At 66.0% G+C, this 52,619-nt stretch overlaps 7 protein-coding genes across 14 annotated transcripts; 3 read left to right on the forward strand and 4 right to left on the reverse strand.

Moving 5' to 3' along the window:
* The first annotated feature begins 11,693 nt into the window (after positions 1-11,693).
* Positions 11,694-13,289, forward strand: ANKRD34C (ankyrin repeat domain 34C). Its single transcript, XM_059824165.1, has one exon. The coding sequence runs from the start codon at positions 11,694-11,696 to the stop codon at positions 13,287-13,289; it is 1,596 nt and encodes a 531-aa protein (XP_059680148.1).
* A 2,126-nt stretch (positions 13,290-15,415) lies between these two features.
* On the forward strand, positions 15,416-18,885 carry TMED3 (transmembrane p24 trafficking protein 3). Its single transcript, XM_059824145.1, has 4 exons — positions 15,416-15,526; positions 15,669-15,911; positions 16,721-16,969; positions 17,565-18,885. Exons 1-4 carry the CDS (start codon positions 15,416-15,418, stop codon positions 17,799-17,801), a joined length of 840 nt encoding a protein of 279 aa, XP_059680128.1. The 3' UTR covers positions 17,802-18,885.
* Positions 18,886-20,403: 1,518 nt separating this feature from the next.
* Positions 20,404-22,745, reverse strand: LOC132318031 (gonadotropin-releasing hormone receptor-like). The gene is made up of 4 exons (XM_059824146.1): positions 22,667-22,745; positions 21,674-22,218; positions 21,024-21,228; positions 20,404-20,858 (listed from the first exon to the last, which is right to left on the reverse strand). Exons 1-4 carry the CDS (start codon positions 22,743-22,745, stop codon positions 20,404-20,406), a joined length of 1,284 nt encoding a protein of 427 aa, XP_059680129.1.
* A 1,963-nt stretch (positions 22,746-24,708) lies between these two features.
* Positions 24,709-26,078, reverse strand: LOC132318033 (mesoderm posterior protein 1-like). The gene is made up of 2 exons (XM_059824147.1): positions 25,206-26,078; positions 24,709-24,771 (listed from the first exon to the last, which is right to left on the reverse strand). Exons 1-2 carry the CDS (start codon positions 26,076-26,078, stop codon positions 24,709-24,711), a joined length of 936 nt encoding a protein of 311 aa, XP_059680130.1.
* Positions 26,079-30,147: 4,069 nt separating this feature from the next.
* On the forward strand, positions 30,148-31,625 carry LOC132318034 (mesoderm posterior protein 2-like). The gene is made up of 2 exons (XM_059824148.1): positions 30,148-31,125; positions 31,503-31,625. Exons 1-2 carry the CDS (start codon positions 30,148-30,150, stop codon positions 31,623-31,625), a joined length of 1,101 nt encoding a protein of 366 aa, XP_059680131.1.
* A 1,172-nt stretch (positions 31,626-32,797) lies between these two features.
* Positions 32,798-40,734, reverse strand: ANPEP (alanyl aminopeptidase, membrane). Of its 2 annotated transcripts, XM_059823787.1 has the most exons (21): positions 40,702-40,734; positions 37,751-38,671; positions 37,348-37,493; positions 37,125-37,261; positions 36,914-37,040; positions 36,649-36,803; positions 36,462-36,575; positions 36,192-36,335; positions 36,014-36,079; positions 35,805-35,870; positions 35,428-35,600; positions 35,260-35,336; positions 34,962-35,095; positions 34,796-34,851; positions 34,544-34,691; positions 34,288-34,379; positions 33,998-34,108; positions 33,739-33,906; positions 33,524-33,664; positions 33,268-33,349; positions 32,798-32,992 (listed from the first exon to the last, which is right to left on the reverse strand). In XM_059823787.1, exons 2-21 carry the CDS (start codon positions 38,347-38,349, stop codon positions 32,834-32,836), a joined length of 2,895 nt encoding a protein of 964 aa, XP_059679770.1. In that variant the 5' UTR covers positions 38,350-38,671; positions 40,702-40,734; the 3' UTR covers positions 32,798-32,833. The 2 variants fall into 2 exon arrangements, with proteins under 2 accessions (XP_059679770.1, XP_059679769.1); XM_059823786.1 differs by lacking the exon at positions 40,702-40,734 and having other exon boundaries at positions 37,751-38,721.
* Positions 40,735-43,855: 3,121 nt separating this feature from the next.
* AP3S2 (adaptor related protein complex 3 subunit sigma 2) lies at positions 43,856-52,510 on the reverse strand. Of its 7 annotated transcripts, none has more exons than XM_059823940.1 (6): positions 52,397-52,510; positions 51,946-52,037; positions 51,741-51,852; positions 49,063-49,134; positions 45,379-45,486; positions 43,856-44,769 (listed from the first exon to the last, which is right to left on the reverse strand). In XM_059823940.1, exons 1-6 carry the CDS (start codon positions 52,463-52,465, stop codon positions 44,641-44,643), a joined length of 582 nt encoding a protein of 193 aa, XP_059679923.1. In that variant the 5' UTR covers positions 52,466-52,510; the 3' UTR covers positions 43,856-44,640. The 7 variants fall into 7 exon arrangements, with proteins under 7 accessions (XP_059679923.1, XP_059679922.1, XP_059679924.1 ...); XM_059823939.1 differs by having other exon boundaries at positions 43,856-44,802; XM_059823941.1 differs by having other exon boundaries at positions 45,367-45,486.
* Between the last annotated feature and the right edge of the window lie 109 nt (positions 52,511-52,619).

Raw genomic sequence — 52,619 nt, forward strand, 5'->3', positions numbered from 1 at the left:
CACCCCATTTCCAGGCTTCACCCCATTTCCAAGCTCCAGCATTCGGTCCCGTCGCCCCGGGCTTGCCCACGTACTCCCAACCCTGCTGCAGGGACCTGCCGGCAGCCCCGGCCTCAGGAGACCCCGGGGGGGTTATGGCTTCGGGAGCGGGTGGCATTGCCGTGACAGCCCGTGGCTTCGGAAGGACACAGGACACTGGTCACCACGGTGAGATGGAGCAGTGCCGCTTCACCTAGCTGCAACACGACTGTCATCTTCCACCGTCACCTTTCTCCTCCCGGGGTCCGTGGTTTTCCAGCCTGGCCCTGAGTGCATTTCCATGCCTTTCAATCCAAAGGGCTTCTCCGCAGATCCTGCAGAGTACAGCCGAGATGAACAAAACCCAAGGTGGAGTGTGAGAATGTGTAGATGACAAAGGAAAAGGGATAAAAAACTGCAGGGGGAGGGATGCATTGTCAAGGCAACCACCGGCTGCGGGGATGAGAGAGGGAGACCGAGGGGGAGTGAGGAGACGGGGGAGAGGGGAGCGGGGGCACCCGGGGCTCGCGGTGGCCCAGGGGAGCCGGGTGAGGCACTGCACCGCTGACACGGCTCACCGGCGGAAACGCAGTTCCCCGGCACACGGCTCCATAAGGACAGGAGCGGGTTTGCAAATGCTTTTCCAGCCATTTTCAAAATACATTCCCACCCCACCTGTGGCCCGCATGCGAGAGGAGAAGAGGGAAGAGGAAGGGTTTTCTGAAGTGGACCTTTGCCTCCGGAGCCCGGGGCTTTGGTGATGGAGACAGCGGGGCCAGAAAGCCCAAGGGCGAGGAGAGGACGGGGACGGACTGCCCCCAGTCCCTCTGCCCACCGGGGCAGCTCCCGTCCCCGCTCCGAGCGAGGGAGGAGGACTCCCAGCACAGCAGCATCCCCTGAGCCCATCAGCCCGCGTCCTGCCTGGTCCCGCAGCCTGGCTCCTTGGAGCTGAGTGGTCAGGTTCAAGGGATGGAAATTGCAGTTACTGAGGGCCAGCACATTGAGTTAATTGTGCAAAATGTCAACCGGTAATTAGAAAATGCGAAGCACTCGCTGTTCAGTGACACATAGCAGTGGCATTTCTATTTTCAGACCTTAACAGAACTTGTTAGAGTCAAAGTCTAATTAATGCACCACACTGTCAAGCAGAGGATGGAGAGTGACCCAGATCTCACCCATCTCCAAATGCTCCTCGCCTACAGGAAGGTTTTAAACTTTGTTCACGCTTCAGACATGGATCGTAAGGAGATGGACACTGAAGTCCCCAGAGCAGGGCAAAGCTCTGGCGTTGTACAGGGGCTCCCTCCCAGGCTTGTTCTCTCTGTACAGGTCCCGCTTTGTGCTTCGTTTGCAAGTGGAAAATGAAGCAATGCCAGGCTCATCCTGCCCGGGAGGAGCTGGCAGAGCCAGGCCCAGGGATGCGCTGGCAAAGGGGAGCAAGTGGATTTCCACGCGTGGTCTCCGTCTCTGCAGCAGGGAGTGATGCCGTGAAGCTGCTGGCCCCCGGCCGGGCTGTCCTCATGGCATGTGGAGGAGGCCACCAATGCCCCCAAGGTCCCCAAGTCTTGGTGCGATCCCTTGCAGAGGATGCTGCACCCAGTCGCCCAGCCCTGGTCCCACTGAGCATCACTCCTGCTGCAGTGTGGAGCTGAGCCACCAACGGGACGGTCACCGTCCCGGTGCATGCAGCAGCACGTGGTACCGGAGCGAGTCGGTCTGTGTGGAAGGGGCAGACCCTGCGCCTGCCACACGTCCCCGTCCCTGGGGAATGGCCCGTGGAGGGTTCCCAAAGTGCGGGGAGTCCTGGGAAGCAGCAGTGCCCACCCCTGCCCTGCCTCTGTCACTACAGCAGCACCGCTGGGAAGGCAGCAAAGCCCCGGTTCTCCTGTGCCCCCCCCATGCTAATCACTGGGGGTGACGAATGACCCCCCTGACCTGCCCCGAACCTGGGGTTAGCCCAAGCTGCCTTTGGTGTACCTGGAGATCCCCATCTCTGACACTCGGAGTCGAGCACCTAAACCCCCCTGAGGCCCCCCAGAATGGCCCCAAAAATCACTGTCCCCAAGTGCTCTGGTGGGATTTAGGCTGCTTCTGTGTTCAGCTGACGCTGGAGCTCTGAAATCCTCCAACGTCTGCATGGCTGGGTAGCAAACGCCATCGCCCCGAGCCCAGATGAGCCTGAGCCACAGCCCCTGCCTGGGGTACGCGGCTGAGAACCAGGGCAGCCCCGGGCACGGGGACAGCACGGCGCAGGGAGGAGGAAGACAAGGTGCAGGGAGGGGGGTGGCGAGGTGCAGCCACCCGTAAGGTCCGTGGTGGCCAACGCAGCTGCAGAGCTGCCGATCCAACACGGGACGGCGGCAGGGAGGGCAGCCTTGAATCCAAGTTGAACAACACAGCAGTAACAATACACGCGTGCTCCGGTAACAGCCGGCTGGGCACAGCAATTCCTTTACGCTTGTTCACCTACGAGACACCCTAGGGTGCAAACACCCATCACTGTGCCTTCGGCCAGCAGCCAGGACTGGGAGACACTGGGCTCTGTGGGGCCAAGGGGATGGGCAGGGGGTTGGTGCAGGAGCAGCCCGGAGCTCTGCACTGCCAGGGTCCCACAGCACCGGGGCGAGAGGCACGTCCTAAGCCCCACAGCTCCCTCCCCCCCTCGAATGCCGGTGACCCTGGAGCAGCCCTGGCACTGACAGCAGCTCCCAGCAGTGTGGGGAGCCCTGCTCCCCCAGTGAACCCGTGCTCCCCTAACTGTCGCATCCCAGGAGCTCTCCCTGACAGCTCCAAAATTCTCCGGCACTATTTTTACCCCGCGGTTGCTATAGAGACATCAGACCCACTCACCGTGATGCAACTTCTTTCGGAAGCGCTGCATCACCGGCTGCCTCCTGCCTCCAATAACGCACGGGGCAGGAGGCCGCTATTTTGGGCAGAGCCCCCCCGTAGCTGGAGATAACCCAGCCCTGCAGGGCAGCCTGGCCTGGGAGGACCAACGGGTCCAGCAGAGAGAGGGAGATGCCGCAGGACATGGGAGCAAACAGCCGCCTGCTCCATCGCTCCTGGTACCCCCAGGTCGAGGGCGAGCTGCTGCTTCCCCCCAGCCCGGGCGAGGTGCGGCAGCGATCGGGCGATGTCTCTGTGCCGGGGCTGAACTTCCAGGCGCTTCCCCGGCACCACAGCCAGCCCGACCCTCTAGCCAGAGCCAGGGACAGGAGGGGACATGGAGCGGCTGTAGACAGCACAGGTGCAGCACTGCGTGGCCACTCATGGTGTTAGGGGCAGGGCTGTCACTAGCAGAGGCCGTCACCAATATCAGCTAATTAATCTCCATTACACCGTGGGAAGCTGGTACTTGCTTAATTTTTCCAGCAGGGTCAAAATTAAAGCAGATGCAAACCTGCACCAGGCTTTGGTCCTGCTCAGGTCTGCGGGGAAAACGTCCGGATGCCGCAGGAACGGCCGGTCCCCCTCGCCCGCGAAAACCCCCACGAGGAGCACGGCTGGGGCCGAGCGCCTGGACATGGCACCGCAGGGACCTGCTGGCCCCAGAGGCTGCACCTCCCCAGGGACCACGCAGGGGCTGAGGGCCTGACCCTGAACTTCATAAACCCATCATCAGTCTTAATTAGTAACACGCACCTGCAGCGTCCTCCTGGAGCAGCAAGGCACGGGACAAGCCCACCGCGGGGCCAAAGCACAAACTGCTGCGAGTTACGAGCACGCTGAAGGGCTGGGACCCCCAGCTGCCCCGTGCTGGGTACCCAGACACCCCCTTCCATGCCCAGGGCAGCCCCAGGCCCTGTGCCCAGCTGTGCCCCATGGGTCAGGAGACACGGGCCGTGCCCCAGCCAGGGCGCAGGGCTGCAGCAGCATTCGTGGCAGAGCTGGTGGTCCCCTCCGAAACGCCAGCGCTGAAAGCTCCCCCATCACCTGCGTTCATCCCTCTGGGAAAGCGTGTTTATAAAAAGAGGCTGTGCGTGGATGAGCTGGCAGAAATAGCTGCACGCAGCCCTCTCCGCACGGTGTAAGAGATGATCACCAGCTGTTCTGCAAAACACCCAAAATAGAACCAGCGCCAGCGCCGCACGGCCCCCAGGGAGATGGTCCCTATTTAGCCAAGGCAGCCCGTGCGGCGAGGCTGTGCTCACGTCCCACCGGTGCCTGTGCCCCCCCGCTGCCGGGGCAGCCACTGCTCCCAGGGGAGTCTCAAGGCGGCCGGGGAGCGGGTGGTTCAGGAGAAGTGCCTTCCCCAGGAGACAGACCAGGCTCTGACAAGCCACGGACTGAGTTGCTGCAGCTCCTCCCGGGGCTTTAGAAGCACACGGAGCCGTGCTTGCCCCTTGCCGTCCTGTCCCTGAGCCTGCACCCACAGCCTCAGCCTCCTGAAGCATCACTACAGCCCTTTCTCAAATGCCCCTGGGGAATCACCACTGCGCCACACACAAACCAGACAGGCCCATTACGGTCCCAGCAAGCAGCTGAAAGCAGCTCCCTCCTCCTCTGGGCTGAGCCAGACTCTGATTATAAATGGATGACAGCTGCCCGACAGCTTGTCTGTGGTGAGATATTGCTGGAGTGGCCCAATGAAGCACTCGACATCTCTGCTATTCTCTTTGGTGTCACAGTTGTGTCACCTCCACCCCTCTCTGCCCTGTGCAGGAGGAAGGGACCTTGGGCGAGAAGGAGCCCCTCTGACAGGATAAGGGTTCTGGGTACCGGTATCCCCCGTGCTGCTGCCCCATCCACACTGGCAGCACCTCCGGGTTGGTGCACAGCCCTCCACAGCCTGCCAGGGCCGTTTGGGCAGAGCAGAGTACACGTGGGATGGCACCCCAGGCACCCACAAAACCACCTCCATCCCAGTCTTGCCTCAAACTGGCTGGGTCTGGACACCATCCCGCAGCCCCCAAGCCTGCCCAGGGCACCGCTGCAGCACTGAGGACCAAACCAAGGACTCAGAGCCCTTGCACTGGAGCAGCAGCATCTCCTCCAGCAGCCATCCCTGCCAGCCCTGTTGCCATGGCATCCTCAGGGATGGCACAGATGCCGGTGAGGAAGATGAGGAGGATGAAGGCAGAGGGACACGTTGGCTCTGCATAGCCAGGACAGGGCTGCTGCAGATCCCAGTGCCCCCCCCCTGCAGCCCGCAGGGGCTGTTCCCCTCCTCGGAGGTCCCAGCTCTGCGGGACAACTGGCAGCAGCGGTTCCTGGAGAGCCCTTTGCTCGCTGGCCTCGCCAGCAGCCGGAAGCCACACGAGGTGCTGAGCTGCTCTTGACAGCACAGGCATGGCCCTGCCTGTCCCTCGGCACACCGGCTGGGAGAGCTCCTCTGTCTGCAGCTCTTAGAAGGAATGGGAAGAAATCAGCACCTGCTGCCCCCAGGACCACCCCTGCCTCCATCTCCCTCGCTCTCCTGCCCGATTGTTTTGTGGAGGTCTCAGACCACACTGAGATTTGCATCTGTGCTAGCAGAGACCGAAGAGCGAGCCACGCTGATGCTGGTCCCACAGCAGAGGACATAGAGATGCTCAGTCCAGAAGGACAGTAGGGTTAAAGCTGAGACGACACAGATGACACTTTCCAGGCGTCTCTACATGTCCCTTGGGTTCAGCCAAGCCCCCTTCATGTTCACTGCTCCTAGTAAACCAAGGGAGGAGCAGGGATATTTAGCTCAAATCTCTTACTTAACCCATCGCCCATTTAACCAAAACCTCCCATTTTAGGTACATCTCATTCACAGCAACTGAACGTCGTGCCCGGAGCCTGGCGAGCCGGCACTGGGCAGGCAGTGCCCAGGGTGCTGGTACCTGGGCAGGGAGCAGGACCAGGGCCGCAGGCGGGTGGGTTGGGCCGGAGAGCTGCCTGCGCCTCCCTGCCCCAGACCCCAGTGAGTCATCGGGGAGTAAACCGAGCCGGAGGAGCAGCGCAAACATTACTCAGCAGATCATTATGAATAACTAATAGCTCTGAAAAAATGCAACCTGTGATCATGTGCAAATAGGAAGGGGGGGGAGCCATCTCCATTAATCACTCATGATGAGTTATTCAGCAAAAGAGGAAGCAGAAGGCACACACAGAAACGATTTGTGTAGAAAGAGGATGGGTTATCGTCAGTGCTCAGCCCCTCCATGGCCACCCCCGGGCCGTGGTCCCAGCAGTGCAGCACCACCCACCCCGCAGGGCTCTCCCGAGCCAGCAAGAGGGCTGCTGCATCCAGCCCTGCCTCCGGAGCCACCCGCGGGCAGCCCTGCCATGGCAGCCCCTCTTCGGACAGGCAGCCGAAGGGGAGATGGAGCCGGCGTCACTGTCCTCGTCCCTCCCTGCTGGGAGTGGAGCCGGGGCATCTCCCACCCCACAGACACCTGGAAGCTGGTGAGTTCGGGCTGATGGAGCAGGAAAGCAAACTCTCAGGTCTGAACCTCTGCAAGGAAAGGTTATTCCTGCTCTCCAGCCAGGACCAGCCCCAGCAGCACCACAGCCACCTCGGCAGTGCGTGGGAGAGCCCGGCACAGCGGCAGGGAGCCGGCCTGGGCTCCGGCACAGGGATGATAACTAACAGGAACTGCAGAGTCGGCAGAAGAGGAAGGGTCACTTGCAGGTGGGGGGGGGTCGGCTCCCCATCGCTTGTTGCCAACACTCTCCTAATGGAGAGGGGAGCTACCAGGAGGGGCTGTTAGACCCTGGCGAAGGTTGCGTGTGACTCACGGCGTCTCGGCAGCCCTCTGCTTCCAGCCACAGTACGCTGGGAACAAGCAACCCCCTCATTTTGAAACAGCCCCGCCAAACCTTTCAATGAAGCTGCTGGCAGATCTGGCCCCCATGACGTGGCCAGCCCAGGCACTGCAGGAAGAACCCACAGATGGGAGATGTGGCCCCTCCAGCCCCTGAGCATGGCCGCCCAACCGAGGGGCTGGTTTCCACCTGCCTGGGGTCATTTCTGCCACCTCCACCCGTACTGAGGCTGCAACTTTTGTCCCTGGTGACCCAACCGCAAGTCCAAAGGCACGGCAGAGCAGATAGACTGCTTTTTGGTATTGCATAAATTACTTACAAATTGTCAACCGTTTATGTAATCCCACATCACAAAAGTATGTTTAGCGAGAAGCCGCAAGTAGTGCCGTGAGGCAGGAGCTCCGGCTCCTCTCCAGAAGTGCCTCCAGGCGGGCGTGAGTGGCCCTGCACGCACGGCTGTCCAGTCCAGGCACCCACTCCTGATGTCTCTGACACCCCGGGACCTTCCCTCTTCCCCCACTGCTCCCTCCCTCATGGTGGCTGTCCCTTACCCGTCCCTTGCCCCCCCAGGCCCCGGGGCAGGCCTCTGTAGAATAAGCTGCCCAGGGAGGTGGTGGAGTCACCATCCCTGGAGGCGTTCAAGGAACGTGTGGCCGTGGCACTGCGGGACATGGTTTAATGGGCATGGTGGGGTTGGGGTGATGATTGGACTTGATGGTCTTACAGGTCTTTTCCAACCGTAGTGATCCTGTGAATTCCCCCTCGACCGGGCACAAGCACACCCGCTTACGCTGGGGTGCTGCGGCGGCTTTCTCTGGTGCTGGAGAACAAACCCCCACTCCCTGAGCTCATCCTGCCAAGGCAACTTGTCTGGTTCTAAATTTGTTTTTGTAAGTAGAGCTTGTCTACAAATAATCTGGTGTGCGTGCATGCATCTGAAAACGAATGGACAAACACATACATTTTCAGAGTTTATATGGCCAATTTAGCAGGCCACTGAGACGTCTCTGCCGTACTGGAGTTAAAAAGAAGCTGCCATAAGGTTTTCCTAAATGCTTGCTAATGTAATAAGACCTACTTCATTTCTCTGCTAGCTCTGATTATTATTGTTATTATCATCTTTTACCAAAGAAGATTGCAATTTTAGATTATATTTTAGTAATCACAAGAGAAATTTCCCCTAATGTTAATCTAATCTAAGAGAGTGCTATGATAAACAGCGTTACAGGCAGCGGTAGTCTACTAAATTACAGAGCCATGTGTAACATTGTGTTTATTGTGCATTTATGACCATTTCCTCACCTTCCACCCAATTACCTGTTTCTGCTGGGACTGCTCCTAAAGAGCCAATCTTCTCAGCAGCCACGGAGTAAAATGGGTTGGAGTCTGCCGAAAAGCAGTTTTCTGCCCAGATGAGAGATTCGGGGACCAGAGGGGTCTGCCCAGGGACAGCAGAAGGGCAGCGGTCCCAGTAACTCCCCACCGACATTGAGGGGGGCTTTGTGCCCCAGAGAGCAGCACGCAGGGACTCTGGCTTCCCCCTGCACGGCGCAGAGCACTCTGGTACTCGAGATGCGCACTCACACCACATTGGAGGGGACCTCAGGGGATCTCTAGTCCGACCCCCTGCTCCAAGCGGGGCCAGCTGTGGGCTCAGACCAGTTTGCTCACAGCCAGGTCCCACTGGGTCTGGAAACCTTCCCTGGATGGAGACAGCACAGCCTCTCTGGGGAGCCCACGCCAGTGCTGGACGGTCCTCGCAGTGACACCTGGGCACTGTAACACCCGCAGGCCACAGGGCACTGCGGCGGGCACGGGGGCACGGGCAGCATGCACGTACCGGCACACATCCACCCCCGGTGCCTGGGGAGACACGGGCACCAGGGAACACACGTGGCGCAGCTCCACACCCCCGCGTGGGCCTGCAGACCCACAGGGACACGGGCACCCCCGTGCAGACGCCCCCCTGCACGCAGACACACCCTTGCACAGGGGCAGACGTGCAAACACACATGTGCAGGGACATACGGACGCGGACACACAGACGGGGCTGCAGCCCCACGAAGGGACACACACCCACAGCACACCCCCGCAGACGGGCGCCGCGCGCACCCCCCCGCGTACACAGGGAGGCACGCGCCCAGCTCTGCGCCTGTCACCCACGGGGACACACCGTGCACACCCACGGGGACCCCCCCCGCACACCGGCGTGGACACAGACACCTCCGACGTGTGCACACTCGCCCCCCCCCCCCGCACCCAGCGCCTGCACACACACCCCCACGGACAGCGGCACACCCCCCTGCACGCACACCCCCCCACGCACGGGTGGGCACGGACACGCGCCTCCCACTCCCGCACGCCGACACGTGCACATACCCCACGCTCACGGCCCGGCACGCAGACGGACGCGCCCCCCCCCCCCCCCCGCAGGCGGGCAGGAACACAGACCCACACCCCCCGCACAGGGGCACCGCCGCTCCCCGCACCCCCCGGGGGCGGACGCGCCGCCCCCCCGCAGCCCCGCCGCGGGCCGGGCCGGGCAGCAGCGGGCAGGGCCGGCGGGTGACGCAGCCGCCCGGAGCGCACATAAGGGACGAGGCGGGCGGGGGCGCCGGGCCGGCCGGAGGGGCAGCCCGGCACCGGGCACGGAGAACCGGGCAGCGCCAGCGGGCGCCGGCGCGGGGAGCCGGGCAGCAGGTAACGGGCGGGGCGGGGCGCGCCCCCCCCTTCAGCACCTCGGACAGCGCCCGGCGGCAGCGGGGCGGCCCCGGCGGGGGGTCGCGGGCGGCGCCTGCCCCGGGGGGTGCCCGGGGGGTCCCCGGGGCCCGCGTTCGCCGGACCCCGCGGCGGGCAGCGGGAAGGGACGAGGCTGCTCCCGGGCTGGGACGCTCCGGCGGCAGCGCGGGGCGGGGAGCGGGGCCCGGCGGGGAGGTGGAGGCGAGACCGTCAGGGGAGCGACTTCAAACGAGCTGCGGGCTCCCCGAGGGGAAGGGGCCGCGGGCAGCTGCGGGTAGGCTCCGGGGAGGGGGGGTGACACCGCTTCTGCCCTTGAGGGGGGCGATGCCCCCGGTGCCAGCACTTAACAGCAGGTCCCGGAGCTGCAGGATCCGTCCCCGTCCTCCGGGCGGGAAGGGCACGGGCCGGTGGGGAAGGGCAGCGCAGCTCGTGCGCACGGCGGGGGAGGCTTTCGGGGGGGCCCCATGGGCAGAGGCTGCCAAGCGCTTCAGAGCGAAGCAGGCGGGCTGAGACGGGCCCCTCGCGGGGGGGGATGCCGCAGGGAAGGGATGGGCACGGCCCGAGGAGCGGAAACCACTGCTCACAGCTGGGCGGGCAGCAAAGGGCAAGGAGAGCGCGGGACAAGCAGGTGGCAGGGCCCCTGGACACGCCGTGCCTCTGTGATGTTTCCATGGTGCTGGGCGTCTGCTGGTCCCTCCAGCACAGCTCTGAGCTGCTACCTCCGCCTTGCGCACGGAGCCCACCAGGTCTCAGAGCTGCAGGGGATGGGTGTCGGTGCTCAAGAACACGGCAGCAGGGCCGCAAGGCAGTTGGGTTGTGTATGGTGGATGTGGAGCAATGCGCGGGAGCCTTACCTGGCTGAATTCCCCGTAGCCAGCCCATGCCAGGCAGCAGCAGGGAAGCACTTGCCAGCAGAGACGATGCCTGTTGATCCTCCTGAGCCAGCCCTGCTGCAGCAACTGCTGTGGGGGAAGCTGCTCTTCCAGCACTCCCCTACACAAGTGGCTCACACCACCATTAAGCAGCGTGGGGTTACAGACAGCGTGACCGCAGCTGATTAACGTTTCCTTCAGCAGCGAGGAAGCAATGATCGTGGCTCCAGCCCAAGAAGCTATGGGAGATGCTCAGACTGTCTCCAGTGGGCTCTGTGTTACAGCCCGAGGGACAGAGAAGCCATCAGGGCCATCCTGATTTCTCTGGCACCTGGGGAAATCAGCTGCATCCAGGCAAATGTCAGCATGGCTACTGGGGAAGCAGAGCTGGAAAAGAGCAAGGCAAGGTGAACTGAGACATATTGCCAGGGAGCAGCAAGAGCAGAGCTGCTCCGCAAAGGGAGACGAGCCGTAAGCTGAGGGTGACCCCTGCACAGGCTGGGGACCAGACCTCATCAGCAGGGCGGGGACAGGTCAGTGACAGGTCCCATCAACAGTGTTCATCAGGCCAAGGCAAGGTGGCAAGTCAAGTCCCGGGTCAACAAGGGAAGTCCAGCAAAAGTCTGGTCTGACAGGGCTGGATGCAGCCTCAGGCACCTTCGTAGCTCAAACGGAGACTGGGGGTCTGGGCCTGCATTTAAATAGAGCCCCCAGCCCAGGGGCAGAGGTGGGTGGGTGGGTGAGGGTCTCAGGTGAGGCTGGTCAGGGCAATTAAGGCCAACTGGTGCAGTCAGGGCCCTGGCAGCTCAGTCCTGTGGCATGCCTAGAAAGGAAGGCGGCCAGAGGCTCCGTGGCCGATAGAGAAAAATACGGTGCATCCTGAAGATGAGATTATTGAGAGCAGGCCAATACCCCAAAGTAAATGCATGGTACGGCCCTGAGAAGGCAGGGCCGAGACATCTCCCAGCTGGCAAAGATCAGCTCTCTCTCCCCAAGGAGAGCAAGCCTTTCCTCCCGCTGCCGCTCACCTGCCTTGCAGCCCAGGCACCCCCACGGGCAGCAGGAGCCCCTGTGTGCAGGGGGCTGTGGTGCTGCACATGGGCAGGGGGGACGGCTTCGGGGGGCTCCTAGCACCGGGGGGGGGGGGGTGGCCGTGGTCAGAGAGGCCGTGGGACACGGAGCAGTGCCAGGAGTGCGACACCCCTGGGAAGGCAGGGCAGGGGCGAGAGCCAGGGCTGAGGAGCAAGCCTCACCTCTCCTTCATGCTTCCTTCCACAGCTGCCGGCTGATGCTGTCTTTGCCCACCAGTAAGCACTGGCCAGTGCCATGGATGAGGTGACGGAGCTGGAGATGGGGGGGAACTCCCTCCTGAAGGCGGTGTGGCTTGGCCGGCTCCGGCTGACCCGGCTGCTGCTGGAAGGGGGGGCTTACATCAACGAGAGCAACGAGAAAGGGGAGACTGCCCTGATGGTGGCCTGCATCACCAAGCACGTCGACCAGCAGAGCATTAACAAGGCCAAGATGGTGAAGTACCTGCTGGACAACAAAGCCGATCCCAACATCCAGGACAAGTCTGGGAAAACAGCTCTCATGCACGCCTGCATCCGCGGTGCCGGCGGGGATGTGGTGTCCCTGCTGCTGGAGAACGGGGCAGACCCCAGCCTGGAGGACCACTCAGGAGCATCAGCTCTGGTCCATGCCATCAACGCCGATGACAAGGACGTGCTGCAGCACCTCCTGAATGCCTGCAAGGCCAAAGGGAAGGAGGTGATCATTATCACCATGGACAAATCTGCCTCTGGCACCACGACCGCCAAGCAGTACCTGAACGTTCCTCCCTCGCTGGAGTTCAAGGAGAGGGCACCCCCCGAGGCGTGCACAGCACCCTCCAGCGCCCACCTGAAAACTCCCGTCTCGGCACCTTCCCCCACTGAGAAGGAGAGCAGCATCTTCGGCCCACACCTGTCGGACCCCGGGGACAGCCCCTCTGCCAGGTCTGCCGAGGAGCCCCCCTCCCCGGGCCGGAGAGCCAGTGCGGCCAGGAGAGCCCGCCTGCCCCAGCTGAAGCGGCTGCGGTCAGAGCCATGGGGTCTGGTCGCGCCCTCGGTGCTGGCGGCCTCCGCGCACCGTGACGACACGCGGGTCTGCGTGGACGAAGAGGTGATCATGGGCATTGGCGACGTCTCCCTCTCCAAAAAGTCTCCCCTCACCCGGAGCAGCAGCAGCAAGAGCAAGGACCCCTCTCTCTTCCCCCTGGTAGACGAGCAGGCGCTGAGGACGCCGCCAGCCCCTGGGCCGCTGGTGAGGAAAGCAGCCTACGAGAAGAGCCAGGCCACCCACCAGCGCCTGCCCCGAAGGAGCACGGTCCCCGAAGAGCCGGAGAGCGTCGGCTCCGCTGCCACTGGCTCGGCCGCGGCGATGGACACGCTGCACTGGAGGAAGCTGGGCACCGAGCACTATGACTGCGACCCCCAGCTGTCTGGCGTCCCCAGCCCAGCCGAGGCGGGGAAGGTGCCGTCAGAGAGGAGAAAGCTCAGCGGGTCCCACCTGGCCTTGCTGGTCGGCTCGCGGGAGTCCCTGGACAGCATCGCCGGCACATCGCCCCGGACCGTCCGGCGCCGACCCCCCAATTTGCTGGAGAGGCGAGGGTCTGGGACCCTGCTGCTGGACCACATCTCCCACACAAGGCCGGGATATCTGCCCCCCCTGAACGTGAACCCCAACCCCCCGATCCCCGACATCAGCTCCAATGGCAAAGCCTCCTCCCCACTTGCTGCTGGCGTGAAGTCCCTGGTACCCATCGCTCCCAGCTCACCCAGACGGGGAGATTTGAGAGCCAAAAGGAAGCTTCTCCGGAGACATTCCATGCAAGCGGAGCAGATGCGGCAGCTCTCCGATTTCGAGGAAATAGTGGCCCAGTAGCTGTGTCACCATTTCTTTCCCAGGAAGGTTACCAAACCAGTGCTCTCGCTGCAGAAATGTGACGGTTCTCGCACCGAGCGGTTGCCCAGCTCCGGGGAAACACCGGTGGCTGCGGGGGTCAGACCTGTGCCCAGGGGGTGAATCGGGAGGTTCCGCTTGCAGAGCTGTAAGGAGAGCCCGGGCATCCAGCCCAAACAGCTGAAGTGTCTCTCTTGCACTCTTCATTCACTTCTGGACTTCTCCCCAGAAGCGACAACCTGAGAGATCGATCCCAGACCATCTGAGATCATCAGGCTTTGCACAAAGGCTCCTGCCCGCAGTTCACTTATTCCTCACTATTTACAATCCGTTTTTCTTCCATCCTGCTCGTTCTGACACAGAAACCCGTCTGGAGCGCCACGCCAGGGAGCCGTGGGGCTGATGTGTTTGTGAAGTGCCTACCATGAGGGAAAGGAACTCGATGCTGCACGAGGCTGGAAGAGCAGAAATACCCCTCCCTAGCAATTGAATATGCTGGCACCCTCGCTGTGCTGGAGAGGGAGACAATTCTCCGCCTCAGAGATTCCCAAGCACTTTGAAACTCCAGAGGCTGAGCTAAACCTGTTACTGCTGCAAGCCGGTGCCTTCAGTGGGCCTGGATCGGGAACGGGTTTGCCTCTGTCGCTGAAGCAACCAAGGTTCAGGGGCATTTCCCACCACACTGGGCAACTCCAAGCACCAAATTCCTGGGCGGGGAGTGCTCCCAGCTTGTCTGTGTGGGAAGCTTCTGCCAAGGACGGGGGAGCAAGGATGCCAAGTTGCCAAGGATGGCACACAGTGAGCGTCAGGGGTTCATTGCAGCAGGGGAAAGCTGCAGGCACAGCACCGCAGCCAGGACCCTCTCTCCTGCTGACCCAGCTGCAACAACACTCCTTTGGGGCTGGAGCAGAGCTGGGCGAGGGAGGGTGCCTGCATGCAGGCAGGAGGAGGGGGCAGCCGGAGGACAGATCTGCATGGTGCCGGTGTCTGCAGCATCTCTCTGCCCAGCACCGTCCTGAGGCAGTGTGAGTCCGAGCCAGCAAACGCGTCCGCATGGCTGGAGGTGGGGGTGTGACCGCGACTCCTTCCCGGTGCGCAGGGACCCGGGTGCCCAGCCCTGCAGACGGGGCCGTGTGGCACCCCGCTGCGGGACTGGGCCTGCACCAGCAGCACGTGGCAGCTTTGCAGCATCAGGGCAGCAAGACCTTGCACCGCCGGCCCCTCGCCTCCCGCCCCCCAACCCGCACGGCCCCAGCCCCAGCCAGGCACGGGCCGGCGGTGGGGAGCACTCCTCACCCCACGCTCGGTTGGGACTGCGGGCTGGATGTGTGCCGTGGCTGCCGTCAGCCTCGGCCAAACCCAGCGTGCGGAGCCGGCTGCACAGAGTTAAGCCCGTCCCGTGGCCCTGTGCCGCTGACTGGGCGAGCGTTTCGGATCCGCAGCTTACCCCGAACGTTGCACCGCTCATGTGAGCCCAAGCGCGAACAACTCCGGTGGGTTTATTTGACGAAGCCTGACGTGTCCTGATGCCCGCTGCACAGGCAACGTCGCTTTGACAAGCGAGCGGGAGCAGCCTCACCCCGCCGAGCTGATGTCGGATTCTGCCCTTGCCTCAATCAGCCCAGCACGCGCTTCCGTCTGTCCTTCCAAAATGAGCCGCTTCCTCGCCCAGGGCATTAGCCGTCTTTCTCCAGGCTGTTGCACCACTTTGCACAGTTCCTGCACAAAGCAGCATTGCGGTTTGGTTTTAACTGCACGGGAATGTTCTCTGAAAGGGCATTTTAGATTTAAATATGCTCTTTAGAGCAAAGGTGGGCTTATATTTTTACGGCCTTAAAGTTTATACTCTCTGTAGGTCAAGTGTCTTATAGGCGGAATTTCAGGCGTATTTTCCCTATAACAACGACGTTTGTCTTATATTTTAGAGTGTGGAATTTTAAACCCCATAGTTCACCTTTTCCGCTCATTCCTAAATACTCCGACATCTTGCGTTCGTCTTGCCTCAAGCGCCAGTTGACGCCGTTAGCCGGCGATGGGAGACGGCGGTGCCGGTGGCAGGCGGGTCGCCTGCCCGGAGCTGCCTGCCTTCTGGGGGTTGGAGCGGGGGAATGCCGGCGGAATGCCGACCGGGAACGTTTAACGGATCTATTCCAAGGAGCGCGCGTGGGGGGCAGCGGGTCTCGGAGGACGCGGTGACGCAACAGCGCGGGCTTTTTATCGTATGACGCACCGACAACCGCGCTCAGCGCTGCCCCGGGAGCCGCCGTGCGGGGCGCGCCGCTCCGGCCACCCTCCGCCGGGGGCGCCCGGGGGTGCCGGGCCGCGGGGGCGGGGAGGCGCCGCGGGAGGGGCCGCCCCCAGCGGAAGCGGCGCCGGTGCCGGTGCCGGGCGGGCGCCACGTCAGGCGGGGCGGGGCGGGGCCGGTGCGGGCCGAGGCGCGGGGCGCGGGGCGCGATGCGGGCGCTGGCGCTGGCCGCGCTGCTGTGCGCGCTGCGGGCCGGCCGGGCCGGCGGCACCGAGCTGACCTTCGAGCTGCCCGACAGCGACAAGCAGTGCTTCCACCAGGAGCTGGAGCGCGGCCTCAAGTTCACGCTGGACTACCAGGTACTGCCCCGCCCGCCGCCCTCTGCCCGCGTCCCCGGCCCCGCGCCCCTGCCCCTGGTCCCCCACCCGTGCCTTGCCCCTGCCCCGCCCCACCGGGCCCCAGGCAGGGGCCTCTCCCGTGCACCCCCCAGGTACCCCCCAGCTACTCTCCCGTGCGCCCCCAATGTACCGCCCAGCTCCCCTCCCGTGCGCCCCCCGTGCGCCCCCCAGCTCCCCTCCCGTGCGCCCCCCGTGCGCCCCCCAGCTCCTCTCCCGTGCGCCCCCCAGCTCCCCTCCCGTGCGCCCCCCGTGCGCCCCCCAGCTCCTCTCCCGTGCGCCCCCCAGCTCCTCTCCCATGCACCCCCCGTGCGCCCCCCCAGCTCCTCTCCCGTGCGCCCCCCAGCTCCTCTCCCATGCACCCCCCGTGCGCCCCCCCAGCTCCTCCCCCGTGCGCCCCTCAGCTCCTCTCCCGTGCACCCCCCAGCTCCCCCCCACGCTGCACAGGGAGACGTTCCCAGCCCTGGCCCATGCCCGGCGGTGCCGCCTCAGAGCCAGTCTGGGGTGTGCCCACAGCAGCCCCTGACCCAGCCATCAGGGCTGTCCCCCTCTCCAGGCACCCCACCTGAGCTTCAGGCACCGTGGGGCACCGCTTCCCCTGGGGCTCCCCCAGCCTGGGCCCCCGTCCCGTGGCGGGCAGCCATGGGCACGGTGCCTGCTTGCCAAGGGCACGGCTGTGCACACAGGCACGGGGCCGGGCAGAGCCGCTCCCTCCGGGGCGGGAGGCTCTCGCCATGTGGTTTGGCAGCTGCCACCTGTGTCTCCTTGCGCAGGTGATCACGGGGGGACACTACGACGTGGACTGCTATGTGGAGGACCCCAACGGCAGGACGATCTACAAGGAGACCAAGAAGCAGTATGACAGCTTCCCGCACCGCACCGAAGTCAAGGGCGTCTACACCTTCTGCTTCAGCAACGAGTTCTCCACCTTCTCCCACAAAACCGTCTACTTCGACTTCCAGGTGGGCGACGAGCCACCAATCCTGCCCGATATGAGCAACCGCGTCACCGCCCTGACACAGGTGGGTCACTGCACACTGCCGCAGGAGGAAGGTCCTGCCACAGCTCCTGCTTGCGGCCAAACGGCCCCACAGGACGGCGGTTGGGGGCTCGTTCACCTTCCCCTCCGCCAAATGCAGAAGTGCCAACTGCCAGCCAACCGCCCCGCCGCGTGCAGGCCACGTCCTCCTCCCAGCGGTGCGGGCAGAGAGGGTCGGGGAGGGCTGCTCTGGGTCTGAACCTCCCCGGGCCTGAGCGCCCAGTTTCCATCCCGCCCGCACAAGGGAAGTGCAGCAAAGCTTTTCCATTGCTTGGCATGAGCCCACGGGGATGGCTACACCCTGGGCTGGGACCCAGACCCTGCCCTTGGCCCCCAGCGCCTCGGCAGGGCTCTCGGTTGTGCCCCGGTGCTCACAGCAGGCTCGCTTCACCAGCCGGTCTCCAGCGTTGCCCTCCTGAGCAGAACCCTCTCAGGTCGGGGCTGGCGGAGACCCAGCGGCACAAGGTGCTGCTGTCCTGCTCTCGGGTGCCCCAGCACAGTGCTCAGCTCCCTCGGTCACAAGCGCCGGGCCCGAGCTGTGCTGCATCAGGAGCGATGGAGCGTGCTTGTCTCCCCAGATGGAGTCCGCCTGCGTCACCATCCATGAGGCTCTGAACACGGTGATCGACTCCCAGACTCACTACCGCCTGCGGGAAGCGCAGGACCGGAGCAGAGCCGAAGACCTCAATGGCCGCGTCTCATACTGGTCGGTCGGGGAAACCCTCATCCTCTTTGTGGTCAGCATTGGGCAAGTGATGCTGCTCAAAAGCTTCTTCACTGAGAAGAGACCCGGCAGCGGTGGGGCCGGCACCTAGAGCTGCAGCCGTTCTGCGCCCGAACTGCGGGGGGGAGCGGGCAGGCCGCCTTCCCCTGGGTCACACTTTACCTCTGTTTTTCACAAGGTGCTGCCATGGGGAGGTGGCTGGGGGGGAACAACAGGTGGAAAATGGGCACCCAAGCACAGGTGTCCCCTGGCCAATGCCCCCAGCATCACCTCCCGCTTTGCCTTCGCCTGCCCTGCGCCCCCTCCCCTCGCCCAGCCGGTCTGTCCCCGCTCTCCAGCTCCACCGGCCGCACTGGGGTTTGGCGTCAACGCTCTGGCCCCTTGTGTGACGCCTGGTGCACCTTCAGAGCCCGACGTGACTGCAAGGTGCAGCCTGGCATCCAGCAAGGCCACGCGCTGCCCACGCACACCCGGCGGGGCGGGGAGCTCTGCCCAGGCCAGCGAGGGGACGGGGCAGCGCTCACCCACCCAGCGCCCACCTCCGGAGCGCTCCTGCACCGAGCCAAGTGCTCTTAGCCCGGAGGAGAGCGGCCCTGGGGGGCTCTGTGCCTGCAGGCAGAGGAGGGGTGAGCACAGCTCCCTTTTTTCCCCGGGGCAGGCAGGGCACTCCCCGCAGCAGGGCCAAAGCCGGCAGCAGCGTCCCAGGAGCCGCTGGCTCAAAAACGGAGGCGAGGTTTCAGCCAGGGGCTTTTTGCTTGGTGATTTCCTTTGCTTTGCCAGCCCCCGTCCTCACAGCGAAGCATTTCCCAGGCCCTTCTCCACTGCAGGAGCAAGTGGCATGCCCCCTACAAGATGGTACTTTCATACTTACACGAGTCCACGCCGGGGCTGGGGCTGTGCCCGGTAGACAGCGGGAGCAGGCACAGCTCTGCCCAACCCATGCCGAGGAAGCCCCATCCCTCCCCCAGCAGCAGTGAGGACACCCCACACCCCTGGGACTGCAGCCCCATTCCCTCTAGCCCCACAAAGCAGAGACCCCCGCAAGAGCCCTGGGGAGACCAGTGTGCCGGCCGCCACCGCCAGCCCTCAAGCGGGTGCGGGATCGCTCTTCCAGAGCCGGAGCAGCACCACTGGCGTTTTACTTTGCCACTTCGTAATAAACCCCTGCGACCGTGGTTCGCACTGCCGTTATTGGGCACCGCTCCCGGGATGGACAACCAGGTACGGCCATGGCTGCTGCCGCGCTGGCTGTCCCTGCCTGCAACGGGCCTTGCCTGTTCCTGCCTCATCGGGCACTCAACCCCCAGCGCTCTGCAGACAGGCTCGTCACCCGCCGGGTGATGCCAGTCTCGCCCCTGGCCCTCGGGAGGTCCGCTGTCCAAGAGGGAATGTTTTGGTGCAGCCAGTTACCGCAGCCCTCCCCTGCTGCCCGCCCGCCTGCAGCCCTGCCACACGCCGGCTGAGCGTGCTCCTGGCGCAGGACCAGAGCCGGGGAGACCCCGGCAGCAGGAGCGGCCCTCCTGGCCGTCCCCCCGCTGATGTGGCCACCTCACGCACAAGGCCATGCTGTCAGCAGGGGCTTCCCCGGGGCTATGGGCAAATCCATAGGTCTGGGTCCCCGCTGGCGGTGAGGGAGCCCAGTGACCCACTGCAGCAAAGTGGGGAGCCCCAGGCAGGCGCTGTCTGGAGTCGGCCTCTTGCTTCAGTCCTGGCTCCGGCAAACGCCAGCTCTGCCGGTAACTCTTCCCCGAGGCCAGAGGGATGCCGGGGCCGTTCCCTTGAGCCGTCCCTCACCCCTGGCATTGATCCTGGCACCGCAGGGAGCGCTCAGACCAGCTGCTCAGGGGTGCAGGGGGGGAGCGAGGGGCCCAGGCACCCACAGCCCCTGCTTGAGACCTGGGGCTACAGCCCCCTCCCCACCTCCCCAGCCCTGCCAGCCACACCAGCTCCCGCGGCAGCACTGGCCTTGGGGCAGTTGCTGCGCAGCTGGGAGCAGCCGGGCTCCCGTGCCTTGCAATGACCTTCGGCAGGAGCCAAGAGCTCCCGTTTCGAGCGGAGCCGCCGGCGGGTGCAAGGCTGCTGCAGGCAGCGCGGCACCCTGGGACTGCTGCCAGTTCGGCGCCGCCAGTGGGGACCAGCCCCGCACCGCATCGGGACCAGGAGCCCTACAGGGACGAACGGCCCCAGCAGCCGCTGCAGAGAGGGCAGCACCCAGCCCTGGCCAACCTGCAGGGTGCCCTCGGAGCTGCCCCTCCCTGGGGGTCCTGGGACCACCCCACGGCAGGGGCAGGAGCAGCCAGGACCGGCCGCCCCTGAGGCCAGCAGGTTGGGGCTCCCACCCAGACCATCCCCAGCAGCGCTGGCTCTGGGGACCCCAGCCCAGCTCACGGCCAGGCACACAGGCAGGACGGGAGGTGGCCGTGGGACACTTTATTGCTGTGCTGGACTCTGCTGCAGCAGCTGCGCAGGGCTTGGCAGGCACAGAGAGAGGAGAGGAGACCGGGGGGCACCCACGCTGGCCCCCTTGCCCACAGAGGTGCTTTGGGGCATGGGAAGAGAGCAGCAGTGGCCCCGTCACCGCCAGGCCCATCCTGCCCTCACTGTCCTGTGGCTGGGCCCCTCCTGCCCGCAGCCTCAGTGCCCACTGACCACCCCGGGGCATCCCCGTGGGCATGGGGCCGTCCGTGCCCGGCTCACAGGGAGCTGCTCTGGCAGGAGCTGGCCCCAGCGGGCAGCCCCGTCCCAGTGGGCACCCGCTGCCCCTGCACCCCTGCGGCACCCCGCTTGGGCAGCAGCGAGGAGTCCGAGCAGCGGAAGGAGCCGGTGGCTGGGGAGGGCGGTTGGGGCTCGGGGCCATGCCCGCAGGGGCAGCCCCAGCCCCTCCGGAAGGGGATGGTGAAGAGCCCATAGGTGATGGGGTCCAGGCACGCGTTGAAGAGGCCGAAGATGAAGAGGATGTGGGTGAGGGCCGGTGAGACCGTCTTCTCCATGGCCCGCGGGCAGAACCAGTACCACAGCCCCAGCAGGTAGTAGGGGGTCCAGCAGAGGATGAAGGAGGAGACGATGACCAGGCTCATCTTCAGCGTGCGCAGCCGTGCCCGCGGGATGTTGTTCCTGGAGCACCGCAGCGACACGTCCCGGGAGGAGACTGGGGGGGCGTGACCCGTGAGCAAGGGACACTTAGCTGCCCGGATGGGACAGGGACCCCACACCCCAAAGGAAGGCCAGGGTGTCCCCGCTGCTCCCCCTGCCCAGGGTCCCTGCAAAGCCCCCCAGGTGTGGGGACATGGCAGCCCGGTGCCCAGGCACTCACAGAGGCTGGAGCCCATGCGCCGGGAGATCTCCAGGAGGATGCGTGCATAGCAGCAGACCATGATGAGCAGCGGCAGCAGGAAGAGGCAGGTGAAGCCGAGCATGTTGTAGAGGGTCTCGTGCCAGGGCTGGGGGAAGCTGCCCCGCGTGGTGCACTGGGTGAAGTTGTGCGGGGGGCGGAGGGTGACCGTGCGGAAGAGGAACAGCTGGAGGCAGAGCAGAGGTGGGATGGTAGCCCCCTCCCCGGGGCCACGGGATGACGGGGGACCCCGTGCCTCCCAAAGGCAGGGCACCAGGGTCCTGGGCCAGGGACCACTGGAGCCAGGGGGTCAGACCCTGCCCAGGGGAGCGGGACCTGCAATCGCCCCTGCGCCAGCTCAGCTCCCCACTCCCGGGGGGCCAGGGCACACAGCGGCAAGGGGGGGCAGAGCTGGGTGGAGGGGGGGACACTGCTGCAGCCCCTCCTTCGCCGCCCATCTTGACTACCTCTCCTCCAAGCCCTCTCCACACCCATCCCACAGGGCTCGCAGTGGTGCCAACCCTGGGAGCAACACCAGCCGGCACAGCCGGGCTCCCCAGCAGATGGCACAGGGGCCGGGCAAGCGTTTGCCAAGGGGCATGGGGCTGGAGAGGAGCCCTGGGGACGGGTACCTGCGGCACCGAGAGCCCCGCGCTGAGGAGCCAGGCGACGTAGAGCATGATGCGGTTCCTCCTCCGGGCGCTGGCAATGGCCAGTGGGCGCAGGATGGCGGCCTGCCGGTCCAGGCTGATGACGACGGTGACGAAAGCGGAGGCGTACATGGCCAGCAGCCGGAGGTACATGAGGAGGCGGCAGGCCAGGTCGCCTGCCCGCCACTGCAGCGTGATGTTCCAGATGGCATCCAGCGGCATCACAGCCACCGTCACCAGCAGGTCGGCGGCAGCCAGGTGCAGCAGCAGCAGGCGGATGTGGGAGCGCCGGCCACCTCGCCGGCCCCCCGCTGCCCGCAGCACTGCCAGGTTACAGCCGGCAGAGAGGGCGAAGAGGGCAAAGGTGACGGCCACGCGGGCCTGGGCGGCGGGGGAGAAGGTGGGCAGCTGCAGAGGCTCCTCGCCCCCCTCGGCCCGGGGGCTCCAGGTGCAGTCCCACTCGGGGGGCGGCAGGATGCCGGCGCTGGCATTCCCCGCTTCAGGGTCTGGGTCTGGCCGTCCCCTTCCTGCCGCGACAGGCAGACAGGCAGCGGCAGCCTGACTGGAGGGGGCCCTGGGGTGGGGGCTCGGGGGGGGACGACAGGTCACGCTCAGCATAGGACGCCGCGTCCCCTGGAGCCCTGTTCCCTGCACAGAGCCGCAGTGCCGCACCAGGACCCCCACCCCAGCTCACTGCGTTCCCATCTTCAGCTGCTCTCTGCATCCCTGCTGCTCTTCCAGAGCCCCCAGCAGCCCCCACCCCACAGAGCTATGGGGGGTCCTTGGCACCAGGCAGGGCAGGGGGAGGTGGTCTCAGCTGACCCCAGTCCACTGCCTACCCCAGGCCATTTCTGCTGCCTATCCATTCCCCACCCCAGAGCATCCCTCATGGTCCTGCATGGGGACAGAGACCCCCCCCAGCCCAAAGCTGGATCCCCTGGGGGACCAGGTGCCCACTCCCCCCACCCACCTCACCTCCAGCCAGGGAGTCCTGCTCAGCACCGCTCAGCCAGGCCATGTCGGGGCCACTGCTCACACGCTGCTGGGTCTCCATGCCAAGGGCTCCTGCATCCGCGCCGTGCCTGGCAGAAGCGAACCGGTGGGGGCCAGGGAAAGAGGGGAGCAGGGCAGGTACCACTGTCACGCCGGCACCTGTGGCCACCTCAGCGCCTGCCGCTGGGCCACGCTCAGCAGGCAGCCGGTGGGATGCCCTTGGTAGCTCAAGTTGCTCCTTGACGTAGCCAGCCTGCTTGGAACGGCTTGGTCCTTCACCCCACGCCACCCACCCACACAGACACGGAAGCGTGCACAGTGTGTGCACGCACACACACGCAGACACACAAAGACTCAAATGCACATTCCCGTTGATGCACACACAGATGCACATGTGCATGCACGCACGTGTGCACACACAGCTCTGCCCGGAGGTCTGAGTCCCTCTACTCCCCACCCACAGTCAGGCAGCTCAGTCCCCCCTCTCCTGCTCCCGCTGCACGGGCTCATCCCAAATCCCATCCTGACGACGCGGGGCTGGCGTGGCCCTGCTCAGCACCTTGGGTGTCTGCCTGCCCCAGGAAACCCACCTGGGTCAGCCCCCACCCAGGGCAGGGCAGTAGGTGCCCAGGGCAGCGGGGCCAGGGCGCTGGGTGAGGAGCCAGGCAGAGGGAGCTGCCCCACAGCCGTGGGACGGAGCCCCCCAGCCCGAGCAGCCCCAGCCCGGGGGGGAAGGACCTGCCCCAGCCCCCAGCCCGGGTGGGTGCTGCAGCCTGCCCTCCCGGGGCTGGGACTGCTGCTGCCAGGGCTGGGCATTGGGGTGCACAAAGGCTTCTCACTTTGGGGTGCATCATTTGGGGGGGCCCAGAGACCCACAGGTCTCTTGTCCCAGCCCTGCCTCTGCCAGGCTGCCCCAGACTGTGGCTGTCCCCACGGCTGGAGCATGTCCCCATGGACAGAGTGTGCCCCCACGTGCCCTGAGCCCTGGCTGGGGGGGGGGGAGAGCTGCAGCCTTGGGGGGGGGGGGGGGAGGCCGCTTTGCATCTCAAAGGCTTCACCCCCCTGGCAGAGGGAATTAACATTATTAGCAAGTCATTTCACAGATAAGTGGGGCTCATTAGCCCTGCAGACCCCCTGCCCCCGAGCCCCCGGAGTGGGCGGAGAAGGGCCCCCCCGGCACATTAGCACCCGGCTGTGGGCCCCACCAGGCTCCCCGCAATGCACTCCCCGGGCCCGGCCGGCCGCAGTCCCCCCACCCCGCAGGGAGCCGCCGAGGGGGCTGGGGGGCAGAGGGGCCCCCAAGCAGCCCCCCTGCTCTCCCCTCCGCCTGCGGGGTCTCCAGCCCGAAGGGGCCCTTCCCTGCGGCTGCACCCCAAATACCCACATTTAACCTGCGCTGTGGGGGCTCTCACAGGCACCAGGCACGGGGGTGCAGGCGACTCCCAGCTCACACTGAGCCCCGGGGCTGGATCCGGAGGGTGCTGGGGACCCCCCCCGGCCGGGGGACAGGCCCCGGGGCAGGAGGTGTCTCTCCCGATACCCCCCCACAATCGCTTCCCCAGATGTTGTGCGGCCACCCCGCAGCTGCCTGCCGCGGTCCCCAGCGCCCGCAGCCCGGCAATGCGGGGCTGAACCCCTGCGCAGCCCCTGCCCAGGCCCGGCAGGATGCCCGTGGCCTGCCCTGCTGCAGAGCGGGACCGCCACCAGCTCAGCCACCCTCTCCCGGCCCCAAACCCGCTCCCGGAGCCGACGCAGTGGCCCGGGCACGCTGCACCCCATCCCATGCCCGCTCCAGCCGCAGAACAGCCACGCGGTGACACACGGTGGGGCACAAGGGTTTATTTATGTACAGTCGCAGCCGCCCCAGCACGTCCAGCACAGCTCCAGGCTCACACAAGAGGCAGCTCGTCCCCCCCACCTCCCAGCAGTCCGGGGGGGACACGCGTCCCCCGAGCTGCAGGCATCCGGACGGTGCGTCGTGGGGCCACGTGGCAGCGGGTGCTCCGGCACCAGGGAGTCAGGGATCAGTCCTGGGGCTGCGGCGGGAGCAGAGCCTCCAAGAGAGAGAGCAGGTCCGCAGAGAGCTCCTGGGGGGATGAGAGGGGGGGGTGAGAGGGTAAATGGCCAGGGCAGGGGTCCAGGGCAGGGCCGGGGTCTCGGGGGGAACAGGAATGGGGGCTGACAGACCCCACCTGCCAGGAGGGGTCCCGGTCAGGGACAAGCAGGACCACGGCCTCAGGTCTGTCCCAGCTGATGGGACCCCAACAAACATGAGGGAGGGTGGCACCAGGGAGGATCGGAGCAAGTTAAGGGATCCGCATGCACCCGCTGCAGGCAGGAGAGGGACACCTCTCCATTCCCAACCCCACACAAGTCTGTTGTTACCCCAAAACCAGCCCCCACACTGCCCCAAGCCAACGGCTGGGGGGCTCCAAGCCCACCATGCAGCTGAGCCCTGCCCCATGCCAGCCCCATGCTGGGGGCCACCCAGGCTCACCCCGACCCCTGCCAGCACACGTACCTGGGTGACTGTCCCTGCATCCACCAACTCCGGCAGCATCAGCCCTGCGTCCAGGAGGGGGTCGCCAGGGAGGTCCGGGGGGGCCCCTGCCCCTGCACAGTGAGGAGGGGACAGCCAGGAGGACGTGTTGGGGGTGACAGCCCCATACAGCTCCGAGGGTGTCCCCATGGCAGGGATGTAAGGGGGCGACCCCCAGGCCCGTGTCCCCATGTCGGAAACCCCAAGCACCTCTGGGGGGGTCCCCGCAGTGGGGCCATAGCGGGGTGATCCCCAGGCCCCTGTCCCCATGCCAGCAGCCCTGTGCAGCTCCGGGGGGGTCCCCACTACAGGAGGTGATCCCCAGCCCACAGTGCTGGGGGGCGAAGCCTCCTGTGGAGCAGGGGCCGGCGAGTGCAGGCGGGGGTCCGGAGGCTGGCAGCACCCCAGGCCCTGGGGACAGAGGGGGCAGTGCTGGGGGGCCACCCCCCGCCGCCGGGCCAGCACCTCCTCGCTGAGCCCCAGCAGGGCCGAGAGGTGGGCGATGTAGCGGATGGCGAGGCGCAGGGTCTCGATCTTGGTCAGGCTCTGCCCCGCAGGTGCCAGCGCGGGCGGCAGGTAGTGCCGCAGCCGCAGCAGCGCCTGTGCCAGCCGCCGCATCCGCAGCTTCTCCCGCTCGCTGGCGCTCTGCCGCGGGCCTCCAGGCCCCAGGCCCCGGACCCCCTTCCTGCCCCCGGGGCCACCCCGCAGGCGGGGGGCGGCGGGGCCGCAGCAGGGTCCCCGGGCAGTGGCGGGGGACGAGAGGCCGCAGGAGTCGGGCGAGGGTGCGGGCGAGCTGCTGCTGTAGCCCTCGGGGTCCGGGGGTCCGCGGCAGCCCCAGTCCTGCAGCAGTGCCATGCCAGCGAGCGGGAGGCCGGGAGCTGCTGAGCGAGCCATGGCTGTGGGGCCGTGTGCCGGCGTCCCCCAGCTGCCCCGGCTTTATGCGGGGCCAGAGGTGTGAAGTGGCACCTTCGTGGCCGGCATCAGCAGCACTTCAAAGGCCGGTGGGGGCCGAGGGCAGCCGGCTTTGAACACGCGGGTGACGAATTTTACCCCAGCAGTGTGAGGCTGCTCTGGGCTGCCCACCCCCCGGCATCCCTCACCCCCCCACACCATCCTGAGGCTGGGGCTTGGGCCCCACACTGGGGTCTGCAGCGGGACTGTAATGGGTCTGCAGCGGGGTCTGCAATGGGGTTGGCAGCGGGGTCTGCAGCAGCGCCTTCACCAGGGTCTGCAGCGGGGGCTGAGCAGGGGGCTGCTGGGGGGTCTGCAGGGGGGTCTGCTGTGGGGTCTGCTGGGGGGTCTGCAGGGGGGTCTGCAGGGGGGTCTGCTGTGGGGTCTGCAGGGGGGTCTGCAGGGGGGGAGCGAGCTGCAGCCGTGCCAGGACTGCGTGTCCACGTCCCCCACCACGCAGCGTGGCCCCAGCCGGGCATCCCCGGTGCCCAACGTGGCTCTGCGGGACACCGACCCCCGCGCCCGGTGCCGGGGGGGGGCACGGCCCACCCCCCCCGCGGCAGGTCCCCCGCAGCCCCCGCTAATGGCGTTTCACACGCAGCCCCTAATGAGCCCGGCCGCCCGCTGAGCCCCGGCGCGGAGCCGCGGCCGCAGCCCGGTGCCGGCGGGTGCCGCGGAGGAGCGGCCCGGGCGCGGTGACCCCCGCGGGGGGGGCGGGCGGGGCGGGGCTGGGAGGGGCCCCCCCGCCGCGTTCCCAGGCCCCGCAGGTGTCGGCGCCGGCGGGTGCGAAGGTTTCCAGGGAAACCCGGCCCCGCCGCGGGAAGGCAAAGCCATCAGGGAGCGGGCGGGGGGGCCGCGGCAGCGCCCGCCGCACCGGCACGGACCCCCGGCAGCGGGGCCCCGCCGTGCCTCGGGGTGCGGGACCCCCACACGGCGGTGGGCACGGGACCCCCGTCCCGGGCGGGCACAGCCCGGGGGTACGGCGGTGGGCACGGGATCCCCGTACCGGGCGTGCACAGCCCGGGGGTACGGCGGTGGGCACGGGACCCCCGTCCCGGGTGGGCACAGCCCCGGGGGTACGGCGGTGGGCACGGGACCCCCGTCCCGGGCGTGCACAGCCCGGGGGTACGGCGGTGGGCACGGGACCCCCGTCCCGGGTGGGCACAGCCCCGGGGGTACGGCGGTGGGCACGGGACCCCCGTACCGGGTGGGCACAGCCCCGGGGGTACGGCAGTGGGCACGGGACCCCCGTCCCGGGCGTGCACAGCCCGGGGGTACGGTGGTGGGCACGGGACCCCCGTACCGGGTGGGCACAGCTCGGGGGTACATCGGTGGGCACGGGACCCCCGTCCCGGGCGTGCACAGCCCCCCCAATATCGGGTGTGCTTAGGACCCCCCCCGAACCAGGTGTGCACAGCCCCTCTGCAATACCGGGCATCAGACACAGAGCTGGCCATGGGGCACGGAGCTGGCAGTGGGGCACAGAGCTGAGCACAGGGCTGGCAGTGGGGCACAGCGCCGGGCATGGGGCAATGCGCCTGCAGCGGGGTGCAGGGCTGGCCCCTCCCCAGGGAGTTGCTGGCGACACGGCAGTGAGCCAGCACTTCATTGCTCACCGGCTCATGCTTCCCAGTGGTCACATGAAGCTTGTTCAGTTTTCCTTGGCAATGCCATGACACGGAGGTGACGAGATAAATCCTGCTTATCGCTCAGCACCGGCTGAGCGCTCCTGCCATCCTGGCTGCGCTCACCAGAGCCTGGCATGCTGTTCAGCCCCGTGGCAGCCCCAGGTGCCCCGGCCCTGTGGGGAGCCTGGGCAGGGGCATTGCTGGCGTTTCAAAGCCCCGTTGTGCGGGTGTCGCAGGGGCCTGGGCGTCCAGCAGTGCAGCAGGTGTGGGGACGGGGCGCTGACCTGCGGCGGTCCCTTCCTGCCTCCAAGCATGCCGTGGCACCCAGCCCTGGTGTTGCTCAGAGCCACGTGCACCCCGAGGCGTCATCCCTGCAGCCCAGCCTCCAGCTGAGCCCTGCTCCCAGCACGCACACCGCCTGCTAGGCGACATGAGGATATTGGCATCTGAACTGGCCATTACCTCACCACGGGCATTGCAGAGTGGCACAAAACCGCCGGAGTTAATTGCTATTAATCCCATCCACCCTCTCACCGGAGGAAGTGCCATGCCGTTGCCCCATCCAAGCTCCAAGGGCACCGATGCCGACCCAGACCCACAGCACATCTTTGGGTGCACAGATATCTGATGCCGTCCCAAAGCCCATCTGCGGGACTGGGGGCTGCTGGGGGGGTTCAGCAGCAGCCTGGCCCCGAGAGCATGGCAGGGTGCTCTGCGGGGTGTTCTGCACCCAACAGCACAGCCTGGGGCACAGCCCCTTCCCCACGCACCCCTCGGTACTGCCCTGGCCCTGCTCCCCCCCATTCCCAGGCCCCCTCCTGCGTCTCATTAGCTGATGAGCTCCCGGGTAATGAGTTCTGCGGCCCCGCTGGGCAGCCGCTTCCCACCTCCCTCTGTGTTTAGACAAGTGCTGCAGCACGGCTGGGCTGTGACAGCGCTGGCCGTGGGGTCAGAGCCCCCCCTGAGGGAGAGCCCACAGCCCCTCACCCCTCAGGAGAGGCGGGGTCCCCCCACATCCCTCCAGTCCGTACTGATGCAACGCAGGCACAGGGCCATGGGGCGGACGTGGCAAGGTCATTGGGATGGAGCTTGGCTGTAGAGCCGCAGGGCTCCTGACAGTGCTGGGGCCAAAGCCCTCCCAAGGCGGTCAGTGCCCGGCTCAGACCTGTGCCCCCAGGATCAGCCAGCCCTCCCGTGAGGGGGTCCCGCCGGGCCCTCCCCAGGACACCTTACTGTCTGCCTTGGACCCGCTGTCCCTGCTCCAGCACCTCCCGGGGGTCAGATGCCTGCGTGGCTCCTGGCCCTGGCTGCACACTCTTGTACCTCCGGCCGGGACGGGGATGGCTGGCAGGGATGGTGCCCAGAGGCTGTGCCCAGCCCAGGGGAGAGTGTGACAAAAGCAGCCCAGCAAACAGCCCTCTGCAGCCGGGAGCGCTGGCCACCCCAGAGCTGGGTGAGCAACTGCCCCCCCAGCCCCCGCTTCTGCTGCGTCCCCAGCCCGTGCACGCAGGCAGGGTCCTTTTCCCTGGAGCATCCTAAAGAGCTTAGCACCCCACCACGGTGCTGCCCACTGCCTCAGGGACCCTGACCCCCGGTCTGGGGTTTGCACCAGCTGGACAAGCAGCACAGGGAGCCCCAGCTCCGTGCAGGGGGGCACAGCCCAGTGGGTCCCCACAAACACTCAGGCTGTGCCTCCAGCTTCTCCGGAGCACGCCAGGAGCTCAGAGAGACGGGGCTACATCCCATGGGGTCAGGGAGACTGAGGCAGCATGGCCGGATGCAGGGACATGTTACGGAAGGGAGCACGCGGGTCCCACCACCAGTGTACCAGTCTTGCTGTGCATCCCCGCATCCCCTGGCTCCTCAGGGCAGTTGGTTTGAGCTGGGAGCACACCCAGGACCCCCAGTCCCAGGGCTGGGAGCTGTACAGAGGGCAGGGGAGGTGTGGGACACTGTCGGCTGTCAGGGCTGGCGGCTCAGGGTCCCAGCACTGGAAGGTCAAGTCCCCGCTCCTGCCACAGCGCAGCTGGCATGGCAGAGCTGCGGTGCAGAGCGGTGCGGGCTCTGGCAGGGCTGGTCGACGCATTAGCATCTCTCATGGCCGTGTGAATTGGTCTCTGCACACTTCCCAGCGCTGGGCAGCGCCAATTAAGGGTCCAAGGAGTCAGAACTGACACCTCTGCAAATGGGCCCGGCATTCCCAGGCTCCCGGCCGGCCCCAGCCTGGCTGTGTAGGTTTTGACACCTCCAGGTGGCCTCAAAGGTGTTGCCTCGCACCCCAGCCCCGCATAAAGCCGGGACTGCCAGGGCACCCCCAGATGCGGGCAACGGAGCGGACCCCAGCCATGGCCGGACCCCCAGCCCTGCTCCTTCCCCAGGGCCTCCAGCACCCGGCGGGCCGTGCCCTGCTCCAGAACCAGGCCAGGGCCCTCACCAACGCCGCCTCTCCAACTCCTTCTGCGAAGCCCCATGGCATGTCTCCGTGTCCCTTGCCGGGCCGGCGGCTAGGGGCCGGGGGGCGGCGGGGCAGCAGGGGTGAGCCAGGGTGGTCCAGGGGGCCGGGGGGCCCGCGGCAGAGCGCCAGCGAGCGGGAGAAGCTGCGGATGCGGCGGCTGGCACAGGCGCTGCTGCGGCTGCGGCACTACCTGCCGCCCGCGCTGGCACCTGCGGGGCAGAGCCTGACCAAGATCGAGACCCTGCGCCTCGCCATCCGCTACATCGCCCACCTCTCGGCCCTGCTGGGGCTCAGCGAGGAGGTGCTGGCCCGGCGGCGGGGGGTGGCCCCCCAGCACTGCCCCCTCTGTCCCCAGGGCCTGGGGTGCTGCCAGCCTCTGGACCCCCGCCTGCACTCGCCGGCCCCTGCTCCACAGGAGGCTTCGCCCCCCAGCACTGTGGGCTGGGGATCACCTCCTGTAGTGGGGACCCCCCCGGAGCTGCACAGGGCTGCTGGCATGGGGACAGGGGCCTGGGGATCACCCCCCTATGGCCCCACTGCGGGGACCCCCCCAGAGGTGCTTGGGGTTCCTGACATGGAGATGGACGCCTGGGGGTCGCCCCCCTACATCCCTGTGGCAGGGACCCCCCTGGAGCTGCACGGGACCCCTGGCTCCATCTCAGGGTCCTGGTCGTCACTGCTGTGCAGCCTCGGAGCAGTGACCCCGCTGGACCCCCCCCAGAGACGCGCCGTGGCCGTGGGTACCGTGACACCTTCCTCCTGCTGCTTGGAGCCTGCAGCCCTCCCCCAGCCTGCCGGGGCAGGACTGACGGACACAGGGCCCCCTGGGACCCCCGCGCATGGCTCCCAGCTGCCTGCGCACCGCCAGGTACCCACAGCCCCCTCCCCAACCCAGCCCCTGTCCCCACAGCCCCCCGGGCTGGGGGAGAGGCCCCCGAGGGGCGGGAAGGGTGGTGGATGCTCCTCGCAGGGTGCGGGCAGGGCTGCACCCGCAAATCCCCCTGCGCACTGTGGCCGGGGTGTCTGCATGGGCTGGGGGGCACAGCACGATGCCTGCTGATCCAGAGAGCCAGCCCAGGTGTGGGGTGCGGGGTGCGGGGTGGGGGGCATGGCGTGCGGGGCAGGCAGCACGGTGCCGTCCCACGGCCGCTCACCTAACAGAGCTCTTTCCGCACAGCTCAGCAGCCCACCGGCCCCGGACAGGCTCGTGCCGCAAGCCCCCCGTGCTGCCCCTGTCCTGCCCAGCTGCACCCCAGCACGGCACTGGGGGGGCTGGAGCTGATCCTGCACCCCCGGCTGCAGGGGACAGTGGCGTGGCCGTGCCGCAGAGCTGCGCGGGATGGACACCAGGGAAGGGCTCCTCATTAAAGCTGCCATGCGCTGCTGCAACCCGACTCGTTACTGCGGGACCCCTCTCGCTGCGCCCCAGCATGGGCAGTGTTGGGGGCCCGCGATACCCCACAGGCTGGCACCCCACACACACAGAGCCAGGCGCTGCCTCCGGGCCGGGGCTCGGTGTCCCCTCCCAGCCCACACCACAGCCCGGAGATGTCCCAGAGCTGGGGTGACAGAGTGACTCACCCCTGGGGGGGCTTCCCCAGCCCCACCAACCCCTGGAAGGGCAGCTCCCACCCACCCGACAGGCCCCATCCCTTTCCTGTGCCCAAAGCCCCCGGGAGGGTTTGGGACTGGGTCTGCAAGAAACGCCCTTGTGCTGCTGGAACCGTCCAGCTCCGTCCCTTCGGGGACCTGGGTAGCCCACGGGGGACAGTCCCCGGGGGGCCGGCTGCCGGCACCCCCTCCTGCCCGGCATGGCTGCCGGGGCCTCGGGGAAGCCGTGGCTGCCTCCTGCCCTGATCCCACAGCGTCTGCCGCGGCGGGAGAGCCACGCAGAGGCATCCCGGCCCCGGAGGGAGCGGGCACGCCAGCCCGCTGTGCAGGGCGCAGGGCTGGGGCCCAGCAGGAGAGCTCGCACGCAGCCGTCAGACGGAGGGGCCGGGGGGCTGGCGTCGGCAAAGCCCCCAGAGCCACTTAGCACCAGGCTCCTAACGGCCCGGGGGGCTCTGCATCCCCGGCCCCCACCCCATGCCCACTGCGGGGTCCCAGGCGTTTCCCGCCCAGGCCCCAGCATCCCCCCAGCATCCACAGCCGCCGGTGAAAGCTGGTGTGCAAGCCTTTATTTACACCCCCAGGCCTTGCACAGTCCTGCAGAGCCCAGCGCTGCACCAGGCAGTGGGGCCCCCCCGCCAGCCCAAAGCCCCCCCGTTCCCCCGCCGCTGCCCATCATACAGGCGCCAGGCCGTGCCCGCGGCAGTGGACCCTGCCCGTCCGGAGCAGCAAAGGATCCGGCCGGGCTGGCCCAGGGGGACAGGGCACGGGGTCCGCTGGGAGGGAGCGTTTGGGGCTGGGGGCCAGAGAGGATGGAGTGAGCAGAGCTGGGGAGTGGGTGAAGGTCCGGCCAAGCCATGGGGCAGGGGGCTCTGGGAGCTTCGGGCTCGGCCCCCACAGCCCATCCCGCGCCAGCCGGCCCCACGGCCGGGCCAGGAGGAGGGTGCGCGGCAGCCGAGGCCGCACGGTTAGCTGGAGGTGGCCTCGCCCTGGAACCAGGCCAGCACCGTCTTCTGGTTCTCCTTCACCCACTCGATGTTGGCACGGGTCCTCTCCAGCGCCTGCTCCAGCGCCCGCGTCCCCGACCCGAAGCCGATGTCCTGGTTGTCTTCCTTGAACTGCTTCAGCTGCCGGGGAGAAGAGGAGCTGGAGCAGGCGTGGGGCACCCCGACAGCCCCCAGCAGAACCCCGAGAGCACCCTGAGAGCCCCCGGCGGCAGCCTGGGACAGAAGCTGCCCGGACCCCTGGGCGCACAAGGGGCAGGGGCGGGAGCCCCCCTCCCACGGGCTGCTGGCAAAGGGCAGGTTGCGAGGCACCGGCAGCGCAGAGCCGTGCCCCTGCTCCTGCCGGCACTGGGGTTCCTGGTGCCCGCTCCCACGGACACTGCCAGGTCCAGCCTCACCTGCTGCAGCTCAAACTCCGTGGAAAACCGCTGGGTCACCGACAAAATCAGCCGGGAGAAGGAGAAGGAGCCACCCCCGTACCTGGGAGAGCAGAGGGAGGGCTGAGCCGGGGGCAAAGCAGCATCGGGGGCCAAGGCTGCTCTGACCCCGCATGGCCAGGGGAAGGGACGGTGCCACCCCCCCGAGGGGCACAGGCAGACGGGGGACACTGCCTGCCCCAGCCAGCCTTTCGCGGCCCCCCCGCGCGGTGCTCACTGGCTGAAGAGCGTCCTCCAGTTGCCGCGGATGAAGTCCCAGGCCAGGGGCTGCCCCACCACGTTGCTGGCGATGCTGTTGATGGTGGCGGTGGCATCCTGCTTCCGGATCTTGTTAGGGTCGAGGGTGTACTGCAGGTACCTGGGGGGGAACGCCGCTGGGTGAGGAGCTGGCAGGGGCAGAGCCGCAGCGCCTGCCCGGGACCCCGCACCCACCGGTTGAGGATCCAGGGATGGGGGCTGCAGGAGAGGGCCGTGCGGAGCTTGTCAGCCTCAGACACGACGGTGGCCTCTCTGAACCTCTCCCAGAGGAAGTCCCAGGCCTCCTCCCCACCCGTGGCCACCATGCTGCAGTAGATGGAGGAGCGCAGGTTCGGGGGGATCCTGCAGGAGAGAAGAGCCATCTCAGCCGGGAGTCCCTTATCGTGCCCAGCCCAGCCACCCACCGCGGCACCCGGGCACCCTGGGGACTCACGGGTTCTTGGTGACATTTTGCTGCCACTGGCGGAAGAATTTGGTGGCCAGGTCCTGGCACTCGGCGATGCCATAAGAGCAGGCTGTGCTGATGGCATTGATCTCGTTGTACCTGCGGAGAGAGGGGCCGCGCGGGGCTGGGGACCAGCACATGGCAGCCAGGCACCAACCGGCCGGTGCCGGGCCACAAGCGGGGCCGTGCCCTCTCCCCGGCACACACTGGGGTGACCGTGTGGGTGTGGTCAGGGAGACCCCGGGGGTCCAGCCCAGCCCCGGGGCCGCGGCACTCACTGGTCCATCAGGCCACTGGGGATGGTGACCCAGTTATTGGTGATGTTCTTGTAGTGGTTGAAGAGGGGCGTCACCTGCTTCCGTATATATTTCTGGGGGGCAGGAGGATGGTCAGCGCGCGGTGGCACCGGCAGCAGCCCCCCGCCCACCTCTGGGTGCAGACCCAGCCCCTTGGCCCCGTTCCCCCAGCACGGGGCTCTGCCGAGCGGCGGGACGTGCTGCAGGGCCGGGGCTGGGCGGTGGTGGCACTGCTCACCGTCATCACCCCAAAGACCTCACTGCGGTCGAACATCAGCTGGAAGTAATGGAGGTTGTTGAGCGCTGCCTCCCAGGGCATGTACGCCGTCTCCCGGCTCAGGAACCGCGTGGTGCTCAAGGCCAAGGTCACATTGACGTACTGGGCCCTGCAAGCGGTGAGGGCAACGTCAGCTCCGCAGCCCCACAGCTGCCCACGCCCAGGGCGCCCACCCTGCCCCGGCAGGCACCCAGGGCAGCCGGCACGGCTCACCTGGCCAGGTTAAAGGCGTCATCGATGATCTGGGCACGGTTAATCACAGGGATGGCCTGGGAGAGGGCAGAGTCAGCGTCTCAGGGCAGCCCTGAGTGGGATGTGCGGGGTGCGTGGGGTGCGTGGGGCGGGGGCCCACGCCCTGGCCCCGGCCAGCCCCATGTACCTGGTGGTCGGTGGAGAGCTGGGCAAGGAGCTGGTCCCAGTTCTCCTGGTTGTAGTTGACGCGGAAGTACCCGCTGACGTCCAGGTTCAGCAGGAGCCAGTTGGGGCTGCTCACCTTGAACTGCTCCTTGGTTTCTGGGAGGGGGAGAGGAGGGTCTGCCAGAGCAGCCCCCCCACCCCGAAGGGGGGCCAGGCTCAGCCCCCCCCACCGGTGCCTCCCTGGGAGACCCCAACCTCTGCCAGGGCAGGAGGGGTGGCAGCGAGACCCCTGCTCCCTGCCCGGGCAGGGCACGCCATACCTGAGACTTTGGTCAGCCAGTACCTGTCCCCAGCGGTCTCACGCGTCATCCAGGTGATGGGGACGATCCACGTGTAGCTGTGCCGGGGACAGGCAGGCCAGTGGGACCACCCCTTGCCCCCCGGCCCCTCCAGCCCCTGCGCCGCCGACGGCCCCCCGCCCCACTCACTTGAAGATGGAGGGTCTCTCCACCACAGAGGTGCGGTTCAGCAGGAAGTGGTTCTGCTTGACGGTGCCGTCGAGGGTGTTGACGGTCACCACGGGGAAGCCCATCTGCAGGGTCCAGCGGTCCATGATGTTGCTGATGGAGTCGGGCAGTGTGACGTTGTTCTTCACGACAGCCTGCGGGGAGGACAGCGCCGCGGGTCACCGGTGCCGGGGGGTCCAGGTGGGGTGCAGGGCTCAGCTGGCACTGCACCTCTCGCCCAGTGCGCAGTGGCCGTGTGGACGGGACCCGGTCCCACCAGCAGCCCCCCCGAGCTGGGGCAGTGGCAGGGAAGGTGCTGGATCAGGGGGAGCAGCTGGGAGCAGCCAGCCCCCTCCTACCTCTTGCAAATGAACCCAGAGGTCCGTGTAGACGGTGTTTCCGTAGGCAAAGGTGTGAAGGTAGGTCTGTAGGAGAGCACCAGGAGAGACGGGTGGGCAGGGGCAGGTCTGGGGTGCAGGACACCCGCAGAGCACCCGGGGAGGCCCCGGCTGTGGGCCACCCACCCCGCAGCGGGGCTTGGTGCCCGCTGGCACCAGCAGAGCCTCACCTGCAGCCCCTGCTTGAACACGTCCTCGGTGAGGAAGTCGGAGAGCATCCGCAGCACCGATGCTCCCTGCAGAGACGGCAGGTGAGAGACCCCGGATGTGCGGGGCACCCTGCAGCCCACCCCACCGCCCCGGGACCCCCGCGCTCGGTCCCCACGTGCCCGGGGCTCACATTCCCACCTTGCTGTAGGAGATGCTGTCAAAGACCTCGCTGATCTGGGCCGGGGTGTTTATCTCGTCCTCGCGGAAGGAAAGCGGGTGGGAGGTGGTCAGGGCATCTGTCGCCATCACCGTGTACACCTCGTTCAGCACCATCAGGTCTTTCTGCGGGGGTGAGTGCCAGCAGACACCTCAGCCCTGCTTGCACCCTCCTGGCAGGGGGGGTAGCCCCCGGGGGTGCAGGGGTGGAGGGGGTGCCCGCACCCCCTGCCCACTGGCCCCAGCACTCACAATCCTCCAGGAAGGCTCCGCCGAGTCGGCGCCCAGATACTCCACATAGGAGGCAAAGCCCTCATTCAGCCACAGGTCGTTCCACCACTTCAGCGTCACCAGGTTCCCGAACCACTGCGGGGGGGCACAGCACCCCGTCAGCCGGGCCCAGCCAGCCGGCGGGGCGGGCAGGGAGCCCGGCGGGTACCTGGTGGGCCAACTCGTGGGCGATGACAGTCACCACCCGCTCCTTGTTGCCGATGGAGGAGTAGGTGTCATCGAAGAGCAGTGAATTCTCCCGGTAGGTCACCAGCCCCCAGTTCTCCATCGCACCCGCGTTGAAGTCGGGGAGGCCGACCTGGTCTAGGGGACGGAGGGGTCCCGTTGGCACACCACTGCTGGGGTGTCAGACTGCCCCCCCACCCCGTGTCTGGCGGCTCCTCCCAGGGACCCAGCCGCCCCGCGGCACCCACCGGACTTGGGCAGCGGGTACGCCGTGTTGTAGTGCCTCTCGAAGAATTTGAGGATGGGGCCGGTCACCTGGAGAGCATAGTTGCCCTGGCCCTCGGCGATGGCCTTGGGACGGCCCCAGATGCGGATCTGGAGGGCAGAGACGTGGGGCTCAGCCGCTGCCGGAGCTCAGACCCCCGGGCGGGCGGGGGGTGCCCCCCACCCCCAGCCTACCAGCACGTTCCCCGAGGTGCCTTGCACGTAGCTGAACTGGCTGACTATGAAGGCCAGCAGGTAGGTGGACATCTTGGGGGTGGTCTCGAACTCGGTGACGTTCCAGCTCTTCCCATCAATCTCCTGCTGCCAGGTGCCTGCGGGGAGCAGAGTGAGGGAGGTCACCCCGCAGCCCCGCCGGGCCCCCGGGCCCCCCCGCCGGGGGTCCCCCCGCCTCACTCACCCCTAGCAGGCATGTTGGAAATGGCCACGTGGTCGGAGGGGTGGATCAGCGTCACCGTGAACCTGGCTTTCATGGCCGGCTCGTCGAAGCAGGGGAAGGCTTTCCGCGCATCGGCCGCCTGCATCTGCGTGGTGGCCACCACCTTCCTGCAAGCAAATCCCGTCAGCACCCGGGGGCCTCTGCAGGGGCCACCCCCCCCCCGGGTACCTCCGCTCACCCCCCGCCCTGCCTGCTCCCCGGGCCCCTCCTTGCTGGGGTGGTGTGTGGACACAGGGGGGCACAGAGGCTCCCCCACGCCCATCCTGCCGTCCCAGCGGGAGAGGAGCCCCAAACCCAGCCCGTGCCCTCCGCCATCCCCAGGCCAGCCCCGTGCCCCCGCCTCGGCGCCCTGCCCTCCACCAACTTGGTGCCCAATTCATCCACGTATTCGCTGCGGTAGAAGCCGGCCAGATCGTCGGCCAGCTCCCCCGTGAAGATGCTGAAGAGCCGGTAGCGTTGGCCCTGCTGCAGCAGGCCATCCAGCTGCACCACCAGGTACTGGGTGGTGGGCTCCAGCCACGTCTTGGAGATGGCGGGCACGCTGGAGCCGTTCACTGCCTGCAGCGAGGTGTGGAAGGAGCCCTGCATCGTGTAGTTCAGCTTGTTGCTGTGGATGAGGATGAGGTCGGTGGCTTCCATGCAGACAAAGACCACACTGCTGTTGCCCTTGAAGAGGTACACGTTGTTGTCGGGCGTCAGGAAGGGCTGCAGGGTCACCTCGTAGGACTCCGGCATCAGCGTCGTTGGCAGCCTCCACCGGTTCCAGGGGTTGTTGGGGGCAGCAGTGGTGGCGGGGGAGGCAGCCGTGGTGGTGGTGGGGGGGGTGGCAGTGCCGGGATCCGTTGCCTTGTTCTTCTCCTGTGCGTACACCACCGAGAGTGCGATGATGGTGGCCGCAGCCCCCAGGGCCAGCACGATGGCCACGATGCCCACACTCTTGCTGATGAAGAAGCCGGCCGCCATGGCGAGGCTGCAGGAGCGGTGCTTGCAAAGGAGGCGCTGCCCGGCTGGCACGGCTTTTAGCCTCTCTCTCCCACGAAGTTTATTAGTCCAAGTTAATGGGTGAAGTATTAAACGACCGTGAGGCTCGGGGCAGCGACAGCCCCCAGGATGAGCTTTCCACCCACCCGCCTCCCAGCCTTGCAGGAGCACTAACACCCAGTGCCGCTGCAGCGGGAAGCAAAACTGGCAGCTCACGATTGCACCAGCGGGGATGAGCAGTGTGGGAGCGGGCACGGGCTGCAGGCCAGGACTCCCAGGGTCCCTCCCAAGCACCGGCCTGGCCCTGCAAAAGGAGGGACAGAGAGGGTGGTCACAGCCAGCGGCCATGTCCCTGCCTTGCTGCGGGGCAAGACGGGCGGCCCCGGGACCTGAGCCCAGCCTCTGGCTCAGCGTCGCCCTATCTGCCCTCAAGTGACGGGGTCTGAGCCACTGCCGGGGGGTCCCGGCTGCCCCTCTGCCTGCGGGGGACCTGCTGCTGGGGCTGAGGGCACGACGGGTGGGGGCCGGCACCTGCACCCTGGCAGGGGCACACCTCGACGGGCTGCCCATGCGCCAGGGGAAAAGCGGGAGGGTGCAGGGTGCGGCTCCGGGGGACCACAGCGGTGCGGATGGAGCCCGGAACCGTGCTGGGGAGGAGCCCGCCCTGCCCATAGCCCTCTCAAAGTCCAGGGTTGCATCCTCCGGCTCACGCCTGGAGGTCAAACTCCGGGCCCCGTGAACTCAGCCCAAGCAGGCACGTGCCCACCGCCGCCAGCCGCAGGGCACCCAGCAGCCTGTGCGTGCCACGGGCTGTGCTCGGCCCTCCCGCCAGCCACAGCCCGGGCGAGCCGGGGGTCCCAACCGGCATGGCACACAGCTGGGAGACAGCGGTGCCGCGGGCACAGCCTCGCCTGCGCCCCACGGCACAGAGCCCCTGGACAGGGGCCTGGCTGGAGCCAAGCAAATGCACTAGGGCTTGGGGCGCTGGCACGCAGGGCAGGGGCACACGCTTCTCCGTGAGAGCTCTGCCCAGACAGGGGAGAGCAGCCTGAGCCCCCCAGGCTCTGCGGGTTGGCCCTGGGAGCTCTGCCAGAGGCTTTTCCAGGCTGGGTGGCAGACCAGGCCCTGCAGAAACCCACAGAGCAAAGTCCCTGTGCGGGGCAGGGTGGGGAGGGGAGGCGCTGCATCTCGCCCTGGGAATAGAAACTCCTCTTCCCAAGATCCGATGTCTCCAGCGGGGTGACATGGGCAGGACCTGTGGGAGCCGCAGCTCTGGGGGAAAGGGCGAACCCGGCGAGAGGGTGAGAGGTGTCCTCAGGGAACCGTGCCCTGTCCCTGACAGCGCCCAGCTGCACCCACCAGCGTCACTGTGCCTGGCAGAGCAGCCCCAGGATGCTGCAGCGTCCCCAGGCACCCCATGCCCCGCGGAGCCCGGCTGTCCCCACGGCCTGGCAGGCCACCGCTGCGCGCGGGGCTGCAGCACAGGCACGCTCTGCCCTGGTCCCTGCCCTCGCTTTGGCCAAAGGCACAGGGTGAGGGGAACAGTGAGCGCCAAATCACAGCTGGGACAGCTCCTCCGGGACGGGGGCCACCGCCAGCCAGGAGGGTACCAGGCACCCCGCACACCCTCCGTCCCACACTGGCGAGCGTGCTGCGCTCCTGCCCAGCACCGGCCCTCCCCACGCACCCCTCGGGCATGGCGTGCAGGCACTCACCCTGGCTCAGCCCTGTGTGGCCCCCTCACGCACTTCTCCCCCAGTAACACCAGCCAGCCTCTGCACCCCTCCCCGAGCCCCCTCCCCAGGCTGCCTGCACCACCCCATGCCGCCCGCACCCCCTGCCCCCTAGCCCCGGCGCATTCAAGCTCCTGCAGCCCCCACTGCAAAGCCTCCCCCTCCACGGAGCCTTGCAGACGGCGCACACGCGTGTCCCACCTCCCACACGCAGACACCCAGGGCACAGATGTAGGGTGTCACCCACGTTGACGCACGGCTCCCTTGAGGCTCTGGCCCCGCACGCCCCATGACCTCACATGCACACACATCCCAGAGCCTCCATAACCTCATGCACCCCCATGGACCCCCCCAAAGCCCCCCCCCATCACATCTGGGCTCAGTAACCCCCATGCACGTGAACCCCGCAGCCCCGAACACGCAAGCCCACAGCCCCGCCGCCTGCCCCACGCCCCACAGCCCCGTGCATGCACCCACACAGCCCCTTTTCCCGCGGGGCCCAAGCCAACGCTGCCCCGGGGCGGGGGGGGATCCCCAGGACCCCTGGCTCGGGGTCTGCCCCCCCACGGGGGTCTGGGCAGCGCCATCGCCCCCCACTCACTCATCTTCCTGCGCTCAGCGGCTGGGAGCGAGGGGCAGCCGGGGTCCCCCCCGCCCCGTCCCCATCCAGGCACCCAGGACTGCGCCCAGACTGCGCCCGGACTGCGCCCGGACTGCGCCCGGACTGCGCCCGGCTCGCGGGCGTCTCGGCTCCGCTGGCTCAGCGCGGCGGGAGGCAAGTTTCCTCCTGAAGCTCCAAGGGAAGTAACCTGAACCTCCTCGCCCCCTTAACCCCTGGGCTGCTGGCCGGCCCGGGGGCTGGCGGGGCACGGCCCGGGGCGGGGGGGGGGGCCCGGGCGCAGCGGGGGGCACCGGCCGCAGAGCCCAGCCCGGGTGCGGGGGCTCCCAGCCCCGCACAGGCTCCCGCGCACCCGGCGCAGGGGCAGGGCGAGGGGTCTCTGCTGGGGGAAGGCGCCCGGGCTGGGGGACCCCCCGGGGCTGCGGGACCCCCCGGGGCTGGGGGACCCCCCCACCGCCCCAGCTGGGAGCCGTTCCTGAGGGATGTGTGCCGGAGGCAGCCTGCCACCGCACGCAGCCTGGGGACCGAGGTGCCCCGCTGCTGGGGATGAGCCACTGCTGCCCACCCAGCCCCTACACCCCCGACCCCCCCCGGGGTCCTGCTGGGGGTCCCCTCCTTCACACCAGCCTTGGCCAGCACGCTCACCCCGGGGGGTGGCAGGAAAGGGGACAAACCACCACCCAGCAGCAGCCAAGCTGGGCTGTGCCCCCTCCCCGCAGCACCCGGAGCAGCCAGGCACACCGGGAATGGTGTCCCTGCTTGGGGGGATGCCCCCCGCTCACCCCCCCCAGCCCAGCACCCTGTGCCCCAGCCCCACCTGGCACCTCCTGACCTGGCAGCGGTGCGTTCAGAGGCATTCTGGTCCTCGTGGGCAACCTGCGGGGCTGTGCTCGGGGCACAGATGGGTTTGCCGGGTGCAGCGCCCGGAGGCAGCCGGGTCCCGGGGTCTCCTCGCTCAGGGAGTGACCCAGCAGAGCCTGGGCGTGGGGCTGGGACTTGGGCTCATCCGGTGCTTGGCAGGGCGAGGGTAAACATTTGCCTACTGTACAGCAGGTACCTGCCGAGGGGCTGGGCTGATGCCAGGCTCCATCACCTGCACCCCTTCGCCTCGCTGCCGGGGAGGGGGACCTGGAGTCGAGGGACATGCTCCGGCAAGCAAACCCCGGCTGAGCTCAGCAAAATCCAGCACCCATCAGTGCCAAAACACAGCCTGGCTGGGGACAGGCGACGGGGCCAGGAACCGGGAGCTGGGAGCCGGGAGCCAGGCCTAAGACCCAGCCACATCTCCCATCTCTGGACCAGGCAGGCAGCTCGGACAGGAGAGCACTGAGCCCCCAGGCAGCCCCTGCCCTCCACATCCCTGCACATGCTGCATCCCTCCAGGTCACCTTGGGGTGTGGGAGGGATGTGGTGACCCAGCCGCAGCCCTTGGGGCACACAGGGTCATCGCCAGCACTGGGTGCCTCACAGCACTGCCCTGGGCAGGAATGCTGCTGCCCGCAGCAGGAGCCAGGTCTCACCTTCAGCGCAGCCTCCTCCCTCCGCTCTGCCAGGTCACTCGGGGCTCCTGTCCCTGGGCGGGACCCTGGGGTCCCTGGGCAGCCAGCACGCCAGCCCCCAGGAGCCAGGGCTTGCAGGGCTGCCTCTGCCCCGGGCAGGCTGGGGCTGCTCCCACACAACCCCGTGGCTGCTGGCATCAGGGCTGCGGCCCTCCTGGGTGGGGAAACGGGGTCCAGGGGTTTGGCCTGGCTCATCCCGGGGTGAACCACCCCATCACCTCTGCCCTCTTCCGCATGGGCAAGGGGAAAGGGAGCAGCCAGGAGCAGCAGAGGGACTCACCCTGCCCCAGCACGGTCCTCAGCCTCCCGCAGACCCACGGGGCTGAGGCTCAGGCAGGATGTGGGAAGGGGCAGCGGGGCCAGAGCCGTTACCGGAGGTGGCTGTGCACAAACATCTCCTCGCTGCAAAGGAAGCACACGTGGCCAGACACACCCTGCACCAAGGACTGCCGTGCCACGGCACGAGGCTGGACGCAGGCATGGCCCATTGCAGCCAGGGCTGCCTGCCCCAGCCTGACCCCTCCGGGCACCCCCGTGTCCCAGGCCTGGAGCAGAGCGGAACATGGGCACCACGACGAGTTCCTCGCTGTGGGACAAGCCAGAGTTTTCCCCTACGATCATCCCAGCCCCAGGACACGGTCCGGAGCACTGCTCACCGGCTCCCTCCTGCTGCTCCGGCAGCCGACAGGAGGAGGAGGGGGGTGGCAGAGAAGAGAAAAAAGCAGGTCGCCCGGCTACTTGACCTCCACGAGCTGCTGGCGGTGGCTCATGGCCAGCTGGGGAAGGGTTAAGCTGCAGGGAGGGAAGACTGCAGGAAAATTCCTTCCAGGCAGAGTCACGGTTTCCCTGCCAGGGGAAGTGGAGGCAGAGCCCACGGGAGTGCAGCTGGCCGGCCAGCCGGCTGGCCGCTGGAGGGGAAACAGAGGAAGGGGCCCCCGAGCCAGCCCAGAGGCTGGTGGCCAGATGGAGCCGTGGCAGAACCAGGAGCACCTGGCTTGAGGAGCCCTCCCTGCCTGGCCTGTCCTCTGCAGCCATGCTCACTCCGACCCCCAGGACACCAGCTCCACTCCCCCCAGGCCTCAGGGGATGCTAGCCCCGGCCCCACAGCCTCCACGTGCCCACCGAGCCCTATGGGGCTGGCAGCTGCCCTGTCTGCGGGCGGACCAGGGTTGCTCTGGGGCAGAGAGAAGGCAGGAAAGCTGGCAGGAGGGCAGCAGGCACTCGCAGGTTGCAGGCTGGTGACCCTGCCTCCAACGGCCCAGAGCAGGGGATGCCGCTGTCACAGCCCAAGCGGGGCTGTCACGCTCCCCCCTGCCTGCTCCAGAGAGCAGGGCAGGATGCAGCCAGGGACCCTGCCCCGGAGCCCACGCTGCAGCAACCCCAGCCCTCCCCCGGGTGGGTCCAGGGCCCCATTTCCCACCCCCGTGCAGCAGCCCAGGCACCAGCCTCCGCCAGCCGAGAGCCCCCCCGAGCTGCAGCCGTCCCACAAGAGCTGCGCAGAGGCCCCCGGCCCCCACAGCCCCCTCCCACTGCTCGCCCAGGGGCCGGGCCAGCAGCACCCACAGCAGACCCAGGCACAGGTTGACACGGTGGTTTATTAGGACACAGAGACATGCTCCAGGAGGCCCCAGCCTGGCCTGGCCCCGAGCCTGCAAGCTGGCTGCTCTTCCCCGCAGCTTTCGGCACAGGCTTGCCCAGCCCAGGCAGAGGCAGCAGGCAGCTCCCTGCCCGCTCACTGCCGGTGTCTCCCAGTCTAGCAGGTACCACCGCTGCTGGCCCCGGCTCCAGACCTCGCAGCAGCTCCGATGAGCAGCCCTGGTTGGTACCAATCCCAGCCTGGGGTGCCAGACCCAGCGAGCAGGACCAGGGCGGGCATGGGGATGTCGGGCAGGGGACAGCCCAGCCCAGGGAGGATGGAGGAGATGACAACCTACGGCTCCTCCAGGAGCCACCAGCTACAGGTGCATTTTTACAAGCAGGAATTCCAAGAAGTGCTGGGAGAGGCTCTTCCCCCCACAGGGAGGAGAGAGGCTGCACATCCATGGGGAGGGAAGAGGAAGGGGAAGGAAGGCCACCTTTGTTGTTGGGAGACCAGAGAGCAGAACCAAGCCCAGGTCCAAGGTGACAGACAGGCGGGCAGCACCACCCCATTCTTGCTGAGCCCCACACCCCATCACCGCTCCCTACCCTCTGCCAGCCAGCACAGGCCCCCCGGCATCACACCATCCTGCTGCACAGGCCGGGCCAGGGTGGGCAGAGACCCAGGAGGGGCACAGGGAGCCCAGCGGAGCCCAGCTCCTCTCCCCCAGCCAGCCCAGGCCACGGCCCGCGTGCGTGGGCAGCCCTCCCCGCCACGGGACGCTCACATGAACTGCGACAGGTTGGGCACTTTGATGTTGATGTCTCCGATGTTGATGTTGCGAGGGATCTCTGGCAGGTTGATGTTCTTCACAGCCGAGACCGCGCGGGAAGGAGCGGCCGAGAGGCCTCCCTGCCGACGGGAGCGACCAGTGACCACCAGCCCCTCACCCCTGCAGCCCCGCTGCGAGGGGCTCCAGGCTGCTCCCGGCTCAGCCCCGCACTTTGCCGCAGGAGCATCCCCAAACCGAGCCCTGCCCCATGCTGCCCTGCCTCCCCTGAGCCCCAGGGCCCAGCCACGTCCCCCCACGCGCGGCTCGGCACGGGCACACCCGGGGAGCAGCCCCCACGCCTGCCTCCCACCCCACTGACAGACCTGGTCCTATTAATAGCACAGGATCGGGAGTGACAGGGGCAGCACGGTGCTTCCCTGTGACAGGAGCACAGCTGCGTGTTCACAATGACAGCACAATCAGGGGCAATAAACTTTTCATGCCTCGGGTTATTAAACTTGATGGCAACAGCCATTTCCACGCTCAGGCTGCTCCCTACGCTCCTAAACAGCACGGAGCACAGCTGGGGAGGGATGCTCCCAGCCCTCTCCCCAAGGACTCAGGCAGGGAGAGACCGCGGGTACTGGGGATACCCCATATGCCCCAGCTGCAGACCCCACAGGCAGCCCCCCTTGCAGCCTGGAGTACGTCAGCCTCCCACGGGGGAGAGCCGCAGCATTGCCACTCACCTCCACCTTCTCCAGCTTGCTCTGGGCCTCCACCTGCGCCACGATCTCGTTCATGTTGGTCTCCAGCACCATGCCGCCTATCACCACCTCCTGCAAGATGTGGTGAACCTGCGAGGGAAGGGAAGGGAAGGCTGTGAACCAGCCCGGCCCGCGGACCAGCCGGGAGCAGCAGCGGCCACAGGACCTGCAGGCTGGTGTGAAAGCACATCGGGGGCTGACGTTTCCCCGAGAGACGCAAATCCAGCCCCATCCTCTCCTCAGCCCACACAGCCGCAGCAGCTGCCTGCCCGGAGAGCAAGAGGGCAGCCATGGTCCTCAGCACAGGGGGAGTCCAGCAGCCCCATTTACTGCTCGTACTTCTGCTCTAGAGGACACCTACCGCAGGGGCCGGAGCAAACATCGCCCACCGGACCACTATGCACAGGGCAGCCCCCGGCGAGGGTCCGACCCGGCCTCCTGGCACACCCTGGCCGCGCCATCTCCGACACCTCAACTGAAGTTTAATCCCCCCCTGGGCCGGGACCCGGGTCATACCCACGAACCCCGCCTAGAAAAGCGTGCTGGAGAGGAGCCCACAGGGCAGCAGAGACACCAGGGCTTCCCGGAGCCACCGGGCAGGAGACTCCTTCCCCAGACCAGTTTCTTCTACCCAGAAAGCCAGGCCAGAGCCCAACTTCTTTGCTTCCTCTTAGGAAAGACGGGACTGTGACACACGCTCAGAAAAAGCACGAAACTGCTAAGAGATTCTGTTCCCTTCCCCAGGGTCCGCCCGGGTCCAAGGATGAAACAGAGCAGTCTCAACAGATAATGAACAGATAATGAATTTATGGGTCTCTGGTTACTTCCATGAAATAGGCTATTACTGGAAGATGGTTAAGTTATTACATCGTTTTATGGCTTCAGGAGGGCAGGCTGCACTTGTAAACACAGTGTGGCAAATACTGCCAGGGCAATGCTGTGAAAAATAAAGCAAGTTAGAGAACCTGCTAGAAGGGGGAAACCCGGTTTTGTGCAAATGGCGAGCCCGATGTCCCGCAGGGCTCCCTGCGGGTCCCGTCCTGCTCCGACAGCACCAGGAGCAGCAAGGTTTGCGGGATCAGCACTGCACAGGGCTAGCCACAGGCAATCCAGCACCTTTCCCGGGACACCCGCAGCACAGGAACCGCTGTCCTGCAGCTCAGCCTCAGCTCACGCCAGCCTCAGCTCACGCCAGCCCCAGCAAACACGGCACCGGACGGTGCTAGCAGCTCCCTGCAACAGGAGAGCATCTGGGCCGCAGGAAATGTTGTTCCTTCAAGACCTGGCTCCAGCCCAAGTTGGACCAAAACCAACAGGGCAGAAATCCCAAGCAAGCTTTGTTTTCCAAACCGAAACACAGCACTTCCTGAACAAACTGTGTCCTCTCCGGGACCTTGCAGCTGCTTAGCGAAACTCACGTTCTCCTCCAAGGTATGAAACACAACCAGGGGCTGGGCAACAGCCTCCTCTGAGCCTCCCCACGGCTTCATGGCTCCAGCCTCCCCTTGCAAAAGAGGGATCCCTGCAGCTCTGAGGTTGCTGCTTCCAAAGCTGACAGCCTAAAAGCACTGGTGGCACCGGTGCCTGAGAACCACAGACCCAACAGCCCCATCCGGCTGCCTGCTGCAAGAGCAGGGACCCGAAACCCACAGGAGCTCTCATTTCACAGACCCTGTGCTGCATACAGAGTGTAAGGTGTGTCTTAAGGCAGTTAATAGAAAAATCACAGGACCCAGCCAAGGCTGCACCCAAATCCCAGCCAGAGCCTGCTGGGCTGGCGATGTTCACAGCCAAAGTCCCTGCTCGACAAATCAGCGCTTTCCCACTGACGTTGGCCTCATTTCTCCTGTTCTAGTCGGGAACTCGCAAGCCCCGCAATCCATCTGCCTGAGCGGAGGGTAGTGCTGTGCCCTGCGTGGCTCTTGACAAACTGAACTCCTGGAGGCAGGGCTCTGTGGGAGTGCTGGGGCAGCATCACAGCCACAGAAAGCCCTGCCCGGGCATCTAAGAGGCAAGACCCGGGGACCAGCGGGACACACCTGCGTATTCCCAGCACCCCTACCACCGCCTGTCTGCAACCAAGCTCTTGGAAGCACGGGCACTCAACATCAACACATCTGAGAAATAAACACATGCCAAATATAGAGAGAGAGACAAGAGGACCAACTGATAGTGGCCAAGGACTGAAGTCAAGGCTGGGAAGCCGTGGGAGCACAGGACGGGAAGTAAACAAGCCTGACTGGTAGGAGAGCCTCGGGGTGACGGAGCCCAGGGCCTCCCCTATCAGAAACCCTCCCGACTCCTGTCTCTTTTGAACCCTTTGCTTGGCAGCGGAGTTCAGAGGAAGGGCAATCCGTGCTACTGCTGGCAAAACAGACAAGCAACAGGGTAATCTCTTCTGCCTGGGGGTTGTGGATTGAGTGTAAAGCTGCTGGGTCTTGGTCACGCCACAAAATAAGTAACTGAGAGCGCATCCTCCCCCAGATGTGGCCAGAGGTGATCTGGGTGGCTGCCGTCACTTCTCCCACCGGTATTCCTCCTTCCTTCTGACTTCCTCCTTCCTCTCCTTTTGCTTGCTTTGATAAGAACGCTTTTGCTGACGAGATAATCAATGTTGTAACATTTCTGAAAGTTTACAGCCGGGCAAATTATGAAATCAAAGTCGTACTTAACCAGTTGCTAGTACATTCAGCTGATCCAGATCACCTTCTAAAAAGATTTGCTAACTCCATTCCTCTGCCAGAGTTAATAAGTTGGAATCACTAACAGAAAGCGAATGTTTTACAGCCTTATTTTTTCCACTCCTCTTTCTTGTTGGCATGTTTTGTCTTCAACAAAGCAAGAAAACCCTTATCAACAGCAACACAAGTCCAACACACATCAGCTAAATCTCTCCTTTCTCCAAGCATAGTCCCAGCTATCTTCAGCCCCATCTATGAGATGATCAAAGAGACTAGGACTCCGCCCAGAAACTCTGTCCAGCTAAAGAGGAAACATTCAAGGCTGTGGCTCAAACAAAAGTTTACCAAACACTTTGTATTCCAAACACTCCCATTGTTCCTTACCTTTTTTTTCCTGCAGCTCCAGTAAAATGTTAGCAAGACTCCCAACAGGTCCCACAGTGCAGTGAGAAGAGGCAAAATGCCCCTGCACAACATCAGAGCCTGCCCAGCTCCATCGGCGCCAGCCCGTGCGGAAGACCGAGAGCAAAGCCTCCGTGTGGATCCCTGTCACTTGACTGCACAGCTACCCAGCGTCGGTGACAATCACCAGCCCACAGCCAGCCCCCCATCGCTGTGCTGCGGCCGGGAGCGCAGCCTCAACGCAGCAATGCAGTCGGCAACGGGGCGAGCGCTGGGACCCGAAGGCTAGCCTACCCATGGAGGACTCCGAACAGAGCCCAGCAACTCTGATCTCTTGGAGGACACGATGTGAGCAGCTTAAGAAGACCCCATGCTGATAACCTCCCCACCCAGGATTTCAGTCTCTCCCCAAAAAGTGACCCCTAACATCCCAACAACCTCTCCCGAAAAGCTCCGGAGCTCAAGGCCAGGCCGGCTCCTGTCGCAGGAGCACAGGCTCTAGGGAGGGCAGGGCTCTGGGGCAGCCAGGCACTGGGGGAACAACGGCGCTGGCCCGGAGGAGCACACAGAGCCTACAACCCACCTTGTCCATGTGGAAGATGAGGTCCAGCTCACAGACGTTCTCAAAGCACTTGTCCAGCGTCTCCACAAACACCTGAGGTGACAGGAAGGCAAGGTCAGCACAGAAGACCAGCGCAAGACACTTCCTGCACACAGCCCCAGGGCCTGCAGGCGAAAAATCCGCAGCCCCAAGCAGAAACTGAGAGCACTCGCTGCGCCCCAGGCTGAGTGGGGACAAAACCCTCTCTACAATCCCATCTCCCTTCAATGGCAGCAAAATGCCTGTTCCCAGGGCAAACACAGGCAGACCCAGCCCCGGGGGCTGCCCAGGACCCCCAGCACCGTAGCAGCAGCCCGAGGCAGCGTGGGGTTGGGGGATTGCCATGCGGGCACCGGCGCCAGTCCTCGCTACACCACAGAAACCAGACGAAGAAGCCCAGACCTGCCTAGGAGAGAGATTGTCTTGGCAAGGGACCCGCAGCTGGAACGAGAGCCTGGCCCTGGCTGGGCCGGCTGCAAAGGGAGGGCACAGCGGGTCCAACCCGGGCAGCACGGAGGGCGGCTGCTCCTCCTCCGGCCCCGATGGGCTCGCTTGCGGCAGCAGTGTGTACCCACTCGCTGTTGCCTTCAGGCATTGCCGGTGCTGCCCGCACACCCGGAACCTCTCGTTGCAGGGATGTGATCCCAGCCCCTGCTCAAGGGGCCCGGCACAAGGTCAAGGGTCCTGAATACATGGGACTTGGCTGTTATGGGGGAAATCCCAGGTGTCAATGTCCTGATGCGCCGCAGCGCTGGGACAACAGCTTTTTGCCATGTCCGGGGCAGGGCTGCAGCCCACCAGGACAGCCTGAAAGGGGCCAAGTTACGGGAACTGCATGATCACAGGGCGGGTGACCCGAGCAGGGCAGGCAGCTCCTGCCAACCCCTATGCTGACACTCTCACACCTGCCGTTAGCCGGATTTAGCAAAGATCCCTTTACGAGTCCATGGTGTTTGAACATAATTTTAAAAACACACTTGTAGTTTTGGGCCCCTCACTACAAGAAGGACATTGAGGTGCTGGAGTGTGTCCAGAGAAGGGCGACAGAGCTGGTGAGGGGTCTGGAGCACAAGTCTGATGAGGAGCGGCTGAGGGAGCTGGGGGTGTTCAGTCTGGAGAAGAGGAGGCTGAGGGGAGACCTCATCGCTCTCTGCAACTGCCTGAAAGGGGGTTGTGGGGAGGGGGGTGTTGGTCTCTTCTCCCAAGTGACAAGTGATAGGACAAGAGGAAACAGCCTCAAGTTGTGCCAGGGGAGGTTTAGACTGGATATTAGGAAAAATGTCTTCACCAAAAGGGTTATCAAACACTGGAACAGGCTGCCCAGGGAAGTGGTTGAGCAACTGTCCCTGGAGGTATTTAAAAGACGTGTAGACGTGGCGCTTGGGGACACGGTTTAGTGGTGGACTTGGCAGGGTTAGGTTAACACTTTTTGTTTGTCGATTTGTTTCCCCACCAAACTAAGCGGGGAAGTGGACAATTCAGAAGGGAGAGCCACCTTGCAGGAAGACCTGGATAGGCTGAAGAGTGGGCTAACAAAAACCTTACGAAGTTCAACAAAGACAAATAAATGTAAAGACTTGCACCTGGGAAAACATAATCCAAGAGTGCAGCACAGTCTGGGATCTACCTGGCTGGGGAGCAGCTCTGTGGAAAGGGACCTGGGGGTCCTGGTGGACAACAACCTCACGACGAGTGACCAGCGTGCTGCTGTGGCAAAGAAAGCAAACAGGGTGCTGGGCTGCATCAACGAGGGCATCACCAGCAGAGATAAAGAAGTCATTATCCCACTCTCCTCAGTGCTCATCAGGCCACACCTGGAATACTGTGTTCGGTTTTGGTCCCCGCTACGCAAAAAAGATGTGGGCAGGCTGGAGAGGGTCCAGAGAAGGGCCACAAAGATGATCCAAGGACTGGGAAGCCTGCCATGTGAGGAAAGGCTGGGAGAAGGGGGTTTTTTCAGCCTTGAGAAAAGAAGGCTTAGGGGACACCTTATCACCCTGTTCTAGTATTTAAAGGGCAGCTACAACGAAGATGGAGATTCCCTTTTTACAAGGAGTCACATGGAAAAGACGAGGGGTAATGGGTGCAAGTTACTCCTGGGGACATTCCGACTGGACACAATTTTTTTCACAATGAGAACAATCAGCCATTGTAATAATGTCCCCAGGGAAGTGGTGGATTCCCCAACATGGGACACACTTAAGATTTGCCTGGACAGGGTGCGGGGCCGTCTTGTCTAGACCATGCTTTTGCTGAGTAAGGTTGGACCAGATCATCCTTGAGGTCGCCTCCAACCTGGTATTCTACGATTCTATGATTAACTCGATGATCTTAAGGGTCTTTTCCAACCTAAATGATTCTATGATTCTATTTTTTAAAGAAATTCATTTGGATTGACTTCCCCTGCTGCTTCCAGGAGGAGGAGCTGTGCATGGGCTAACGGGCGTACAGCTCCCCCTCCCATCGCAGCCGCCTGAACAGCTTCTCAGTCGCCTCCAGAAGGGCCGGCACGGAGGTGCCACAGACACAAAGCGCCCCTGAAAGGTGTCGGGGCTGGACTGCCCGGCAAGGACTGTGCTTTGGCGGAAGGCACCCGCCGGCCGCCCAGGGCTGAGCAGAGTGGCGGCCCTCGGGCAGCGAACCTGACCACAGAGACCGACCTGGATGAGGTCCAGGATGCCCAGCTCGCTCTCCGAGGAGTCCACGCAGAAAACGAAGTACAGCGTGGCGTAGTGGCGGTAGATCAGCTTGTAGTCCGAGCCGCCAAACAGACTGCGGAGACATGAGGAGAGGCGAAGGGCCTCAGGAGGGGGGCCGCAGCCCAGGCACCCCCCCAGCCGAGGGGACAGCCCTGCGGAGGGTTACCTGCCGCACTCCAGGAAGTTGCAGATGTGGTCGTCCCGCTTCAGCACCAGGTGGAAAGTCTCTCGGATAATCTGCTGCTGGACCTCCTCTGCCTGCAATGAGGCGAGAGCAAGCACCCATAGGCCCACGGCCTGGAGGACCCACGGCCCCCGCTCTGCCCCGAGGGACGCCGTGAGCCGGCGGCTCCAGGCGAGAGGCAGGTCCCAGCTCCCCCAGCCCTGGCACCGCAGGAGCAGCGGCGGGGGCAGCCCCGGGTGACCCGCCCGTGGGGCCGTGGGGCACCCCGAGGGCCCAGGCCAGCGGCCGGGCTGAGGCAGGCAGGGCTCCCCGGCCCCACAGCGCTCGTCCCTGCAAGCCAGGGTCCTCACAGCCCCGGCCGAGCCCCCCGACAGCCCCAGCCCCACAGCGGGTCAGGCTCCCGCTGCCGCCAGCCCCGGCCCCGGCCCCGCACCAGGTGCTGGTAGAAGCGGACGAGCCGCGGCTTGCCGTGGTTGTTGAACACCAGGATGGCGTTGATCATCCCGGCGGCTGGACGGGCCGGGCCGGGCGGGGAGCAGAACCGGGACCGCAGCCGCCGCAGCCTCCCCGCAGGAAACCCCCTCGCCCGCCCCGGAAACGCGGCGCCGGGCAGCGGGGCGGTGCTCCGGCCCGGCCCCCGGTGGGCTGAGCCCGGG

The sequence above is a fragment of the Gavia stellata genome, chromosome 13, assembly GCF_030936135.1.
Source record: "Gavia stellata isolate bGavSte3 chromosome 13, bGavSte3.hap2, whole genome shotgun sequence".
Lineage (NCBI taxonomy): Eukaryota > Metazoa > Chordata > Aves > Gaviiformes > Gaviidae > Gavia > Gavia stellata.

Coding starts and splice junctions, on each gene's coding strand:
- LOC132318034 (XM_059824148.1), top strand. CDS start 30,148: ATGGCCGGACCCCCAGCCCTGCTCCTTCCCCAGGGCCTCCAGCACCCG. Junction 31,126..31,502: donor AGCTGCCTGCGCACCGCCAG/GTACCCACAGCC, acceptor TGTCCTGCCCAG/CTGCACCCCAGCACGGCACT.
- LOC132318031 (XM_059824146.1), bottom strand. CDS start 22,745: ATGGAGACCCAGCAGCGTGTGAGCAGTGGCCCCGACATGGCCTGGCTG. Junction 22,219..22,666: donor GCAGGACTCCCTGGCTGGAG/GTGAGGTGGGTG, acceptor CTGTCGCGGCAG/GAAGGGGACGGCCAGACCCA. Junction 20,859..21,023: donor GCGCATGGGCTCCAGCCTCT/GTGAGTGCCTGG, acceptor ACGCCCCCCCAG/TCTCCTCCCGGGACGTGTCG.
- TMED3 (XM_059824145.1), top strand. CDS start 15,416: ATGCCGGCGGAATGCCGACCGGGAACGTTTAACGGATCTATTCCAAGG. Junction 15,527..15,668: donor AACAGCGCGGGCTTTTTATC/GTATGACGCACC, acceptor GGCCGCCCCCAG/CGGAAGCGGCGCCGGTGCCG. Junction 15,912..16,720: donor AGTTCACGCTGGACTACCAG/GTACTGCCCCGC, acceptor CTCCTTGCGCAG/GTGATCACGGGGGGACACTA.
- AP3S2 (XM_059823939.1), bottom strand. CDS start 52,465: ATGATCAACGCCATCCTGGTGTTCAACAACCACGGCAAGCCGCGGCTC. Junction 49,135..51,740: donor GCATCCTGGACCTCATCCAG/GTCGGTCTCTGT, acceptor CTGTCACCTCAG/GTGTTTGTGGAGACGCTGGA. Junction 44,803..45,378: donor GCAAGCTGGAGAAGGTGGAG/GTGAGTGGCAAT, acceptor TGCAGGGGTGAG/GGGCTGGTGGTCACTGGTCG.
- LOC132318033 (XM_059824147.1), bottom strand. CDS start 26,078: ATGGCACTGCTGCAGGACTGGGGCTGCCGCGGACCCCCGGACCCCGAG. Junction 24,772..25,205: donor ATGCAGGGACAGTCACCCAG/GTACGTGTGCTG, acceptor TCATCCCCCCAG/GAGCTCTCTGCGGACCTGCT.
- ANPEP (XM_059823786.1), bottom strand. CDS start 38,715: ATGGCCGCTGGCTGTGACCACCCTCTCTGTCCCTCCTTTTGCAGGGCC. Junction 35,337..35,427: donor GAGAGACCCTCCATCTTCAA/GTGAGTGGGGCG, acceptor TCCCCGGCACAG/CTACACGTGGATCGTCCCCA. Junction 35,096..35,259: donor CTGGCTGACCAAAGTCTCAG/GTATGGCGTGCC, acceptor TCCCCCTCCCAG/AAACCAAGGAGCAGTTCAAG.
- ANKRD34C (XM_059824165.1), top strand. CDS start 11,694: ATGGATGAGGTGACGGAGCTGGAGATGGGGGGGAACTCCCTCCTGAAG.